Source organism: Thalassophryne amazonica, chromosome 12 (assembly GCF_902500255.1).
Source record: "Thalassophryne amazonica chromosome 12, fThaAma1.1, whole genome shotgun sequence".
Taxonomy (NCBI): domain Eukaryota; kingdom Metazoa; phylum Chordata; class Actinopteri; order Batrachoidiformes; family Batrachoididae; genus Thalassophryne; species Thalassophryne amazonica.
The window spans coordinates 35,321,210-35,393,298 of NC_047114.1; the positions used below are offsets into that span (position 1 = coordinate 35,321,210).

The window sequence follows — 72,089 nt, forward strand, 5'->3', positions numbered from 1 at the left end:
AAAAACTGCAAAAACATTCCTTGCAAAAAGACACATAGGGTCAATGTCAATGAGCAGATCTGATTTGATGCAGGTGTTAATTTGGGGGATGAAAATTTACAGGGTGATTCCATAATTTTTTCCTCAGAATTGAGTGATTCCATATTTTTTTCCTCTGCTTGGTCTAAAAAAAAGTAACTGTTACTGACTGCCACAATCTTTTTTTCTTGATTTCTTATAGTGTTTCTTAAAGCCAGAAAGTTGCCATTTGAAATGACTTTAGTTTTGTGTCATGTCTGTGATCTGCTTTTTTCTACAAAATTAAACAACTGAATGAACATCCTCTGAGGCCGGTGATTCCATACTTTTTGCCAGGGGTTGTATTTGGAGGAAAGCAGGCACCATCCCTACAGTGAACCATGGTGTTGGCAGCATCATGCTGTGGGGATGTTTTTCGTGGGCAGGAACCACCATTAAGGACCCTTGGGCAAGGCCCTTAATGCCAAGTTTCTGCAGTTCAGTGCCTTACATGGCAGCATGTTAACACTGGTGTGTGTTTGGTGTAGTTCAGTGCCTCAAAATACAAAAAAAAAAAAACAACAAAAAAACTACCTGTTATAATTTAAAGACACCACAATTAATAATGTATTTTAAAGCTGTCTGCCACATTTAATAAAAAGGCAATGTCCACAGAGCAGCAAAATGTTTATTAGAGGTTCACACGACATTCCAGTACTTAGATGTAAAGCACAAAGATACACAACGGAAATGAACGGAGCGTGGTGGTGAAATACTTGTGCATTACTTCTCAATAGAATTCCTGCTTCGTAAATAAAACAATAAAGACTACATCAACAGTCACAAATTCAAATGTTTTCAACTTTCAAAGTTCAAATTTATAGCACTTTGACCTATAAATAACAGGAGAGGAAATCCAGGATATTGTCTCAACACTGAAAATGACAAGTATCAGCATGTGACAAAGGTTCTTTCACAGTAACATGGTCAGGATTTTGTTCATTTCAAAGATAATTTGCACAAGAACAGAGAATGAAGTTCAGATGGTACAAATTAAGCACCAGTGTAGCAGTTTGCTTGCGATTCCCTTAACTGAGCTGGCCCCTAAACCAAACTACACCTGTAAATACAAAAACCAGTGTACTATAGATGTGACGTCTCTCATATTTCACAAACGTACATTCAATGTTAAGTTATTCTCTGACGGTAGCGTTATCTTTGAGGCTTTTGATAAAAGGGCCGTCACATTCACAATTTGGGCCACAAGTTTGGTCACGAGCTAATTCATGTCAAATGTTGCACATCACAGGGTCGGTAAAGAACATTTGTGTGATGTCATCATGACTAATATGTCAAGGGTGGTCTTGGCCAATTGTGAAATGTTGGGGGGTGTCATGTGTTACCCACTTGCTGTTGTTAAATTGTAATGATGTAGGTCAAGGCAGATTTCACCATGACAGGTAGTAACCTTCCGATAATACACTTCAAAGAAAAGAATAATCAAGAAATGCTGAGGATTTGTATAATGAGACCGTTTTGTGATGTTCACACTTCTGGAAGTAGCACCATATGTAAGAACGACCAAGATGCACTGGGATTTTTCACTTTTGGCAATTCTGTGCCCCTTGTGACACAAAATGTGAAAGCTTGACAGGTGTCATGTGACAGGAAAGAAAAAAAAAATGTTCCCATGTTGGCAGAATCAGTTCAGGTAACCTAAGTATGTTTTGTTCTCTTTGAAGTGTAATGCAAAGAATTAAAAATAAAATACGAGGACAAAACCATCTTTTTAAATCTTATTTTTTTTTTATTACATTTAATCCAAAATAATCAAAACTTAGCACATTTAAAATGATCCTCATTGATAAAACTAAACTGGATTAAAGAACAAGCTGTAAAAAAAAAAGTGTAAAATGTACTTGTGTAGAGAACATTTAATACAAACTCAACTGTAGCTAGGTAAAGCAACATAAAAAGGTGCATCAAATAGAATCCTAGGTATTAATATTACTGTAACATGCTTGTGATCACTAGAATAAAAACTACTGTTACACACTAACACCCAGAAAACAGGTAGAGTTGAATTTTGGTGATGGAATATGTTCTCACTATAATATGTGGAAATAAGTTAGTTGTTCAACTAAACTGACATTTATAATTAACCCAACATTACCTTATCAAACCTAATAACTGATGTCGCAGATCATAGCCCATACCGTACACAAGCATGGAAAATGTCTACCAGCTACACTCCTGACAGAACACGCTGCAGGTGTGGGTGAAACCTGACCTGTGGACACTTGATGGAAAGGTTTTGCCAACTGGTTCCAACATAATTGCGAGTTACGTACATGGCCCATTCCCCCCACATTCTTTATTTTAAATCATAGCAGCTCAGATTTGAAGCACAAACGGCGGACTATGTGTGGCTGCTTTTATGATCAAACTTCTCCCTTACAAGATAAATGAAGCCCAAGAATGCCCCCCCACCCCCCAACACACACAACACAAATGAAATTGTTCTTCACAAGTCCAAAAACACTGACACGTCCGCATTAATTTTCCAAATCAAACAGATAATTTTGTCCATAACACCCATTTTAAAGTCAAGAAAACGATATTTGTAGGTTTCTGACCAAATGCCTGATCCCACCAAGACAATGATCTAGAACAATCATGATGTGGGACAGTTCACCCAAAAGAACTCAGGTTTATAATGTAGTGGGCAGACACACAAGATATTTATTTTGTTTAGTCTTTCATGTCAACTGTGTGTATACACACATACATATATATATATAAAAACACTGCATCCAGAAAGTATTCACAGTGCTTCACTTTTTCCACATTTTATGTTACAGCCTTATCCCAAAATAGACAAAATTAAATTTTCCCTCTCAACATTGTACACACAACACGCCTTAATGACAACGTGAAAAAAGTTTGAGATTTTTGCAAATTTAAAAAATAAAGAAAGAAAGTACATGTACATACATATTAACAGCTTTTGCCATGAAGCTCACAATTGAGGTCAGGTGCATCCTGTTTCCACTGATCATCTTTGAGATGTTTCTACAGCTTAATTGGAGTACACATGAAATAAATTCAGTTGATTGGACAGGATTTGGTAAAGCACACACCTGTCTACATATAAGGTCCCACAGTTGACGGTGCATGTCAGAGCACAAACCAAGCATGAAGTCAAAGGAACTGACTGTAGACCTCCAAGACAGGATTGCCTCGAGGCACAAATTTGCCACTTTGAAGGTCCCAATGAGCACAGTGGCCTCCAACATCCATAAATGGAAGACGTTCAGATTTACCAGGACTCTTCCTAGAGCTGGCCGCCCACCTGAACAGACCGATCGGAGAAGAAGGGCATTAAGGGCAGAACACGATGGCCACTATGTCAGAGCGCCAGCATTCCTCTGTGGCGAGAGGAGAACCTTCCAGAAAGACAACCACCTCTGCAGCAATCCACCAATCAGGCCTGTATGGTGGAGTGGCCGGACAGAAGCCACTCCTTCATAAAAGGCACATGGCAGCCCACATGGAGTTTGCCAAAAGGCATCTGAAGGACTCTGAGATCATAAGAAACAAAACTTTCTGGTCTAATTAGACAAAGATTGAACTCTTTGGCGTGAATGCCAGGTGTCATGTCTGGACGAAACCAGGCACCATCCCTACAGTGAAGCATGGTGGTGGCTGCATCATGCTGTGGGGATGTTTTTCAGCAGCAGGAACTGGCAGACTAGTCAGGTTGAGGGAAAGATGAATGCAGCAATGTACAGAGACATCCTGGATGAAAACCTGATCCAGAGCGCTCTTGACCTCAGACTGGGGCAACGGTTCATCTTTCAGCAGGACAATGAACCTAAGAACACAGCCAAGATATCAAAGGAGTGGCTTCAGCACAACTCGTAATGTCCTTGAGTGGCCCAGCTAGAGCCCAGGGGCCTCATGTACAAAGGTTGCGTACACACACAACACTATTGTTCCTTTGGCAATATTTAGAGGTGAGGCTGGGAAACTGTTTATGTGAAAATAAGAAGTCATTAGAGTGATGTGCTCATCACTCTAATGACTTCATTTAATTGTCCCAAATGAAAACCAGCACAGGCACATTTGAGCATGTGCGCATTCAAATGTTTATTTATTTTTATCTTTATGGTTTTGTGTTTTGCTGGTGAAACAAGAGCTACAAAGCTTCCTGACAAGCTCCAGATTGTCTGTGTTTAGTATTTCTCAATATACGCATACGTAAATTGTGAATGTTACACACCATCAGCTGCGGTGCACTTCAGCATTCATTCATAATGTAGTTCATTTAAGTGATGTATTGTGTTCTGCCTTCATATAACCCCAGGGGACCGTGGCTACCCACTAAGAACGTGGCCGATGACCCATTAACGAACCCAAACACCAACCAAGAGAGGCAGTACAATGAACTCCATTCCTGCACTCAGTCGTGGAGAGCGCAATCAGGACATGGCCAGTCGGGCGGACGTCAGCATCCTGTGTGGAGATGCCAGGGCCAGTGGCCCAGCCAGAGCCCAGATGTAAATCTGATTGAACTCTTGATCTCTGGAGACATCTGAAAATTTCTCCACTGTGAGATCAACAAAGTATATCTCTCTCAAATGTCTGTGCACCGACGCTCCCCATGCAACCTGATAGATCTTGAGAGGTGCTGCAAAGAGGAACGGGCAAAACTGGCCAAAGATAGCCGCACCAAGCTTCTATCATGTTCAAGAAGACTTGAAGCTGCAATTGCTGACTAAGGTGCATCAACAAAGTATTGAGCAGAGTATGAATACTTATGTACATGTAATTTCTTAGTTTTTTTTTTAAATAAATTTGCAAAAGTCTAAAACTTCACATTGTCATTATGGGGTATTATTTGTAGAATTTTGAGGAAAAATATTAATTTCATCCCTTTTGGAATAAGGCTGCAACATAAAATGTGGAAAGTCAAGCATTGAGAAAACTCTTCAGATGCACTGTAAATAAAATAAGTTGCTGTGTTTGAAGTTTAAGCAGTAAGTATATAAATGCCCATCGGAATTTGAACCGACAGTATTGAGGAATGGAGATAATACATTTTAACCGTCACCTGGGATTAAATCAAAGTGTGAGCTTCATCAATTCAGCGTTGGAAATAAGTAAATCCCATGACTGTGTAGAGACTACTTTTCTTTTTAAGCATAAAAATTGTCCCTTTATTAGATCAATAGTAAGTATGACTGTTTGACATGACAACTTTATTTCTGTCTTCTAGAGACGTGCCTTGCTGCAAGACTTCTAGCAAATGAACTCAATGAAAGCACCTAAGTAACCTTTTGTCTAAATTTTTGTTCATTTACCACAATTATTGAAGTGATATTAAATATCACGTTTTCCTATCATGCAGGCCTACTGGTGCTAGTTGTACAAATGCAAACTATAAGGTAATTCCATAGTTTTTTTCCCCCTTGATACTGTTAAATGTCAAGGAGGAGAAAAACAAAAATCATCTTTTTAGTCGACTTACAGATGGCTCCATACCAACACAGATATGTCATATCTGTGATTTGTTTATTTGCTACTAAGCAACAAGGCTGAGTGAATAACCTATAGGTTGGGTGGGGCTGTCACAATTTTTGCCAGAGGGTGTATGGTGGATATCCAAAGTCAAACAAATACCCTTTAAGAAAATCAAAGCGACACCAACATCTGACTCTTACACTGCTCGACTACTAAATACTTACTGAAAATAGGGGACTCTGTAAGTGAACAGGTTAGTGCTTTGCCAAGAACCTCTGCAACATCAGACATCACACGATAAAGGGGCAGGTTGCACTAAAATATTTCACTGCATGACTGGAATCATTACACATAAAATCAGCCAGATGCATCCAGGTGACCTTTTCAGGATTTTTTCTTGAGAGAGTCAGAGAGAAAGAGAAAAAAATTTTTTTTAAAACATGCACAGCTACTGGCATCATGGACAAATCCATGGTTGTGTCAATATCTGTAACCATTTTCCAAATATGGCACATCAAAATGTGATGCATTGCCCCTGCAATTACTTCACAAATGCATTCAATTTCCATTAGTTCACTGCTAAATGTGGAATTTAGTGTGAAATATTTAATGTGAAAGTAGGGTAAAACCTTTGCCATAGAATCCAAAAATTGAGTGGAATTGAGTGTGACTACAACCACTGTACCTCTAATGCACACACACACGGTTGACTCATGACCCAAAGAACTAGATCGCAGGTATCAAAATGGGCTTCCTTAGGATGGTGGCTGGTGTCTCCCTTAGAGATAAGGTGAGAAGCTTGGTCATCCGTAGGGAGCTCAGAGTAGAGCCGGTGCTCCTGCGCGTTGAAAGGAGCCAGTCAGAGGTGGTCAATGTGGCCCGGGAAAGGGAAGTTTGGGGTCCCTTGCTATAACGGTTGACCCGGATCCCGGATAAGTAGTTGAAGATAAGTGATGAGTGAGTGACAATAAAAACAAAATCCATTTTTTCCAAGTCCGCTGCAGAGTGGTACCTTGTAACTCCGTGGCCATGCCATGCAATGACGCTGACATGTGCGCGACCCTTTACAAGTTCTCTGTCGCCTCTTTATGCTATTTGCCGCAGGAACAGCGGCTTTTTCTGGATTAATTTGTCCCTCAATGAGCTCCACTTCTTTATATAATCATCAACCTCCAAACCAACGGTATGGTATGTTCAATTTTCCTCTCTGAATTGCAGGTCATTTGAGTGCCTTTTTCTGACTCCTTGTTGTAAAGTTGGTCATATTTGCAGACTTTTCTGCCAAAAGTATTCGATCCACAATTGAAATGTAATTGGTGGGTGCACCGAAAAAACTGTTAAAATATGATAGGAGAGGAAGAAGTGAAAAAGTAAAAGTGACAAATCACGGTCCTTGTGGTCTCAGTCGTTTATCAGGTATGCATCATGCTCCCAGGAGGGCTTGCAGCCAGGCAGAGGGCATTGATCTAAAGTGGTTTGGTTCATCACATCCAGGGACACGTGTGAAAGTACCACCATATTATAGTGCAGGCAACAAACAGCATTTTGTAGATAATCATCGGCCTTGAATTACATCCTGCCTCATTTCGGTGGTTTCGCAAAACCATACAAAAGCATTGCGATTTTTGCTTTTGTCCGGTGAGTGCAAACATCCGGTGTATACGATGACCGTTTATACATACACACACACACATACATATGTGTGTCAACAGATGTGAAATCTGTTTTTTATGTTGTTCTGCTGCATTTGAAAAGTGCTTACAATAATGATCTAAAATTTGGGATTTGTGTATGAGGCCAGTACACACACACACACACACACACACACACACACACACACACACACACACACACACACACACACACACACACACACACACACACACACACACACACACACACACACACACACACTTATAACCCCCAAAACGTGAATCAGCTGCAAATTGTTAATTATCTGCAAACCATTAATTGCAAAACGTAAATACTGACAAAAAAAAGTCTCCCAAAACGTGAACAAGGGTCTCGCAAAATGGCGCCCGGTCCCAATGGGTGTGTCCCGCTTCGGGGACAGTGTCAGGTGAGGAGTTTGACTGGGACGGCCCACCTGTCAAACTCACAGAGGACAGAAACCTCCGCCTCCGGTAAACGGCTCAATAATCTTAAGAGAAACTTTGTAGAGAATTAAACACCAGTTTCTAACCTCAGGAAGGTAGACAACGAGCTACAACCTTATTTTTATCCATAAGAGCCGTCCTCTGAGCTGGAATAATAATATTGACCTGAATGAGCAGGCAGAGGAGAAATGGGGCCGGACGCATCACACCAGAAGCAGAGCTGCTGGGATCACCTCCCCACCTCACCAGCACCCCAACCCCCCCCCCCCCCTTTTTTTTTTTTGCGGTGACAGGGTCTGTGATCAAGACTTCCCGCAGTAATTGATCCGCAAACTGAAATCCATAAACTACTTAAACTGAATATATATATATATTCACGTTTTGGGAGATATTCTTTCAGTGTTCAAGTCTTGCAATTAACGGTTTGCGGATAATTCCCAATTTGCAGCCGATTCACGTTTTGGGGGTTACCCCCCCCCCACAAAACCCCTGACCGCTGGCTGCACACAACAATGTCGCCCAGCCTGCTGGACACTGTCAGTTAACTTGTGAGTGACAATAATAAAAGTTAAAATGTGAGAAACTTTTGGATTAATGCCATTTTATGTCACTCCTCACACCGGGTCATCCATCATTTGCATTCTTTGTCAACTGCAAAAGTGATCAGATCAAACCCTGGGCTAAGTTACGGATGATGTTCAGAACTCCAAGGTTGAAACCACAGATGTTCAGGAAACCTCCGTCTTCAGTGTCTGCAATGGTCTGTCCAGGGGAAGTCAGCCCCCATACCACCAACTTAGAACATACTCCAGATTTCTACATTGAACATAGACATACACAAACAGTCAATACAAAAAGAGCAATTACAAATATGATGACTTAATTATTTTGAGGTTTAAGGAACATGTCTCACAGAATTCATAACAACTCAGGTTTCGTCGTTTACAGGTTATGTGCTGATATACCGCTATTGATTTGTGCACTACCATGACTCATCTCTCAGCATAAACCAGTCAAAATAAACAGCTATGAAGACAGCCAAAGTCCTCGTTTTTCTGAATGTTTATGTCACCCTGAGCAAAGGTCCTACCGCCCGCTGTAGAAAGGAATGGAGACAAACTGCTGCCAATGTCAGAATGAAAATTCCAATTGTGATATTTCCAACATTTGAGATCACTTTATATACATTTGCAGAATCCAAGGAAAATTTGCAGGGGATCTGGGGGGTGTAGTCCCCCTGGAGCCAGGGTCTAGGGCTCGCAGGGACCCAGAAACCAAATTAATTGGGGAGGGAAAAGTGTTCATCATCTCTTCACTGTATGGAGCTCACAGAACAGAACAGAGCCTGCGACCTACAAGCGTGTAGGTTGCAGGCGGCAGGCCCACTGATCTGAATTAATGCAGAGCCATCACTTTCAAATGAATGGTCAGTCGTTTGATGGTCTGATTTTGAAACAATCATTTCACTGTCGGTTTGCCATTGTGCTGTTTTGTGTTTGCTCAGAGTGACATCACCTGCCAACAAATGCTGAGTTCAATATTTTCTGTAAATTCAATTAAATGAGAAGTTTAAGGAGCTGTGAAGTCCTTCAACAACCACCGACGGTAACCACATGGACAGTCTTACAATCACAAATACTTTGATGCTGATTTGTTGTATGGCATATCAAACAATATGAGACATGTCCTTTAAGTTAAAATTACCTGGTTTGCATGACAGTTCAAACTTTCTAATGCATTATCCACAAATATACAGAGGAGAGACAGTAGTTGGCTTGATGAAAATTCAAGGCTGTACAGAGAGCTGAGAAAATGAGCTGTGATGACCTTGAGCGTCGACAAAGCGGCATTTGTTCGAGAAATCTGTGATCAGATGACATTCCATCTGAGGATGAGTGACCCTCAACCCGCTTACCAAAGAATCAAAGCCCTTTAATCCTCCAAACCATGTTGGGCTGACAACTTTGAGCAGATAAATGGACTGCATTTATATAGCGCTTTACAATAATGCCTCACATTCACCCCAATGTCAGGGTGCTGCCATACAAGGCGCTCACTACACACCGGGAGCAATAGGGGATTAAAGGCCTTGCCCAAGGGCCCTTAGTGATTTTCCAGTCAGGCGGGAATTTGAACCCATGATCTTCTGGACTCAAGCCCAACACCTTAACCACTAAACCATCACCTCCCCCGCTATGGTGACTATGTGTGGCTATGGTGGACAGGCTCCCGCGATAAACGAGGGATCACTGTACTAAAAGTAGGCTTTACAGGTTTTCTTTGTCAACAACATTTTATCAAGTCTTAAAGTAAATAAATACGAAAATGGTCACTTGATCCTTAAACTCTGGACATAAACTCTACATGGTGGATCCTTGATCTCTGAACATAAATGGAAATAAAATCTGTAGTTTTTGTCAAAAGCATTTCCTTTCAGACATTACTGGCATGAATATCTTTCCATATATCTGAGCTGAGCTCTTGCAGCCGGCTGTGTTGCACGTCAGCATTAATGTAATTCATGAAGAGTGCAGGATGTCTCAATTGGGGGTGGGGTGTTTTAGTCAATTGTAGTTTATTGTCTGTATTACAACATTTGGAAAGAGGTGTCACTTTATTTAAAGCGCAGATTCACTTTGAAGTTATTATTTCCAACCGGACTCTAATGTGACTCGGCATAGAGCCGCGCAGCGCTTGGAGCTGTGCGAACAGAACGGGGGACAACTCTCATTTCTTGACGGCAACAAGACAAGAGTCCCAGTTAGTGACTTTAATCCACAGAAATGTGACACACGATCGACATATTTTAATAGGTTTGAGAGGGGTTAAGAAGCGGACTTGCCCCTTCTGAAGAGCGGCGAAGCAATGAACCAACGAAGCAGCGGTTCGAAGCACTGCTTCATTGGTTCAACCTTCAAAGTGGTCTCGTGCCGCAGAAGCAGTTGATTACAGAGCCGTTGCAGGGTCTGTAATCAACGTAGAGAAATGATCATTTTCCTGACAAACACCCTCAAAAACAACGGACCAATAAGGGAATCATTAAACAAAACGGCTATCGATGTCGGTGGAGCAGATCATTTCTTAATGATACCCGAAAAGAACCAGTTCTCGATACCCAACCCAAGGTATAACACTGCTCTCTGTGGTGGGGAAAGTGTTTGCAATGATTACTGTTTAGAGCAGGGGTGGGCAATCATGTGCCATAAAGGGCCGAGACACTGCAGGTTTTCCGTGCAACCAATCGCCTCAGCAGGTGATTTCATTAATGATCAGGTGTCTCAGCAGGTGATTTCATTGACAACCAGGTGTTTATTTTCAGAGCAGAAGCTCATCAGCAACCCACCTACTGAGGTGATTGGTTACACGGAAAACCTGCAGTGTCTCGGCCCTCAATGACCACCCCTGGTTTGGAGGATTCAGTTCCTACTTGCTACTCAGTCTGGCTTCACACATAAAAAGTCAACTATCAACTGCACTCAAGCCTAGCAATTACTCAACAGAATGCAACTGTGAATATCGGCAGTGCTTCGTTGGAGCTTATGTTGAATTTAGCAAAGCTATTGATTCAGTTGATCAAACGTCTCTTTGGAACATGCTAAGCATTCATGGGATCTCCAAAAAGTTGCTGACCATCATATCCAGCCAATACACAGATGCTGTGAGTGCTGTACTTAGGGAACAAAGTGAGAGTTTTTCCCCAGTGTAAACTGATGTTCATGGATGTGTTCTGGCACGTTCACTGTACAGTGGTTGCACAGACTGGGTGTTTGGTGGGATTGTAGAAACCATCAACTTGTGTGCTGTTGTTGGTGAGAAAAGATTTACTGACCTTGACTTCACAGACAATCCTGTGATTTTCATGGAATCAATGGATACTGTGATTGCAGTACTTGAGAAGCTGAGTGAGGTATATAATGACTACACACATACCTGTCTGTGCTTCCTTAGAGTCTCCACTGGTCTGACACTGAAAGTCCACACTGGGTTGTTAGTCAAAACGATGAACACATCAACAGCTTTCCCATTCGCTGTGGCCCATGTGATAGGAAGGGTACAGTCTGTGCTGTCACTTGGGATCTGGAACATATGGTGGATCAGTCACAAAAAATTGGAAGCCATGCTCAGCTGATCAAAAGGTTAAAAAAAATGTTAAGGCTCAAACATCTTTCACACAGGAGATGTAGCGATTGAACAAGGGCTTAACATCTTTGAACCAGAATGTTAGAATCTGGTCAAATATACCATTTGTATAGGGCCAATTGGTTCAAAATGCTGCAGCCAGACTTTTGACACAAATCAGAAGGTTTGACCACATAATACCCATTTTGTCATCCCTTCACTGGCTTACTGTCCCAGTGAGATCAGATTTTAAGGTTCTACTACTAGTTTATAAAACTGTTCACGGACTGGCACCTCCCTACTTAGCTGACCCAATTAAACCTTACGTACCGGCCCGGGCTTTACGTTCTCAGAGTGCAGGACTACTTTGTGTCCCTAGGGTGAATAAAAAGTCTGCGGTCATAGAGCTTTCTCTTATCATGCCCCTCTTTTGCGGAATGATCTCCCTGCGTAAATTAAACAGTCAGATTCTGTGGAGACTTTCAAGTCCAGACTTAAGACGCACTTATTTTCCCTTTCATATGGCCAGCATACTGGCATAGTATAGTTCTACGCTTTTTACTCTTTTAATTCATTAGGAAATGGAGTGTGCTGCGACCTCAACTTTATCTAAATTCTGGGTCTTTTAGTGAAGCTTAGGGCTAGTGGCCGGCGATCACCTTAATATTTCCTGTTTTTCTTGTTGTTTAATGTTGGCAAATTATACTGTATTTCTTGTCTTTCTGATGCCTGATTCTGTTTTTTCTATCTGTTTAAGGTGCAGCTCCACCCAGAGATGAGTGCTTTATTTGTGCTGAAGACCCTCCTGTCATGTGCACCAACAGCATTTCCTGTATATTCGTTTTGTGAATTGTTCTGTAATTTGTGTCTGTAGCATGGCCCAAGCAAGAGGGTTGCCCCTTTCAGTCTGGTCTGCTTGAGGTTTCTTCCTCAGAGGAAATTTTTCCTTACCACTGCTGCTCTGGGGGTTAGTAAGGATAGACCTTACTTGTTTGAAGTGTCTTGAGGCATTGGGCCCCAGGTCCAAAATCTGCATTTTAGAGCCAGACCAATAACAACACCAGATAGAGTTCATTATTTCAGGATTCTAAAATCCAATACACTATGTGTCCCTGGGAAGAACACAGGAGGGACCAAGGCAGCTGGTGAGCAATGATCCACAGGGGAGTGGGAGCCTTCAGAAAATGTAGAAAAAAAAAAAAACATAGAGAAGAAGGGGAAGGACAGAGGGGAAGAAGAAAAGGCAAGGAGGGAGGGCAGAAGCTTCCTGCAGCAAACATATGCAGTATTTGTTAGAAATGGTGTACAAGACTGGGCCTATTCAGTCATCTCCAGGTTCACTATCCCATCTGGGAATCGACCAAGAGATCATCTTCCTTGCCACTGATGGACTGCCATGATAACATAACATCAACAACGATTTCCCTTAACATTTTGTGTCGTTTTAACGAAGTCCTCACGAAGATAACATGACCCAATGCAGTGTGAAACTGAACTGACAGTAAAACAATATTTCATATTTCAAAAGGGTGGTGGAAGCTAATGGCCCCTCAGTGCCTGAAGTAATGGGTGATTTTCTCTACATGATGGGCCCTTCTGAGACATCAATGGGCAGATGCGAGGCAGAATAAAATAAATCTAGCATGTTGCTCATGGGGATCGATGGGCTCTGTATTGGATAGTTTTTATAAAATAGAGGCTCACTTTTTTCAAGGGTGGTAATAAATTAAGCAAAGTTTCTATTGAAGAATTGAAGGCTTTCATTTTCTGTTAATTACATAATTTTTAATGTCATTTTACTGTTGTAATGTATTTATAAATTTAAAGTTCTTATCATATACTATTATTATTATTATCATCACCATCAATATTATTTGAATTTTACCTCTATTTTGTCATTTGATTTTTAAATGGTCCACAATGGAAGTAAGTGTTTTCAATTTCTTGTGTCATCCATTTACAATTATATTATTCAACTTATTAAATGAACTCAAGCACGCGCGCGCTTTTAATATATAGATGATTTACCACCCCCTGCTGGAATGGTGTATGAGTCCAGAATGTAATGATCAAAATCCATTGTTCAGTGTTGTTAGCTAATATCTGTAGTTTCTTCAAAAATAGTAGTACTATCAACATTCCATTTTGACAGCATTTACCCTTGACCCAAAAAACATAAGCATACCAAATGGTAAATGCTAGGTCTCCCCAGTTTGTCCACTATCAAAGTTATATGCATTCCCGCACACAGAGGCCACTTGGCTATTATAATATAGATACACAAGTCAAAAATTGTGTATATTGAATGTTTTTTTAAATCTACTATTAAGAGCCTCAACTTGAACCAATTTGTTCAAGTTAAGCATGATGCAAATTTCTTATTTCATTATTTTATGTTGTATTGCATGTCATTTGATGTTATGTATTGGTCATAAGTGTTTAACTGGTTAAACACACATTAATACTTGAATGGAAAAGGGATTTGTTCCCCACTTGAAAACTTACATTTTGTAACTTTAATCTAAGACACATTGAGCATTCTCCTTATCTATTTCTCCCTCAATTGCAGTTATTATTGAAGTATGAATTTAACTAAATCACTAATGTTAGAAAACACTACTTTATATTATATATTATATATATATATATATATATATATATATATATATATATATATATAATATGAACCACGAATATCTGATTATGGTTTAATACACAAAACCACACAATCATGGGAAAGATTGTTGATAGTTATTCAGAAGACACCCACTGACACTTTCCATAAGGAGGGTAAGCCACAGAAGGTCATTGCTGAAAGAGTTCATGCTTCCACAACCCCAATTCCAATGAAGTTGGGACGCTGTGTAAAATGTAAATAAAAACAGAATACAATGACTTGCAAATCCTCTTCAACCTATATTCAATTGAATACACCACAAAGACAAGATATTTAATGTTCAAACTGATAAACTTTGTTGTTTTTGTGCAAAAATATTTGCTAATTTTGAAATGGATGCCTGCAACACATTTCAAAAATTTTGGGACGGGGCAACAAAAGACTGGGAAATTTGATGAATGCTCAAAGAACACCTAATTGGAAACAGGTGAGTGTCATGATTGGGTATAAAAGGAGCATCCCCAAAAGGCTCAGCCATTCACAAGCAAAGATGGGGTGAGGATCACCACTTTGTGTACAACTGCATGAAAAAAATAGTCCAACAGTTTAAGAACAATGTTTCTCAAAGTTGAATTGCAAGTAATTTAGGGATTCCATCATCTACAGTCCATAATATAATCAGAATATTCAGAGAATCTGGAGAACTTTCTACATGTAAGCGGCAAAGCCGAAAACCAACATTGGATGCCCGTGACCTTCGATCCCTCAGGCGGCACTGCATTAAAAACCAACATCATTGTTTAAAAGATCTTACTGCATGGGCTCAGGAACACTTCAGAAAACCATTGTCAGTTAACACAGTTCATAACTTAAACTACAAGTGCAAGTTAAAACTTTACCATGCAAAGCTAAAGCCATACATCAACAACATCCAGAAACGCCACCGCCTGCTCTGAGCCCGAGCTCATTTGAAATGGACAGATGCAAAGTGGAAAAGTGTGCTGTGGTCTGATGAGTCCACATTTCAAATTGTTTTTGGAATCATGGATGTCATGTCCTCTGGACAAAAGAGGAAAAAGACCATCCGGATTGTTACCAGCGCAAAGTTCAAAAACCAGCATCTGTGATGGTATGGGGGTGTGTTAGTGCCCATGGCATGGCCAACTTACACATCTGTGATGACACCATGCCAAGCCACATTCTGCACATGTTACAACAGCGTGGCTTCGTAGTAAAAGAGTGCCGGTACTAGACTGGCCTGCCTGCAGTTCAGACCTGTCACCCATTAAAAATGTGGGGCGCATTATTAAGCGCAAACACGACAACGGAGACCCCGGACTGTTGAACAACTGAAGTCGTACGTCAAGCAAGAATGGGAAAGAATTCCAGTTACAAAGCTTCAACAATTAGTGTTCTCAGTTCCCAAATGCTTATTGAGTGTTGTTAGAAGGAAAGGTGATGTAACACAGTGGTAAACATACCACTGTCCCAGCTTTTTTGAAACGTGTTGCAACTTCATTGGAATTCGGGTTGCATTTGCTGACAAGGTTTATGTTGATGCACAAGCTGATTGTCTGCATGTCACGCTGCACTGATGTTAATAATTCATGCAAAGGGAACCCCAACCAAGTACTAAGTGCATAAATGAAGGTTTCAAAAGTGTAATGCTTCTAATATGTTCCAAATTCTGTTTTTAATTAACCTTTTGAATTTTTTTCTCTCCTTTCTATTTTTTGAGCAGTAGCCTATAATTAGCAAATAAATAAAAAATAATAATTTAAGAAAAAAATGGTTGACCCAATTTAGTTTATTTGACAGGGGTGGTGGCCAAGTGGTTAGTGCGCTTTGTTTCAGAGCAGAAGGTTTGTGGTTCAAACCCAATCCCTGTCACATTGCTCCATGCAATGTGGAGTTGTGTCAGGAAGGGCATCCAGCATAAAACTTGTGCCAAATCAACATGCAACCAATGTTCCAAGGGAGATCTGCTGTGGCAACCCTGAGTGAAAACAAGGGAGCAGCCGAAAGGACTTACGTTTTACTCATTTTAGTTTATGTGTAATATGTAATTTTTTACTTCATGAAATAGACAAAATTTGTTTTCCTGCACAAGAGTCTTTCAAAATAACAGCACAGTTCAACATAAACTTCAATTTCACTACCAGAGCACACCAATGACTTCATCACAGGTAAGATGCAGAAGAGATGAGAAAAACATGGTGAAAACTCCTTTTCTGCTTTTTACAATGTGTTGGGGTCACAAAAATATAAAATTTTGGGTGGGTGTTTAATCAACTTTCTTCAAAAAAGGAGGCGGGGTAGATAAGGAATAACAATATGAAGATGCCTCGAAGCTTGTTTCAATCTTTTATGACAAGACTTTATCCTTTTATTAGTTCTTTTATGTTTCACATACTTTGTAAATTATTAGTGGCAATGTTTTGGAAAATGACTCACACACCACCTGGAGACAATCCAAATATATTTCCAAGTGCACCCACTTGTGGCAAAGTTCTCCAGGCTGCAAGGTCCCAAATAAATCATAAATGGCTTACAGTTTTTATGTATGAAGCAGTGATATGAGCCAATGAGACCTCATTATCAAGACAGATGCTGGGCAAGCAAAATCTGAGACAGGAGCCAGGTCTGACCCATGTTACCTGAAATTCATTGATACTTTCAGATTGGTTGCAGAGACAGGTCTGACTTGCATCATAGTGTGCCTGAAGAGATTTCTGCTGTCAATGTCTATGTCACAACTTATGGTTTTGGGATATACTTTTTAATTTCTTTTATTTACAGTAAGTGAATTTGTACTGCTAAGCATTTACTGTTTTTTTTTTTATTGTGTTGCCTGACTTGCCTTAACCAGTTCAAATGTTGCCTGGCCAAGAGTCATGTTGGAAGAAACAGCACAAGGAACTAAAGTTCCTTCGGAGTAGGCCAACACCTGGGTGTCTGCTTCTGTTCTTGCAAAGAGCTGAAACAAACAAACAAAAAAAAAAACAGCAGATGATATATGACAAACCTTTCCCATAATTTCATCTTTCAGCATCACACAATGTTGAAACATAGCCAAACTACAAATATTCCCAAAACATTTTAAAGACTAAACCATAAATCCAGTTGTTTCTGAATTACCTTTCAGATACAAATACAATTGATTAGAATAACCCTAAATGCCTCCAAGTGGATGTTTTCTAAGCATGAAAACAAAATTAGAGCCCCTAACCAAAGTTAAATTTGTACAACTAAGGCACTAAGGTACCCCTGAACAAGGTCCTCAATCCCCAAGAGTGTTTAACATGCGTGTGTGGGAATAAAGCCTAATTTTCACCAAACAGTCTGGATATAAATGGTTAAATCTGCTTGCATTTTGACCACCAGCAGTACCTTTTGCTTGACAGGCGAAGCATGTAGATGTCAACATGTATGTCATCGAGGCCGTATATGCTGTCACACAGCCTCGTCCCCTACACATGCAGTCCACAGTGTAATTTAACTTTTTTTTTTTTATTTAATGTAATTTTATTTTTGTCTTTGTGGATTCATGGCATTTATTTTCATTGCGTGCAGAATGCTGAAGAGTTGACTGATGCCTGTGGTAAACGCTGACGTGATTGAATGAGGCGCTGTGACTCAACTTTTAAAATAAATTAATTTTCTTGTTGTGGGACAAAGCACCAGCATCCTTTGGTTCAGGCTGAAAAACACAATGTAGCAGACAAACACATAGGGACTTCTTTAAAAACGCTGCATTTCTTCAGCCACAACAAGGAATTAAAGTATTTCCAGACGTCGTTTTCCAAAATAAGGACACTTTATGTGCATAGGTTTTCGTCAGGTTGTGAAGATGAATGACAGAAATGACATAACAGGTAAGATTAAGACTTTAGATTTACTCAGTGTGAGTACAGCACTGCATCCAGTGCTCCACACCGAAAGTCCGAAAACTTGGCGTAATCAATATGCAGCATTATGCAATTGTATGTTGGCCTGGTGTGAAAGGGGCTTTAGCTGCTGAGCCAATCAATGCATTATAGTGGGAAGGGTGCCGAAAACATGGTATGGGTCGGTTATTGTGGTACCTGTTCCTAAAGCTAGATGTGGAAATGTAGGTTAGGTTAGGAAAGAGCCCAGTAGAGCGTAGGCCACAAACAGACCAATTGCCCCCCACCCCACCAACTTTTGGTACCCTTGATAAAGGGTACCAGGTTTCTTAGCTTTAGTTTCCACACTGACATCGTGTCAGAGCACCTTCAGCCACAGACTGAGAGACCACTGGTGCACCACAAAAGGCCACAGGTCGTCTTTCCTGGAGTTGTGCTCAAACGTTTACATACCCTGGCGGAATTTTTGTTTTTTTGGCCATTTTTCAGAGAATATTAATAACACAAAATTTTTTTTCCCCACTCACGGTTAGTGGTTGGGTGAAGCCATTTATTGTCAAACAACCAGGTTTACTCTTTTTAAATCACAATGACAACACAAACTACCAAAATGACCCTGATCAAAAGTTTACATACCTTTGTTCTTAATAACATGTATTGCCCCCTTTAACATCAATGACAGCTTGGAGTCTTTTGTGGTAGTTTTGGACGAGGCTCTCTGATGGTAAAGCTGCCACTGAATATGTTTCAGACTTTATTTACATCAATTACAAAGAAATACAAACAATATGGCACTCTATGGTAAATCTGCATGGAGTAGGCAGTTCTCAAAAACTGAGTGACTATGCAAGAAGTAGAAGAGTGAGGAAAGCCACCAAGACACCCAGACAACCCAGGAGAAGTCATAAGCTTATGTGGCTGTGATTGGAGAAATTGTGCACAGTGTAAGCTTTGCATTTTGCATCACTACTCTTAGTTTCATAGTGGAGTAGAGCAGAGAAGGATTTTCTTTCACCAAAACAAATCAAATCCAGGCTTGCATCTCAGATGTACCTTCTGGCAATTTGTAGCTTAACTTTCAGATCTTCTTTTTAAGAAAATCCTCCTCTATGCCACTTCATCATAAAGATGGATAACTAGTGACAGGGTATGTAAACGTTTGAGCACAACTGTACCTGTAGCAATCAGTGTATAATTCCTCCCTCTTCTTCAGGATGAATACACAATCAAGTTATTCAGTTACTCAGCGTTATGTGCAATATTGTCAAACATCTTTTGTAACTGTCTTCCAGTCATTTTGCTTAAATTAGTTGTACTTATTGTAAACAAACAAAAAAACAAAACACCATGTTCACTGTTCATAGTCCAGTGCACTATGTAATTCCGTAGGATTTGCTTGCCAAAATTGTTTTTTTTTTTTTTGTTTCAATAGCTTCATTTAGGTGCCAATTGAAAAATGTCGGGGTCTGAATTTTCCCACCCCTGGAACCCACTCTGGGGAAGCTCCTTAAGGTTTATATAAAAAAAATACGATTTTCTGTGATATTTCTGAACTATAAGCAAATCTTGGTAATTAAAAGGTGTATATGAGATCTTCAAATGTCTTGTGAGATCAGACTACTAAGTAAAAGAAACAAAATTATTGCAAATTTAAATGATTTTGTTTTATTATGGGCATTTTTGGATGAAATATTGGAATAAATACAAAAAAAAAAAAAGAAGAAGAAGAAAAAAAAAAGGACAATTTCTTAGGACCAAAGATTACTTTTAAATCTGAAAGTGATGGAAGATAAAAATACTATACACAGATCAAAACAAATATATATCAAGAAAGCTAATATTTGTAGCAGAATGATCTTACATAACTCAAAGTCAAAGTCGGCTTTATTGTCAATTCTTCACAAGTACTAGACATACAAGGAATCAAAATTTTGTTTCTCGCCTTCCCTCGGAGATGACAGGACAAGACATTTTGACAATAAGGACAAGTATTTAGTATTTACAGTGTAGTGTCTGAGGTAATAGTAAAAGTGGAAAGTGCAGTAGTGCAAACCATTCAGTATTTGCAGCAGCAGCAGATTTTTGTTAAGACATTGTGCAAGTGGTGTGGTGGTGATAAAGTGAATCAGTGCAGGACATTGTCATGGGCAACAGATAATATATATATATATATATACACACACACACACACACACAGTAGTGTTCAGAATAACAGTAGTGCTATGTGACTAAAAAGATTAATCCAGGTTTTGAGTATATTTCTTATTGTTACATGGGAAACAAGGTACCAGTAGATTCAGCAGATTCTCACAAATCCAGCAAGACCAAGCATTCATGATATGAACACTCTTAAGGCTATGAAACTGGGCTATTAGTAAAAAAAAAAAAAAAAAAAAAAAAAAAAAATAGTAGAAAAGGGGGTGTTCACAATAATAGCATCTGCTGTTGATGCTACAAACTCAAAACTATTATGTTCAAACTGCTTTTTTAGCAATCCTGTGAATCACTAAACTAGTATTTAGTTGTATAACCACAATTTTTCATGATTTCTTCACATCTGCGAGGCATTAATTTTGTTGGTTTGGAACCAAGATTTTGCTCAGTTACTAGTGTGCTTGGGGGCATTGTCTTGTTGAAACACCCATTTCAAGGGCATGTCCTCTTCAGCATAAGGCAACATGACCTCTTCAAGTATTTTGACATATCCAAACTGACCCATGATACCTGGTATGCGATATATAGGCCCAACACCATAGTAGGAGAAACATGCCCATATCATGATGCTTGCACCACCATGCTTCACTGTCTTCACTGTGAACTGTGGCTTGAATTCAGAGTTTGGGGGTCGTCTCACAAACTGTCTGCGGCCCTTGGACCCAAAAAGAACAATTTTACTCTCATCAGTCCACAAAATATTCCTCCATTTCTCTTTAGGCCAGTTGATGTGTTCTTTGGCAAATTGTAACCTCTTCTGCACGTCTTTTATTTAACAGGGGGACTTTGCGGGGGATTCTTGCAAATAAATTAGCTTTACACAGGCATCTTCTAAATGTCACAGCACTTACAGGTAACTCCAGACTGTCTTTGATCATCCTGGAGCTGATCAATGGGTGAGCCTTTGCCATTCTGGTTATTCCTCTATCCATTTTGATGGTTTTCCGTTTTCTTCCATGCGTGTCTGGTTTTTTTGTCCATCTTAAAGCATTGGAGATCATTGTAGATGAACAAGTTTTCCCCTCTCCAATCAACTTTTCAATCAAACTACGCTGTTCTGAACAGTGTCTTGAACGTCCCATTTTCCTCAAGCTTTCAAAGAGAAAAGCATGTTCAACAGGTGCTGGCTTCATCCTTAAATAGGGGACACCTGATTCACACCTGTCTGTTCCACAAAATTGACAAACTCACTGACTGAATGCCACACTATTATTATTGTGAACACCCCCTTTTCTACTTTTTTTTTTTTACTAACAGCCCAATTTCATAGCCTTAAGAGTGTGCATATCATGAATGCTTGGTCTTGTTGGATTTGTGAGAATCTACTGTATATATTAGCTTCTTTAAAGCCTGGGTGGCGCTGGGGGGAGAGAGTTCAACAATCTCACAGCCTGGAGGATGAAGCTCTTTGTGAGTCTGGTGGTGCGGGACCGGAGGCTCCTGTACTTCTTCCCAGAGGGCAGAGTGCTAAACAGGCTGTGTGCGGGATGGCTTGCATTGCCCACAATTGTGGTTGCTTTGCGAGTGAGGTGGGTGGTGTATATGTTTGCATAGAGGGGAGTGAGGCACCAATGATTCTTCCAGCTGCATTCACTATGCGCTGCAGGGCTTTCCTGTTGTAGTCAGTGCAGCTTCTGCCCCACACAGTGATGCAGCTGGAGAGGATGCTCTCAATGGTGCCACGGTAGAAAGTGCTCATGATGGTTGGTGGAGCACTTGCCCGCTTGAGTTTGCGCAGTAAGTAGAGACGCCGCTGGGCCTTCTTTGCCAGTGATGCCGTGCTGGTGGTCGAGGACAGGTCCTCACTGATGTCACCCCCAGGAATTTGGTGCTGCTCACTCTCTCCACAGCAACACCCTCGATGGTCAAGGGCAGGTGTTGGGTGTGACCTTTCCGGAAGTAAACAACAATCTCCTTGGTCTTGCTGACATTCAGCAGGAGGTTGTTGTTTCTGCACCGTGTGGCCAGAAGGTTGACCTCTTCCCTATAGTGAGTTTCATCGCCCTTGGCGATGAGCCCCACCAGAGTTGTGTCATCCACAAACTTCACTATGTGGTTTGTGCAGTCATGTGTCAGTAATGTGAAGAGCAGTGGACTGAGCACACAGCCTTGGGGAGCCCCTGTGTTCAATACAATGCCGCTCGAGGTGTTGCCAACACGGACTGCTTGTGGCCTCTGCGTGAGGAATTCCAACAGCCAGTTGCAAAGGGAGGTGCTGAGCCCCAGTTTGAATATGAGCTTTGAGGTATTATGGTGTTGAACCCTGAAGTCTATGAACACCACAACACCATATATTTACGCTTCATATTCATATATTAAAGTTACAGATACAAAGATAATGCATACACAGGCATCTAAAACAAGATCTTAATCATCATCATCATCCTCCTGTTCATCATATGTGTCTACATTTTCACAGCACATTGTGAAGCATTTACATAGAGGGGTGCATGGAATATGGTTCCTCAGACAAATGCACCATCTTATTTCTTTGCATCCTCATTTGCAGCCACACTTGGTTAGTTCAATGACTGCTCGCGGTGCTGGGAGCTCAAGGCATTTCAGAGGCACATACATCCCATCTTGGATGTTCCATCCATTTCCTATCACAGAGAGGAGGGATGTATTGCTGTCAACATAGGATTTATCTGTCATGCAGACAAAGTTTACCCTTGCTATATGTGGAAGCAATGCAGCACGAGTAGGAGGCAACATTTCTCCTTCCAGATTCTAAACAGCCCCCATCTGAGTGCAGGTAAGGTGTAAGGGCCAGCGGAAGAATACACATGACCAACAAACCTCTCCAAAGGTCTGACCTGCTCGGGCAGCTCACCATCAATCAGGTTCACAGGAATAGGACCGTGACCCAGATCAGAGAAGCACTGGAGAGCAGGATTATTGTCCTCAAGTTTCATGTATGCATTCACCCAAGTTTTTTTTGTTAATCCTACAAATTTGCCCCCCCAGTCAGCACCAGAGAAGTTGTAGATACCAATAAGGCCCTGACTTTTCTCCTTTCCAATCATGCTTACTCTTTCAACTACATCAATTGTTCTGTGTCTTGATCCCTTCCCAGTCAGAAACCACAGACTTGTTTTTGATGAGTCCAGATGATGGGAGGTTAGGTCCATTAAAATTGTGAGGACATCTGTGTCTGGGGACCAAACACACACTTTTTTTGTGTGGATTTTTGAGAGGCTAAGACCTGGTGTGGCATGAGGGTGTCAGCCTCTTCGTGATTATGTGTCTCCTCCATGTTGATGGATTTAATTTTGTCGTCATACACAACAAAAAGCTTGAAACCTTGTGTACCTTCAAAATGTCGAAGTACTCGTATAGGTGTTCTGCCAATATTTGAGTCAACCTGTGCTTTGTTTCATTGGCAGAAAGTAGATCCTTGAGGGACATGGTCAACTTCTTCTCAGAATGTACTGCAAATACTGTGTGTGTTGTGGCTCTCTTCTGGCGTGTTTTATTCTCAAGAGATTGATCAAAGGAGCGATCAAACACCACATGACCATCATATCCATCCATCATTCTTTCTATTCTGACAAATTCTAACAAATGTTAGTTTTTTCATCATCTTATCTTGAAGCCTTACCTTATCTCATTGCATCTTAACAAATATTAGACACCTTAACTAGTTTCTTGACAGGAATTCCTCATGTTGGCCTGTGACAGGTGATGACTGCCCTTTACTTAAAAATATAAAAGACTTCAACACAGAAAAACAATTGTAACTGGCCTATTATATATTTATTGCAAGCTTAACAAAACACAAGTATCAATAATATATACATCCCTTCTATGTAAATCAGTATGCATTTTAACATTCTGTCTTTTATAATTGTAAACATAAATAAATATGAACCAAATTCACTATTACAGTAAATATCAACTTTGGGGGTCCTAGGGGCCAAAAATTTATACTGCATTATTTTTTTTTCACTTATACGAAGCATTATGATTTTTATCCAAGCACAAAAAAATTATTAATATATTAAGACTATAAAATAAGGAAATGCATTCCCAAGCCCATTATTTCAGTAAACATCAGCCTAGGGGGCCCCACTTGTGAGGGTTAAAGGGTCCAAAAGTTTAGACCCCATTGTTTTTCACTTGTTTACACCCTTGGGAACAATTAGAAAATTATTTAAGCCCAAATAATTTCTTGTTTGTTCAATTTAGCTGTAAAATAAGTATAAACATGCCCAATCTATTATTTTAGTACATATCGGCTTTATGGCCCTGCTTGGGGGGGGGGGGGGGGGGGGTCTAGTGCACTGGACTATTAGGTACTCTGGCAAAAAAAAAAATTTCTTTGGGATAAATAAAAGTTGATTTATCTTAATCTGGTCAGGTTCCAAAATAAAGGAACCCAAAAACCCCTGCCTCAGTCTACCCCATGCTGAAAATGTACAAAATGGGATGCCGCACCGTACCAACCTGCACCACTCTGTGGGAACGGGGCTTAAGTAGTGAGGAGTGAGATTTTTGCAAATTTATAAAAAACAAACAAACAAAGAAATCACATGTACATAAGTATTCAGTGTTTGCTATGAAGCTCATAATTGAGCTCAGGTGCATCCAGTTTCCACAGCTTACACCCCGTCACACCTTGACAATTTAGACAGAGTATGCCAAGTGTACTAAAAATGCTGGCATAAGATGGCGTAGGTCTATTAAGTTATGGGTAGGTTTTGTATGAATTAAGAGCACGTTGAATCACGCTGATATTGTTGTGTGGGCCGCTGAAGAGGAGGTACTGCTGGCCCACTACCACCAGAGGGCGCCCTGCTTGGAGTGCGGGCTCCAAGCACGAGAGGGCGCCAGACCCAGAGGAAGTGACAGCTGTCACTCATCACACCAGCTGTCACTCATCTACACCACCACTTAAGCCGGACTGCAACTCCACCTCCCCGCCGAGAAATCGACTACCGAGAGGTACGTTCTCTGCTACTGACACATTGTGTTATAATCCAGTTCTCATTTGCAGCCCTATTCTTGTGGACGGAGCCTTATCTGGGACTTCGGCGTTTGGCGTAACGACGACGACTGCGCCTTACTCTCTGGACAGATAAGTGGTTACACAAGAGTTGCACGAGTGTGTGATTCGGAGGTGGAGGTTCCCCCTCCTAACGGTGTACAGACCGAGGACCACTGAGTGTACAGACTTACACTCGTTCATCTTGTTTCTGCTTTTTGCCAGCAGTACCAGGGTCGACAGCCGAAGACAGAGGTCACCTGGGGATTCGGGACTTGGCGGCTCCGGTGTTCTTCAGGCCGTTGGTGGTGGAAGCCGTGTGGGACGCGGCCTCTCTCTCATCGGGGTCTCCTATCTTCGAGCCTGCCCACACGTCACCTGGTGTTAATTGACTTTGCAGATTTTGTGTGTTTAGTTGTGTATTGTCACAACATTAAATTGTTACCTCTTGGCTTACTCATTGTCCGTTCATTTGCGCCCCCTGTTGTGGGTCCGTGCTACGACACCTTCCCAACAGGATTTCTCGGCCATCGTCATGGATTCCGAGGGGCGTCAGCTCGAGCGTGAACGGCCAATGGAAGAGCCAGGAGCGCAGGCGTCAGCAGGAGGCGTGTTGAGTGAGCTGCAGCAGATCTTAACCGCCTTCACGGCTCGGTTGGATTTAGTGACCGAGCAGAATGTCCTCCTTAATCGGAGAGTGGAGGCTCTCGCCGCCAGGGTGGAAGCGCGCGATCAGGGCGCTGCTGCAGCTCCTCCTCTGGCTGATCCTGGGCCTGTATCAGACGTTCCACTGGTCGTTCAACGAACCCCCCCACCGTCCCCTGAAGCATACATAAGCCCTCCGGAACCGTACGGGGGCTGTGTGGAGACGTGCGCAGACTTCCTCATGCAGTGTTCGCTCGTCTTTTCACAGCGCCCTGTCATGTACGCATCAGATGCTAGCCGGGTAGCTTATGTTATTAATCTGCTTCGAGGAGAGGCACGCGCATGGGCTACGGCGCTTTGGGAGCAGAACTCACGGCTCCTAACGTCTTATACTGGGTTTGTACGGGAGTTCAAACAAGTGTTTGATCATCCCAACAGAGGCGAGACCGCTTTGAACGTGCTGCTGTCGATGAGACAGGGGCGCCGTAGCACAGCCGAGTATGCAGTCGACTTCCGCATCGCGGCAGCGAGGTCCGGCTGGAATAACGTTGCCCTCCGCGCCGCCTTTGTAAATGGACTGTCCCCGGTCCTCAAGGAGCACCTACTGCCTAAGGAGGAACCGCGGGATTTTGACGGGCTTGTCGATTTGGTTATACGCTTAGACAACCGTTTAAACGAGCATCGTCGGGAGCAGGCCGGGGGGCGTGACCGGGCACGAGCCGTCCCTCCCCCTTCCGGTTCCGACAAGGTGACGTCGTCCCCACGCTTCACTGCCAGGGAGCCCCGTGTGGCTACAGCTCCCCCTGCTGAGGAGGCTATGGACACGAGCAGGGCTAAAGTACAATCAAACGTAAGACAAAGGAGGCTGACTCGCGGGGAGTGTTTTGTCTGCGGCTCTTGTGAGCACATGCAGAAGGACTGCCCTGAACGGTCAAACTACAACGCCCGTCCTTAGAAACTGGGCTAAGGGTGGGCCATAACACACACGCAGAAAGACCCCGCAGATCGGCACGAATCCCAGTAACAATCCTTTGTGGGGATTTAACCCTTCACGCCCCAGCACTGGTAGACACGGGGTCAGAAGGGAATCTGCTGGACAGCAGATGGGCAAAGGAAGTAGGGCTCCCCCTGGTGGCTCTGCCAGCACCGTTGCAGGTGCGAGCACTAGATGGCACCCTGCTTCCATTAATCACACATCAGACACAACCAGTGACTTTGGTTGTGTCTGGGAATCACAGGGAGGAGATGGTGTTCCATGTAACACCATCTACCTCCCGAGTGATTCTGGGTTTTCCATGGATGGTGAAGCACAATCCCCGGATAGATTGGCCGTCCGGGGTTGTGACGCAGTGGAGCGAAACCTGCCACCGGAAGTGTTTAGGATCCTCGGTTCCCCCCGGCGCTACAGCTAATGAGGAGGTCAAAGTCCCCCCCAATCTATCGGCGGTGCCAGAGGAGTACCATGATCTTGCTGACGTTTTCAGCAAAGATCTGGCGCTCACTCTTCCTCCGCACCGACCGTATGATTGCGCCATCGATTTGGTCCCGGGCGCTGAGTACCCGTCCAGTAGGTTGTACAACCTCTCACGTCCGGAACGCGAATCAATGGAGACCTACATCCGGGACTCCTTAGCTGCCGGGCTGATCCGGAACTCCACCTCCCCGATGGGTGCTGGTTTCTTTTTTGTGGGTAAAAAAGACGGCGGACTCCGTCCATGCATTGATTACAGAGGGCTAAACGAGATCACGGTTCGCAACCGATACCCGTTACCTCTGTTGGATTCAGTGTTCACACCCCTGCATGGAGCCCAAATCTTTACGAAATTGGATCTTAGAAATGCGTACCACCTGGTTCGGATCTGGAAGGGAGACGAATGGAAGACGGCATTCAACACCCCGTTAGGTCATTTTGAGTACCTGGTCATGCCGTTCGGCCTCACTAATGCCCCCGCGACGTTCCAAGCTTTGGTAAATGACGTCTTGCGGGACTTCCTGCATCGGTTCGTCTTCGTATATCTGGACGATATACTCATCTTTTCCCCGGACCCTGAGACCCATGTCCAGCATGTACGTCAGGTCCTACAGCGGTTATTGGAGAACCGGCTGTTTGTGAAGGGCGAGAAGTGCGAGTTCCACCGTACTTCTTTCTCCTTCCTGGGGTTCATCATCTCCTCCAACTCCGTCGCCCCTGATCCGGCTAAGGTTGCGGCGGTGAGAGACTGGCCCCAAACAACAAGCCGCAGGAAACTACAGCAGTTCCTCGGCTTTGCAAATTTTTACAGGAGGTTCATTAAAGGTTACAGTCAGGTAGTTAGCCCCCTGACTGCCCTGACCTCCACCAAGGTCCCCTTCACCTGGTCGGATCGGTGTGAAGCCGCGTTCCAGGAGTTGAAACGCCGGTTCTCGACTGCACCAGTTCTGGTGCAGCCTGATCCTGATCGCCAGTACATAGTAGAAGTGGACGCCTCTGACTCAGGGATAGAAGCCGTGCTGTCCCAGAGCGTGGAGGCTGATAAAGTTCTCCATCCTTGTGCCTTTTATTCCCGCAGGTTGACCCCAGCTGAACGGAACTATGACGTCGGCAATCGGGAACTTCTTGCGGTGAAGGAGGCTCTTGAAGAGTGGAGACACCTGCTGGAGGGGGCATCGTTGCCCTTCACGGTTTTCACGGACCATCGGAACCTGGAGTACATCCGGACCGCCAAGCGGCTGAACCCCAGGCAAGCCCGCTGGTCTCTGTTCTTCGGGCGCTTTGACTTCCGGATCACGTATCGCCCCGGGACCAGGAACCAAAAATCAGATGCATTGTCCCGGGTGCATGAAGAAGAAGCCAAAGCGGGGCTGTCGAACCCCACCGAGACCATCATCCCCGAGTCCACTGTCGTGGCCACCCTTACCTGGGACGTGGAAAAGACCGTCCGGGAGGCCCTGACCAGGAGCCCGGACCCGGGGACTGGCCCCAAGAACAGACTGTACGTCCCACCAGAGGCTAGAGCTGCCGTATTGGACTTCTGTCACGGGTCCAAGCTCTCCTGTCATCCCGGAGTGCGTAGGACCGTGGCAGTGGTCCAGCAGCGCTTCTGGTGGGCGTCCCTGGAAACCGACGTCCGGGACTACATCCAGGCCTGTACCATCTGCGCCAGGGGCAAGGCAGACCATCGGAGGATGACGGGCCTCCTCCAACCCCTGCCAGTGCCTCATCGCCCCTGGTCTCACATCGGCCTGGATTTCATCACGGGCCTCCCGCCGTCCCAGGGCAACACCATCGTTCTCACGATAGTGGACCGGTTCTCCAAGGCGGCCCACTTCGTGGCCCTCCCGAAGCTCCCGACGGCCCAGGAGACGGCAGACCTCCTGTTCCATCACGTCATGCGGCTGCATGGGATACCATCGGACACTGTATCAGATCGTGGTCCCCAGTTCTCTTCTCAGGTGTGGAAGAGTTTCTGCAAGGAGCTGGGGGCCACCGTGAGTCTCTCGTCCGGGTACCACCCCCAGACCAACGGCCAGGCAGAGCGGGCCAACCAGGAGTTGGAGCAGGCCCTTCGGTGTGTCACCTCCGCATACCCGGCGGCCTGGAGTCACCATCTGGCCTGGATCGAGTATGCCCACAACAGCCAAGTTTCGTCTGCTACCGGCCTCTCCCCTTTTGAGGTGTGTATGGGGTACCAGCCCCCATTGTTCCCGCTGGTGGAGGGAGAGGTCGGTGTGCCCTCGGTCCAGGCCCACCTCAGGAGATGCCGCTGGGTGTGGCGGACCGCCCGCTCTGCCCTGTTAAAGGCCCGGACGAGGGCCAAATCCCATGCGGACTGCCGACGTTCCCCGGCCCCTACGTACCAGCCCGGGCAGGAGGTGTGGCTGTCAACTAAGGACATCCCCCTCTGTGTGGACTCACCCAAGTTAAAGGACAGATACATCGGACCATTCACTATCCTCAAGATCATCAACCCGGCCGCAGTGAAGCTCCGACACCCGGCTTCACTGCGGATCCACCCTGTCTTCCACGTGTCCCGTATCAAGCCACTCCACACCTCGCCCCTCTGTACACCTGGACCCACGCCGCCTCCTGCCCGGCTCATCGACGGGGAGCCCGCTTGGACGGTACGCAGGCTCCTGGACGTCCGTCGTAAGGGCCGGGGGTTCCAATATCTGGTAGACTGGGAGGGGTATGGACCTGAAGAACGCTCCTGGGTGAAGAGGAGCTTCATCCTGGACCCGGCCCTCCTGGCCGATTTTTACAAAAGACACCCGGACAAGCCAGGTCGGGCGCCAGGAGGCGCCCGTTGAGGGGGGGGTCCTGTTGTGTGGGCCGCTGAAGAGGAGGTACTGCTGGCACACTACCACCAGAGGGCGCCCTGCTTGGAGTGCGGGCTCCAAGCACGAGAGGGCGCCAGACCCAGAGGAAGTGACAGCTGTCACTCATCACACCAGCTGTCACTCATCTACACCACCACTTAAGCCGGACTGCAACAGGTACGTTCTCTGCTACTGACACATTGTGTTATAATCCAGTTCTCATTTGCAGCCCTATTCTTGTGGACGGAGCCTTATCTGGGACTTCGGCGTTTGGCGTAACGACGACGACTGCGCCTTACTCTCTGGACAGATAAGTGGTTACACAAGAGTTGCACGAGTGTGTGATTCGGAGGTGGAGGTTCCCCCTCCTAACGGTGTACAGACCGAGGACCACTGAGTGTACAGACTTACACTCATTCATCTTGTTTCTGCTTTTTGCCAGCAGTACCAGGGTCGACAGCCGAAGACAGAGGTCACCTGGGGATTCGGGACTTGGCGGCTCCGGTGTTCTTCAGGCCGTTGGTGGTGGAAGCCGTGTGGGACGCGGCCTCTCTCTCATCGGGGTCTCCTATCTTCGAGCCTGCCCACACGTCACCTGGTGTTAATTGACTTTGCAGATTTTGTGTGTTTAGTTGTGTATTGTCACAACATTAAATTGTTACCTTTTGGCTTACTCATTGTCCGTTCATTTGCGCCCCCTGTTGTGGGTCCGTGCTACGACACCTTCCCAACAGATATGTTGTAATACGGTGAATATGGTGAAAAGTTTTAGGCATGCACAACATTTTTGACGCATGGCAGTGTATGACTCACACGCCCCGCGTATGCGGACCATAGGTAAGTTGTAGGTAAGTTATGCGATTGTTGACACTTTTCTTGTAAGCTACTCATAAGTTGATATGACATAATACATCCATTGATGCTGTCCATTGATTGGCTGAACAACTGGAAACTGCAGTCATCATGCAAACAGTTCAGACTGTTTCAACTATTAAAACCATTCAGACATGGAGTAAATAAAGTCTTAATCTTACCTGTTCGTTTCAGTCGGATTCATCATCACAGCCTGACAAACACATATCCAGATAAAACATCATGACTTTGGAAAATGATATCTGAAAATACTTAAGTTCTTTGTCGTGGCTGAGGAAATGTAGCATTTTAAAAGAAGTCTCTCTGTGTTTTGTGTGTTTCTTTGTGCCACAACAAGATAACGAATATATTTTAAAAGTTGAAAGAATCACAGCACCTCATTCATTCTTGTCAGCGTTAACACAGACATCAGTCGACTCTTCACCATTGTGCAAGCAATGAAAATAAATTCCATGATCAACCAAGACAAAACTAAAAAAAACAAACAAACGAACAAAAAAACTTAAATGACTTTGTTTGGCCTCCATGTGGAGTGGAGAGGCCACGCGACAGCAAACGCATTCTCGATGACGTGTTACCCAATCCGCTTACCAAACAAAAGGGTCCTGCCAGCAGTGGAAATGCAAACCAAGCCAGACTTAACTGTTCTGACCTGTACCATAGAGTGCAGTAGTGAACCAAACCGCTCGGTGGAAACGGGGAGGTCAGCATACGCTGGCTAAATCATCAAGGTGTGACAGCTGCATTAATGTATTCAAAGTATCCAGTGTATTCGGTGCATTTTTCATACGCCGGCATACGCTGGCAAAATAGTCAAGGTGTGACAGGGCCATTAACAGAAGTCCACCTGGGGTAAATTCAGTTGATTGGACATGATTTGGAAAGACACACACCTGTCGACATATAAGGTCCCACAGTTGACAGTGGATGTCAGAACACAAACCAAGCATGAAGTCAAAGTAATTATCTGTAGACATCAGGCAGTGTTGTCTTGAGGCCCAAATCTGGGGAAGGGTACACAAACATTTCTGCTGCTTTGCAGGTCCCAATGAACATCCATAAATGGAGTAAGTTCAGATCCACCAGGACTCTTCCTAGAGCTGATCATGCGTTGACTGAGCAATCTGGGGAAAACACCCTTAGTCAGGGAGGTGACCAAGAACACAATGGCCACTCTGTCAGAGCTCCAGCATTCCTCTCTGGAGAGAGGAGAACCTTCCATAGGACAACCATCTCTGCAGCAATCCACCAAGCAGGCCTGTATTGTAGAGTGGCCAGACAGAAGCAACTCCTTAGTAAAAGGCACATGGCAGCCCACATTGAGTTTGCCACAGAGCACCTGGAGGACTCTCAGACCATGAGAAACAAAGTTCTCTGGTCTGATGAGACAAAAATTGAACTCTTTGGTGAGAATGCCAGACGTCATGTTTGGAGGAAACCAGGCACCATCCCTACAGTGAAACATGGTGGGAGCAGGCAGCATCATGCTGTGGGGATGTTTTTCTATGGCAGGAACTGGGAGACTAGTCAGGATTGAGGGAAAGATGAATGCAACCTGCTCCAGAGCGCTCTTGACCTCAAACTGGGGCGACGGTTCATCTTTCAGCAGGAAAATGACCCGAAGCACACAGCCAAGATATCAAAGAAGTGGCTTCAGGACAATTCTGTGAATGTCCTTGAGTGACCCAGCCAGAGCCCAGGTGCCTCATGTACAAAGGTTGTGTACACACAAAAATGAGGTGCACGTCCTTCTCCAGGCTAACATTCAGCTGTATCAAAAGTGAAATGATAGTGGAATTGTGAGGTGCCCCACGCCAAGTTCAAGGCTGGTGTACGCACATTTGTACAGCTAATCAGAATCTGACTGAATATCTCTGGAGAGATCTGAAAATGTCTGTGGCTTCAGGACAATTCTGTGAATGTCCTTGAGTGACCCAGCCAGAGCCCAGGGGCCTCATGTACAAAGGTTGGGAACACACAAAAATGAGGCGCACATCCTTCTCCAGGCTAACATTCAGCTGTATCAAAAGTGAAATGACAGTGGAAATGTGCGGTGCCCCACGCCAAGTTCAATGCTGATGTACGCACATTTGTACAGCTAATCAGAATCTGACTGAATATCTCTGGAGAGATTTAGATTCAATTTATTATTATTATAATATGATATAATATATATGGGTAAAATTAGTTTACAGTGAGTGAGTCATCTCGTTTGGTAAACACACAGCAAAACACAGAACAAGACAAAGCGACAACAGTGCTAAAAAGCTAAATGAACCACAAGGATGGCCCCAAAATAGAATAAAAGCAAGATGAGTTAAAACATACCATACCGAGCCAAAAGGATAAAAAAATGAAATAAATAAATAAAAATAAAAATGTGCTGGTGTTGCAAAGAGGAATGGGCAAAACTACCTAAAGACAGGTGCATCAAGCTTGTGACATTATATTCAAGAAGACTTGAGGCTCTAACTGCTGCCAAAGATGCATCAAAGTATTGAGCAAGGGGTGTGAATAATTGTACTCTATATACAACCCCTGGCAAAAATTATGGAATCACCGGCCTCGCAGGATGTTCATTCAGTTGTTTAATTTTGTAGAAAAAAAGCAGATCACAGACATGACACAAAACTAAAGTCATTTCAAATGGCAACTTTCTGGCTTTAAGAAACACTATAAGAAATCAGGAAAAAAAAAAATTGTGGCAGTCAGTAACGGTTACTTTTTTAGACCAAGCAGAGGGAAAAAATATGGAATCACTCAATTCTGAGGAAAAAATGATGGATTCACCCTGTAAATTTTCATCCCCAAAACTAACACCTGCATCAAATCAGATCTGCTCGTTAGTCTACAAAGGAGTGATCACATCTTGGAGAGCTGTTGCACCAAGTGGACTGACATGAATCATGGCTCCAACACGAGAGATGTCAATTGAAACAAAGGAGAGGATGATCAAACTCTTAAAAGAGGGTAAATCATCACGCAATGTTGCAAAAGATGTTGGTTGTTCACAGTCAGCTGTGTCTAAACTCTGGACCAAATACAAATAACATGGGAAGGTTGTTAAAGGCAAACATACTGGTAGACGAAGGAAGACATCAAAGCGTCAAGACAGAAAACTTAAAGCAATATGTCTCAAAAATTGAAAATGCACAACAAAACAAATGAGGAACGAATGGGGGGAAACTGAAGTCAACGTCTGTGACCGAACTGTAAGAAACCGCCTAAAGGAAATGGGATTTGCATACAGAAAAGCTAAACGAAAGCCATCATTAACACCTAAACAGAAAAAAACAAGGTTACAATGGGCTAAGGAAAAGCAATCGTGGACTGTGGATGACTGGATGAAAGTCATATTCAGTGATGAATCTCGAATCTGCATTGGACAAGGTGATGATGCTGGAACTTTTGATTGGTGCCGTTCCAATGAGATTTATAAAGATGACTGCCTGAAGAGAACATGTAAATTTCCACAGTCATTGATGATATGGGGCTGCATGTCAGGTAAAGGTACTGGAGAGATGGCTGTCATTACATCATCAATAAATGCACAAGTTTACGTTGATATTTTGGACACTTTTCTTATCCCATCAATTGAAAGGATGTTTGAGGATGATGAAATCATTTTTCAAGATGATAATGGATCTTGCCATAGAGCAAAAACTGTGAAAACATTCCTTGCAAAAAGACACATAGGGTCAATGTCATGGCCTGCAAATAGTCCGGATCTTAATCCAATTGAAAATCTTTGGTGGAAGTTGAAGAAAATGGTCCATGACAAGGCTCCAACCTGCAAAGCTGATCTGGCAACAGCAATCAGAGAAAGTTGGAGCCAGATTGATGAAGAGTACTGTTTGTCACTCATTAAGTCCATGCCTCAGAGACTGCAAGCTGTTATAAAAGCCAGAGGTGGTGCAACAAAATACTAGTGATGTGTTGGAGTGTTCTTTTGTTTTTCATGATTCCATAATTTTTTCCTCAGAATTGAGTGATTCCATATGTTTTTCCCTCTGCTTGGTCTAAAAAAGTAACCGTTACTGACTGCCACAATTTTTTTTCCTGATTTCTTATAGTGTTTCTTAAAGCCAGAAAGTTGCCATTTGAAATGACTTTAGTTTTGTGTCATGTCTGTGATCTGCTTTTTTCTACAAAATTAAACAACTGAATGAACATCCTCCAAGGCCGGTGATTCCATAATTTTTGCCAGGGGTTGTAGGATGGTTGGTGCCCAGGCTTATCAAAGGATTATGTCATGTGAAGCGGCTAGGAGTCTCCCTGGATGGCACGCCAATCTGAAAAAGGTTACTCCCTCAACAAAGGCCCGGACCCATTTACAGGTGGATGGATTGAGACAATGCAGATTATGTGTCCATGGACAGAGATAGGTAGCGTGAGTGGAATTGAAACCCAAGTGTACATATTGACAGGCCAGCTCCTTATCCACTGAGCTGCCTGTGTGAGAGAGAATGGGTGAATATGAAGCACCAGCAAAAAGTTTTTTAGCATCTGCATCAGATTGAACAGCGCGACAGTAATGCAGTCCATTTACCATTTAAGGAGTTGGGAGGATTAAGCTGGAGATACAACTATGTGGACTACCAAATGCACAGACTCGAAGTTGTGGAAAACAGAAGAATGATTCTCAGCAAAGCTTTGAGTTTTTGCTCTGATGCAAAGTCTGAGGTAAAAATGCCCCAAGAGCAGACAAAAGCCATTCACACACTCACAGAGCACAATGATACGAATGTGCATTACTGCAGGTCTGTACAGAAATGCATCCTGTCTCACTAGTGTAAGATAGTGAACTGAGGTAGGGTTGCTTGACTATGACAATGCTCAAACTTCTGTGCTGACTTGTGTCATATTTCATCATGCTTATTGTATACCATTGCACACAGGCAGATACACTACACATTTGCACTTGATGACAGACAAAATAATAGTGTGTTTAAAAAAGTGAGTAAGCTCAAAATCCTTATCTCTGTTATAATAGTCAAATGGCCTCTGTGTGTGAGGGTATGGTGTTCGTTGATCACGGAGAAACTGGAGAGAACTGACATTTGCCGTTTGGTATGCTTATGTATTTTGGGTCAAGGATAAAAGCTGCAAAAATGGAAAGCTGAATAGACTAATATTTTTGGAGAAATTAGCAATATTAGCTAACAACAGTGAACAATGGACTTTGTGCTGCAATGCACCATGGATTTGGAGTTTAAAATGTTATTAATGTGGTTCATATTAGTTTTTAACAGTGTTGTTGGTGTGATTGATTTAGTGTTTTTGTAGCTCAAATGGTTTAGTCAGTTTGGATTAGATTAGACAGAATTTGATTAATCCCTTGGGAAGACTCCATCAGGGAAATTGAGGTTCTAGCAGCACTGGACAGTAGCACACAGTAACAACACAGAGTGTCAAACGTAGAAGTAACAAACAAATCACAAAAAGAAAATACGAATATAAATACCAGAACTACTGGCTTACTGGCTACAACTGCTCCTCTCCTCCCCATCCTGTCTGCCTGTTGCTCCTCCTCCCCCAACTGAGGAGTTGTACAGTCTGATGGCCTGAAGGAGAAACGAGTTTTTCAGCAATGTTTTTTTAAAAACGCACTAAGATACATGTTAGAAATTTTAGCTCTCCGCACTTATAGTAGGGCATTACGGTCATCTGGTCCACTGTATTTAGATGTTCTGAGGTCAAAATATAAACTATGGGGTGATCGTGCTTTTGTGACTGTGGAACATGTTACCTCCTGATTTACGTACCATTTTTGACCAAGCATTTTTTAAAAATCAAAGCTCAACACTTATTTATTAAAACTGGGTTTTAATATCTAGTGGCGTTGTGACATGCTTTGTTTTGTTTATATGTGACTCTTTAATTCTGATGTATTTTTGCTTTTATTCTCATGAATTCTTGTTCCTTGATTTTACTGTAAAGTACTTTGGACACCGTCTGGCTACTGTAAAGGGCTGCATAAATAAATGTTGACTGATTGAAAAGAGGCCTTCCAGAAATGCTTCCAACAATGGCAGAACTGCCTGGAGAAGAGTGTGCAGTCCCAAGGAGATGACATCAAATGGGATTAGGCTTTCAGACCCCCAGGTGAGCAATTGCATTTTTTTTGCAGCCAAAGGTTGGATAAGTTTTGAATGCACCTCATATGTACAGTGGGGCCAAAAAGTATTTAGTCAGCCCCTGACTGTGCAAGTTCTCTTACTTAGAAAGAAGAGAGAAGTCTGTAATTTTCAACAGAGGTACACTTCAACTGCGAGACAAAATGAGAAAAAAAAAAATCCAGGAAATCACATTGTACGATTTTTAAAGAATTTATTTGTAAATTATGGTGGAAAATAAGTATTTGGTCACCCACAAACAAGCAAGATTTCTGGCTCTCACAGACATGTAACTTCTTTAAGAAGCTCTTCTGTCCTCCACCTGTTACCTGTATTAATGGCATCTGTTGGAACTCATCTGTATAAAAGACACCTGTCCACAGCCTCAAACAGTCAGACTCCAAACTCAATCATGGCCAAGACCAAAGAGTTGTTGAAGGACACCAGGAAGAAAATTGTAGACCTGCTCCAGGCTGGGAAGAGTGAATCTACAATAATCAAGCAGGTTGGTGTGAATAAATCAACTGTGGGAGCAATTGTAAGAAAATGGAAGACATACAAGACCATTGATAATCTCCCTCGATCTGGGGCTCCACGCAAGATCTCATCCCGTGGGGTCAAAATGATAATGAAAACAGTGAGCAAAAATCCCAGAACTACACAGAGGGACCTGATGAATAACCTGCAGAGAGCTGGGACCAAAGTAACAAAGAGTGAATCTACAATAATCAAGCAGGTTGGTGTGAATAAATCAACTGTGGGAACAATTGTAAGAAAATGGAAGACATACAAGATCAATGATAATCTCCCTCGATCTGGGGCTCCACGCAAGATCTCATCCCGTGGGGTCAAAATGATAATGAAAACAGTGAGCAAAAATCCCAGAACTACACAGAGGGACCTGATGAATAACCTGCAGAGAGCTGGGACCAAAGTAACAAAGGCTACACACTATGTAGAGAGGGACTCAAATCCTGCAGTGCCAGGCGTGTCCCCCTGTTTAAACCAGTACATGTCCAGGCCCGTCTGAAGTTTGCCAGAGAGCATATGGATGATCCAGAAGAGGACTGGGAGAATATCATGGGGTCAGATGAAACCAAAATAGAACTTTTTAGTAAAAACTCAACTCGTCATGTTTGGAGGAAGAAGAATGCTGAGTTGTATCCCAAGAACACCATATCTACTGTGAAGCATGGGGATGGAAACATCAAGCTTTGGGGCTGTTTTTCTGCAAAGGGGACAGGACGACTGATCTGTGTTAAGGGAAGAATGAACGTGGCCATGTACTGTGAGATTTTAAGCCAAAACCTTCTTCCTTCAGTGACAGCATTGAAGATGCAACGTGGCTGGGTCTTCCAGCATGACAGTGATCCCAAACACACCGCTCGGGCAATGAAGGAGTGGTTCCGTAAAAAGCATTTCAAGGTCCTGGAGTGGCCAAGCCAGTCTCCAGACCTCAACCCCATAGAAAATTTGTTGAGGGAGTTGAAAGTCCGTGTTGCCCAGCGACAGCCCCAAAACATCACTGCTCTAGAGGAGATCTGCATGGAGGAATGGGCCAAAATACCAGCTACAGTGTGTGCAAACCTGGTGAAGACTTACAGGAAATGTTTGACCTCTGTCATTGCCAACAAAGATTATGTTACAAAGTATTGAGCTGAACTTTTGTCACTGACCAAATACTTATTTTCCACCATAATTTACAAATGAATTCTTTAAAAATCCTACAATGTGATTTCCTGGATTTTTTTCCTCATTCTGTCTCTCATAATTGAAGTGTACCTATGATGAAAATTACAGACCTCTCTCATCTTTCTAAGTAGGAGAAATTGCACAATCAGGGGCTGACTAAATACTTTTTGGCCGCACTGTACAGCTTATGTGAAAAACAGCCTCTCATCGTTGGCAGCGCCTCTGTAATGAAATGCATTTCTTTACACTGAACATCAGATGCCACTTTGCCTATATTACAGTCACAGTGCACATGCTATGTGTAAGCAAAGTATGAGGCTGGGTGTCCTAGACCATCCACCTTTGCTGGAAGGAGTAGACTGGAATGTGTACATGGTTCTTCTGTGATATGCTGCTGCATTATCTTCATAGATTATGGCAATCATATTGGAATGTATCATTGTGCCCTGTGTTGCCGGCTTTAGTCACATTGTTGAAGAAAGGTCTCGGAAATTAAATTCACAGTATACAACAAGAACTGAAGTTTTCTCAACCCTCCGTGGAAACACCACTTTTCAGATAATCAGGTATCCCTACAGTACTATGTGGACAAGGATTAGTGTTGTTACTACCATCACAGTGGCTGCTGCAGCAACAGCAGTGCTGACTGATGTTCCTGGGACAAGGCTGGTCAGTGATGTGCTGATGTCCACCGCCACAACAAAGCGTTTACCCACAGGCTCCACATTCTGAAAACAAACATAAAAATGCAAGATGCCATCTGTTTTAGCTGCTGCCTTCCATGATAATCTGTCAGTAGCTGCGACAAGATAAGCCTACCGTAAAACACTTGTAAAAAGCAGAGTCCAATGCTTTGAGAATGCTGCTGTCTGGGATCCACTCCAGTCGACCTCGATGGTTTTGACCTCGACTGTATTTTTTAGTTGCCACAAGTACATTGAAGGGGTGGATCTTTGCCTGATGATTGTAAGACAAACACCCAATTTAACCAAGTTATAATTTGGGGGGGGGGGGGGGGAGCAACAGCACATAAAGGAAGAATAAGCAAGAGGAATGAAATCCAACCTTCTTTAGCGCTGTCTCACTCTGGATTCTGGCACATGCATCTGCCACTTCTGAACTTCCTGGTTCTAGAATTTTGTCTCCTGTCATCTTACCTAAAATCTTCAACAATGACTGGAGAGGCATTTCCTTCAACAAAGCTCTCCACACCTACAAAGAACAACAACAAAAAAGCAATTTCAATTTACCAATTACATTTAAAGACTGCTACCAATGATGTGCTTGTCGTGGGTTTTCAAACACCTGTACTCATTCTACCAGTTATGAGCAGCAACCCACACTGCCTGACCCCCCAAAGATGTGATTTTTGACCAAAACCAGAAATGTTGGAAATGCCCCCCCCATCCCAAAACACACACCTGTAAATGTATACACAGACTCATCACTCATCTTCAACCGCTTATCTGGGATCGAGTCACGGGGCAACAGCTCCAGCAGGGGACCCCAGACTTCCCTTTCCCAGGCTACATTGACTACCTCCAACAGGGGGATCCCAAGGTGTTGCCAGGCCATCGTGGAGATATAATCTCTCCACCTAGTCCTGGGTCTTCCCTGGGGTCTCCTCCCAGATGGACATGCATGGAACACCTCCCAAGGGAGGTGCCCAAGGGGCATCCTTACCAGATGCCCAAACCACCTCAGCTGGTTCCTTTCAACGCGATGGAGCAGCGGCTCTACTCCAAGCTCCCCACGGATGACCGAGCTTCTCACCTTATCTCTAAGGGCACCAGTCACTATCCCATTTTGGGTGCTTGTACCCGCGATCTTGTTCTTTTGGTCATGACCCAACCCTCATTACCACAGGTGAGAGTAGGAACAAATACTGACCAGTAGATCGAGAGTGTCACCTTTTGGCTCAGCTCCCTTTTCGTCACAACAATACAGTAGAGCAAATGCAATACCGCCCCTGCTACACTGATTCTCCGGCCATTCTCACACTCCATTGTTCCCTCACTCGTGAGCAAAACCCCGAAGTACTTAAACTCCTTTCTTTGGGGGAAGACCACATTCCCTATCTGGAACAATCAATCCATCAATTTCTTGCTGAGAACCATGGTCTCAGATTTAGAGGCGCTGATCCTCATCCCAGCCACTTCACACTCAGATGCTAACCGATCCAGTGAGTTTTGGAGGTCACTGGCCAACAGGACCACATCATCTGCAAATAACAGCAATGAGACCCTGAGCCCACTAAACTGAAAACCACCGCCCCCCGAATATCACAAACAAGGTTGGTAACAAAGCACAGTCCTGGCAGAGGCCTACCCCCAGACTTGCTGCCCAATAACCAAACACAGCTCTCACTTTGTGAGTACAGAGACTGGATGGCCCTGATAAGGGAGCCCCTGACCCCATACTCCCACAGCACCTCCCACAGTATCCCCGGGGTACCCGATCATACGCCTTCTCCAAGTCCACAAAACATATATACAACTCCAATTCCAATGAAGTTGGGACATTGTGTGAAATGTAAATAAAAACAGAATACAATGATTTGCAAATCCTCTTCAACCTATATTCAACTGAATACACCACAAAGACAAGATATTTAATGTCCAAAAGCCAGCATCTGTGATGGCATGGGGGTGTGTTAGTGCCCATGGCATGGCCAACTTACACATCTGTGATGGCACCATCAATGCTGAAAGGTACATCCAGGTTTTGGAGGAACACATGCTGCCATCCAAGCAACGTCTTTTTCAGGGATGTCCCTGCTCATTTCAGCAAGACAATGCCAAGCCACATTCTGCACTTGTTACAACAGCGTGGCTTCGTAGTACGAGGAGTGCGGGTACTAGACTGGCCTGCAGTCCAGACCTGTCGCCCATTGAAAATGTGTGGCACATTATGAAGCGCAAAATATGACAACAGAGACCCCGGATTGTTGAACAACTGAAGTCATACATAAAGCAAGAATGGGAAAGAATTCCACCTACAAAGCTTCAACAATTAGTGTCCTCAGTTCCCAAACACTTATTAAGTGTTGTTAGAAGGAAAGGTGATGTAACACAGTGGTAAACATACCACTGTCCCAGCTTTTTTGAAACATGTTGCAGGCATCCATTTCAAAATGAGTAAATATTTCCACAAAAACAATAAAGTTTATCAGTTTGAACATTAAATATCTATATAAATATTTACATTTTACACAACGTCCCAACTTCATTGGAACTGGGGTGGCAGACTAGATGGGCATACTCCCAGGGACCCTCCAGGATCCTTGTGAGAGTGAAGAGCTGATCAGTTGTTCTACGACCAGGATGGAACCCGCATTGTTCCTCTTCAATCAGAGGTTCGAATATTGGCTGAACCCTCCTTTCCAGCACCCTGGAGTAGACTTTACCAAGAAGGCTAAGTAGTGTGATGCCCCTGTAAATGGCACACAGTCTCTGGCCCCCTTTTTTCAATATGGGGACCACCATCCCAGTTTGCCACTCCTTAGGCACTGTCCCAGACCTCAACACAATGTTGAAGAGACGTCTCATCCAAGACAGGCCCTCCACACCCTGAGCCTTCAACATTTCTGGATGGATCCCGGGCAACTCCAGAGTAGAATAAGGTCCAACTCCTATCAAGGAGAGTGGTTCCAGAGCCGAGGCGGTGTGTGGAGGCGAGGTCCACCGGGTCTGACTGGTATTGCTCCATCTCCCGCACAAGCTCTCGCTCCTTACCCCACAGCGAGATGACGTTCAACACCCCCAGAGCTAGCCCCTCCGCCCAGGTCTGGTCCGCTGAGGCCCCCGACTTTCACTGTCACCCGTGGGACAGCACACCCACACCAGTGGTTCCCCGTGCAGGTGGTGAGCACACAGGGTGGGAATGGAAGGCCCGTGTTGCCTTTTTGGGCTGTGTCCGTGGCATGCCCAGCAACCAGGCGCTCGCTGACGGGCCCTCCATCCAGGCCTGGCTCCAGACTGGGGCCCCAGGCTTCCTCTGGGCCTGGTCACATTTCCTCCACCTCGTTTTTTCATGGTGTCTTGTGAACCATTCTTAGTCTGGCCCCTTGCCTGAAACCAATTTGCCACAGGAGACCCTAACAGGAGCACAAAGGCTCCAGACAACACAGCTCTCAGGTTCATAGCAGCACACAAACCTCTCCACTATGATAAGGTGATAGTTCCTGGAGAGTGAATGTAAATGTATAGTTTTTCACAATGGGTGAAGTGTAGTTTATGGTACTTAACAGAACTTAAGAAGATAAAGCATTGGTCAGCCAAAAAAAAAAAAAAAAAAAAAAAAAAGAAGCAGCCATTTGACCACCAGTTTGAGCCTGCACTGTGCACCAGTATTTTATTTTTTTAATTTTTTAAAAATTTACAATAGTGAAGTGCTGTTAATATTCATGACAACATGGCATAATGTAATCAATGATGATCTGATTGGCCATTCAGTTGCATTTCAGCTCCTCCAAAAACAAACCTCTTGCCTATTTGCTGCATAGTGGTTCGTTCTGCTGCAACTGAAATGTGCTTGTGAGAAATAAAGCATTTATTTTTTTTCTGTGTTCTGCAAGAAAACTGAAAGCAGAAGGTGAGCAGCAGTACCTCCCTGCTGGGGACTCGGCTGGAGCTCAATCAGACTCACTGCCTCATTCTCACTCAGTCACTGCCTCGTTTCAGCCCGTGCTTGACTCATGATACCCCATCACAAACCTGACAAATATGCATTCAACTCTAGGGAGGAAAATTCTTGATATACAAGAATAAATTCTTTGCAAGGTAAAAGAATTGGCCAGAGTTGTGTACTGTCACAGAGCTGGCTGGTCTGAGCCGAGAAGCACAGTACACACTCACCACCCTGACAAGCTACTAGCATGCCATTAGACTGTACACCCCAGATTGCCATGCTTGACTTGTGAATGCCTGGCACAGCTAGGCAGTGTCTCCGTTGTTGCACATAAGTGTTTCCCCACAGTATTATAGGTGGAAATTCATTAATTTTCTATAGCTGCTTACTCCAATCAAGGATCATGGTGGGGGGCTGTCGCCTATCCCGGCAGTCAAAGGGCATGAGGCAGGGCACACCTTCGGTCAATTTAGAATCACCAATTCATCTGGGAACCCACTCAAACACTGGGAAAACATGCAAACTCCACACAGAAAGGACCAGGTGGGAAGCAATCTCACAATCTTCTTGTTGTGAGGAAACTGTGTTAACCACTAAGCCACCCAGCTGCTCCCTGGTGGAAATATAAAAAAAATATTTTGTTGAATAATACCAACAAAAAATAATGCTAATGGAAAACAAAAAGGCCACCAAATATTAATTAACTTGAATGTCAAATATTTAAGCACATCCACAGCACAATGATTCTGGGTTACTCTCAAACACAATCTTGTGTGTCTTCACAGTTTTTTGGAAGCGATGCGACAGTGCGCTAATCAGTTTACTAATATTTTGTTATAATCTAGCAGAAGTCAACTGAGAGCAGTGCAAAGTTAAATTCTCAGAAAGAAAAGCTTATATTAACATCTACTCATATTCATGTTTTGATCTCAATCCCAAATATCCTCAGAGTGAAGCAATAAATAAATGAATCCAACACCAGATATACATCAATGCTGAATGATATGAGAAAATAACTCACTTGTTTGAACTGCAGGTGATCTGTTAGCAGCTGTTCCCTTTCCAGCTTGTGTTCCTCTACTAAACTGACGACCTCGATTCCATCACAACTTTGGTTGACCTTATGCACCACTTCAAGATACGAAAGAACTCTGGCAACCTCTTCTGAATTCTCTTTGCTGCCATAAGCAGCCTGGACTTCTTGCCATCCTTTAGTGACATACTTGATGACCAAAGCAATTGCTGAAAGCAGAAAGGAATTAACATGTCTTTCACATGACCCCCTTCCCCAAAAAGAAATAAAACAACCAAGTCAGCAAGACAAATAGGGCAGTGCAGTTTCGTTTGAACCCTGCGCTGATATTGCGGGATTTGAGCACTTATGGGGACAGCTGCTTCCATTGCGCAATATGAGGTCTATTAGAAAAGAAACCGACCTTTTTATTTTTTTAAAAAACTATATGGATTTGAATCACGTGCGATTACGTCAGACAAGCTTGAACCCTCGTGCGCATGCGTGAGTTTTTTCACGCCTGTCGGTTGCGTCATTCGCCTGTGGGCAGGCTTTGAGTGAGCAGTGGTCCACCCCCCTCGTCGGAATTCCTTTGTCTGACTTCTTCCTGAGAGACTGGCACTTTGCTTGATCAAATTTTTTTCTGAGACTGTAAGGCACATCCAAGTGGACACCATTCGAGAAATTCAGACAGTTTTCGGTGAAAATTTTAAGGGCTAATGAGAGATTATGGAGTGTTACTGTCGCTTTAAGGACTGCCCACGGAGCCGGATGTCGCGCCGCGCCCCGAGCCGCCGTCGTCAGCCTCTTTCGAGCTGAAAACTTCCAAATTTAAGCCTCTGTTGACCCAGGATGTCGTGAGAGAACAGAGAACTTTCAGAAGAGGTCGGGATCAGCAGATTATCCGGACATTCCACTGTTAAAGGAGATTTTGTAATGAAAGACGTGCGGACGGATTGGCGCGTCGGCAGGCAGCCGGCGCGGTGCGCCACCACAGGAGAAACACCTCCATGTTGATAACCATTTGTAAAAACCAGGCGGCTTTTGATGGCTTTCAGTTGAGTGAGTATCTGAGAAATTGTTTAACAGCTGGACATGTTCCAACTTGTCCTTAAGGCTTCCAACGGAGGTGTTTTTCCTGTGGAGATGCGCCAATCCATCCGCACGTCTTTCATTACAAAATCTCCTTTAACAGTGGAATGTCTGGATAATCTGCTGATCCCGACCTCTTCTGAAAGTTCTCTGTTCTCTCACGACGTCCTGGGTCAACAGAGGCTTAAATTTGGATGTTTTCAGCTCGAAACAGGCTGACGATGGCGCCTCGGAGCGCGGCGCGACGTCCCGCTCTGTGGGCAGTCCTTAAAGCGACAGTAACACTCCATAATCTCTCATCAGCTGTTAAAATTTTCACCGAAAACCGTCTGAATTTCTCGAATGGTGTCCACTTGGATGTGCCTTATAGTTTCAGAAAAAATTTTGATCAAGCAAAGCGCCAGTCTCTCAGGAAGAAGTCAGACAAAGGAATTCCGACGAGGGGGTGGACCAGTGCTCACTCAAAGCCTGGCCACAGGCGAATGACGCAACCGACAGGCGTGAAAAAACTCACGCATGTGCACGAGGGTTCAAGCTTGTCTGACACAATCACACGTGATTCAAATCCATATAGTTTTTGAAAAAATAAAAAGGTCGGTTTCTTTTCTAATAGACCTCTTATATACACAGCACAACTTCACACCAAAAAATGGTGTACCATTTTGTTTTCAGCTTCAATCACCAAAGCAGTCACGAAAAGTGCAGTTTTTCAGTTCCCAGTGGAGAAGGGAAGACGAGGCGAATGGGAGAGGTCGTGTCAGTAAGTGATAGCCTACACAGCTAACCAGAGCAGCTGTGTTCTCTCGCCTGCACAACCGCCTCGACATGTTTTAGCTCTGGGTCATAAACAAACCGCAACACGTCCACTTTCATTGCATCGCCACTTTTTCTTTGCATTTTCACTCTGTTTGCCCCAGAACTCCAAAAGGGCTGTCCCCGATGTAGGATTATTATGTCATATTGTAACACTTTAGCGCCTGCTCTCAAACGAGACTGTGCTGCCCAATTAAATGTCTCACAGCTTGTTAGAAAGAACATATGTATGCAAAACCTATGTTTAATAACACATGCAAATTCAACATGTTCCTCATTTGAAGCTTGTAGATTTTATGAGGACAGACGTTGAGAGGCAAGCCGAGATTTGATGTTTGGTGAAAGAATTAAATACTTTAATTTCAAATCAAGTGCATCCTGTCACAGGGGGACCCTCGCCCCCACAGACAGCCAGCCAGCAGTACTTGTGGAGACGTTTCAGCAGAAAACATACACAAACAGACCTTGCTCCTGGTTCGGAAAACTCTGTAGGTTGTAGCGGAAATTTCCGATCCGTGAATTACGTTTGTATCTGAACTCGATACTGGATCAGCCTCATCCCTGCTCGCAATCACATTTTGTTTTGTTTTGCCCCGTCCTGATCAGTTATTCAGTATTGAGTATTTGCTGACAAGTCATGATCAGATGATTGTTTTCCTCAATATCACACTTGCACAGAGCAGAATGCAAGAACATTAACATCAGTCCATTGCATCGCTAACAGCTCTGCAATGCATTAAGAAGAAGGAAAAAACAACCTTCAAGCCAAGATACTTAACTTTTATATTTATACTCAGTTCCACTCAGACTTCACCTGAGAGCCGTGGCCAAGACAGCAGCATTAAAAAAATAAATAATATGCATTTTTACATGAACTCACCATCATGAGCCGGTATTGTGTGAGACAGCCTGAGCAGATCCTGGTGTGTCCAACCCTCTCTTTGTTTACATTTGGTCACAGATACAGCCAGGCTCATAGCATCTTGATCATTGTACCAGTTAGCTACTGCTTTCCTCAGGGCACGACCCCAAATCCCACATTTCATGTCTTCTTTCAGTTCCTTCTTGTACTGGATGAAAGCAAAAAGATGAGCAGGGTCCCGGCAAACCTCCTTTAACGCCTTAAATGCTGCCTGCCGAGTTTTCAGCTCTGAATGTTGGGAACACACAGCCAAAGCAAAAATAGAGGGATTTATTCTGACAGCTCGCCCATCCTGAGAGAACCTTTTTATCTCCTCCACCACCTCACAGCCCCGGCCCTCCTGAAGCAGGGACAGCAGGGCTCCGGTGCCATCCAGGCTGATGTGATCACGCTCTCCGCTGATATATACGTGTTCCTCTGAGCCGTAGCACAGGAAACGACACAGCTTGGTCTTGTCATTTACCTCCAATGAACAACCACCACCTGCCGAGTTCATGGTGCGATACAGTGTTTTCCAATGGCTTCAGTGCACCACAAGACCTGAAACAGGTACGTGACAAAAAAAAATAAAAAATAAATTAATATATATATATATATATATAAAATAAAGTTAAAGAAATTGTAACAGAAATGGTGGTTGCAAAAGAGCTTATAGAGACCTTCAAAATGGTGTTTAAATATTTGTTCTATGTCAAATATGAAGAAAGTTATGAGCATTAAAAAGTGGGAAGATCTTGGTAATTTACATCTGTATGTTTTACGGGACAAACACCAGAAAGCAGTGACTGGTGCCTCAATGTTTACCTTTCAAAATCTGTCAAACCTAATTAATCTCTCAATTAAATGTGTGATTTGCAACGATCCGCCGTTTCCAAGGTAAACATTAATTTCGCCATGTCCGCCATCTTGCCGACTCGACATTGGTTTTGTGGATCATAAACATATGCATGCGAAGGCTTCAATCCCCACCAAACTTCACAGAAAGGTATGTAATTATATGAATTAAATGTTCCATATGATTTGAAAACCAAACTTATTCCCTGAATTTCTTCGACTTTTTCGGCAATTTTTCAACCATGGAATTTTCTTAACTTCTACTCATCACGGGAATGCCGTAGGAGAATGAGGTTCCCGATTGCCAAAAAATAAACACATTCCATGAAATGCTAACTCAGCACTACTGCCTGAAAAGTCTCTCAGGTCATACTGTACAGCTGATACATCCACAGCGGCGGATGCCATATTTAGGTCATACGCGCATACCTACCTGAAACAGACAAAAGTTGACGTGAACCTTTGATAAAGCTAAGAAACAAAAACAAAAGACCATAATTGTTGACTATACCAACAAGGCAATACATTAATGGCCACTGACCTGTTTGACAGAAGGATACCTCAAAAACTCATAAAACCATTAAAATTACAATTGGTGGATTAGGTCAGGTCCATAAGTATGTGGACAGTGACTAAACATTTGTTTCTGTACACCACAATGGAGTTTAAATAAAACAACCAAGATGTGCCTACACTTCGAGAGGTTCAGCAAAAATATTACATTAACAAACCACATGGCTATACACTTAGCCTCAGTGTCTACTTGCCATGCCGGACAAGTTGGGGTTAAATCTGCTTGCCACATGGCAAGTAAATTTTACATACATACATCTGACAGTTTCTTTTTCCCAGATATTGCACTTGCACAGAACACAATGCGAGCACATAAAAAAAAAAAATCAATCCACTACACATGCTTGACAAGTTAACACCTCTGCCATACAGTAACACCCCGATGACATAGGGGCGGAGTCCACTCCGCATCCCTTGTGCGAGCAGAAAATTGTCGACAATGCGACAGCATGCTGAAGAAATGCACAGCACATGCCAGGACCTTACAAGGCATGCTCGGTAGTTGCGGACTGGACACCATGAGCTCCATTGTCACCGTGAAGTATGGAGCTGCACCTGACAAATGCAAAAGTCTCCAAGGCTGGCAGACGCTCAAGTACTGCACAAGCCAAGCATTAACACTACGCACACCACGCCATGACCGCCCAATGTTTGCTGAATGATCAGGGCCATGAATGCACCACGGAAGCCAGAAAACACATTTCAGCCACAACAAACATGATGACATCAATAGCTTTTTTGCTTAATGATTCTCTTATCGGTCCTTCAGTTTGGGACACTGAGTGGCCTTTGTTTTTGAGGTTGTTTATCAGGAAAATGATCATTTCTCTGCGTTGATTGCAGACTGCAGCAGGTCTGCTTGAAGCAACGAAGCAGCGGTTCGACCCGCTGTTTGCTGCTTCTCTGGTTTTCAGAAGTGGCAAAAAAGCAATTTCCTCATTAACCCCTCTAAAAACCATTTAAAGATGTCAATCGCAAGTCAGCTTTGTGTTGCTCAAAGTCACAAACTGGAACTCTTGTCTTGTTATGGGGAAGAAACGAGAATTCCAAACCAGAGTTTTATGCGATGGTTCTCTGGTGTGAGCACCAGCCAGCGTGTAAACTGAAGTTATCCATCATGTAATAGAAATAATAATAATAATATCCTCTGTTTTGTGGGACTAAGTCCACAGCGCCAAAGAACTGTGCAGATTTCGGTCAGAATTAATAACTTCAGAGTGAATTGCCGTTTTAAATCAAATGACACCTCTTTCCAAACATTCTAATACAAACAATAAATTAAAACCGACCAAACCCGTTTTGTTCCCCCAAAAATGAGACGTCCTTCATTTTTTATGAGTTACATCCTGACGTACAGTGCAGCTAGATGCAAGAGCTCAGCTCAAAGGCTATGAAGTTACAGTTGTGTCATTAATATCTGAAAAGAAATTCTTTTGACAAAAACTACAGATTTTGTTTATTTTTATGTCTAGACCTCTAGGATCCATCATGTACATCAAGGATCCAGTGGCCATGTACAGATTTTATTGCTTTTTATTTATGTCCAGAGATCAAGGATCCAGTGACCAATTTCATATTTATTTATCAAAACTCAATAAAATGTTGTTGACATAGAAAACCTGTAAAACCTACTTTTAGTACACAGAAAACTCACAATAGGTATTGAAAAAGGAATCGACAAAGAATTGGATCGATAAGCGGAACCGGCAATGGCATCAATATCAATAAAATCTTATCAATACCAATCCCTAATCGTATAGTAACAAATTGCATCGTTTGGCATTGTATCACCATCAAATCGGGAACAGGGGTGAATCGTATTAACATCGTATGTATCGCCATGTATCACTGTATGTATCGGATCGCTGGTATCGTATCGAATCGTTGTCAGTGATGATTCACAGGCCTAGAAAGCACGTGTGAATGGCGCAGTTGTTGCTATGACAATCACGCAACAATGCATCACACCGTCTTCCTCCACAGTATATAGATGTTCCCCGGGGTGGCGGCCTGGACAACGCTGCCTGCCACAGGAACCATCACGTTCAGTTTGTCTCAGTGGACTGACGTCAAACCCTGACAAAGCCGATTACAGGCCGCAATATCACAGATGCAGCAGTTAAGTCACAATGACCTATTTGAAAATGCTGTACCAAAATTTCGTCTCAATCATGTCAAAGTATTACAATGTCAACGTAAACGACGAAGGAACCGCAAACGAGCATGTGCTAATGTTAAAAAGCTAACACTTCCAGTTCAAGTTGGCGAATTCACTCAAGCCAGCACAGAATGCGTTTGAGCGCATATTTCTACGGACTAGACATTGGTAAAGTTCGCTAGCGTTATTTAATTACACACTGTGTCTTCTATGTTTTATTGATAATTACCGGCGGCTCAGAGTTTCGCAGTTAAACACTGGTGTTAGCCGCCCGTTGTTTACTCCGCACAGTCTCACATCAGAGCCAAACAGCTGCTGACAGAGCGACGCCAGTTAACTGAACTGCACCGAATTTACTACAAACAGACGAAAGTCTGACACACATTAATCTAAACACCTCGGCAAACATTATTCATAAATATCTACACAAACTTACTGCAGCAAACCCAAACAACTCTCAAATGTAGATTAGCTGAATGTAAAGGACTCTTCTTCTTCTTCCGTGTAATTTCAGGGTGACTGGCAACCGAATGGCGCATTACTGCCACAAGTGGTGAAGGAGCGTATATTGGAGGATTTTCTTAAATTAAGCCACAATTTGCCAGAAGGTGCATCTGAGATGCAAGCCAAGATTTAATGTTGTGGTTAAAGAAAATCCTCCTCTATGCCACTTCATCCTGAAGCTGTATAACTGGGGATACAAAATGCAAAACAACCACAGAAGCCTATAACTTGTTCTAGGTTGTCTGGGTGTCTTGGTGGCTTTTCTCACTCTTCTCCGACTTGCACAGCCACTCAGTATTTGAGAACGGTCTACTCCACACAGATTTACCATAGAGTGCCATACTGTTTGTATTTCTTAATAATTGATGTAAATAAAGTCCAAGACATATTCAGTGACTTGGAAATGTTCATGTATCTATCCCCTGACTTGTCTGAAAAAAAAAAAAAACCTGACAATAAAACATTATTTCCATGTATTATACAAAAGCATACCATTACTTATGCAACCCAGCATCTTGGCTTTATATTTTTAATTTATTTATATCATATTAAACAACTGCAAATTACTAAGAAGACAATGCTTGTATGGCAGAAGGAATCTTAGCATTGTGTTATATTTCATTTATTTATATAAAGTTCTAGAGATTTGCTTTGAGTTTGAGTTTAAGGAAGATAATTTCAGAAATTTTTATATTGAGAAGCCTGATTTACTTTTAGTATTTGAAATGGTATAAATAAATTTAAATGTGTGAAATACCAAGGGGCCGAATACTTTTGCAAAGCACTTTATATATTCTTTACACTGGGATATCAATTAAACAACTGCAAATTACAAAGAAGACAATGCTCATACAGCAGAGGGTATTTTAGCATTGTGTTGCATTTAATTTATTTATATCAAGTTGTAGAGATTTGCTTTGAGTTTGAGTTTAAGGAAGAACATTTTACAAAAAAAAGTTATTTGTATTTTTTTAAACTTGAAATGGACAAACAAATTAAAATGTGTGGTATTGGCGCACTTGGTGTGTGTGTGTGTATATATATATATATATATATATATATATATATATATATATATATATATATATATATATATATATATATATATATATATATATACGAGGTCTGTCCAAAAAGTATCAGACCTTTTTATTTTTTTCAAAAACCATATGGATTTGAATCATGTGTGCTTGCATGAGCCAACCTTGAACCTTCATGCGCATGCGTGATTTTTTTTTCACGCCCGTCGGTTGCATCATTCGCCTGTGAGCAGGCTTTGTGTGAGCACTGGTCCTCCCCTCTCGTTGGATTTTCATTGCGAGGTGGAACGATTTGGAGCTTTGCTGCATCAAATTTTTCCAGAAACTGTGAGAGACAGCCAGGTGGAAACCATTCGGAAGATTCAGACGGCTTTCGGTGACAATCCTATGGGCATCACACAGATTAAGGAGTGTTACAACTGGTTTAAAGACAGCGCACAATGGGGGAGGGTGTGCCGCGCTCCGAGCGGCCATCGACAGGCTAAAATGACCAGATCCGGGACGTCGTCTGACTACCAGAGAAATTGCAGAAGAGGTGGACATCAGCACTTTTTCGGCACATTCCACTGTTACAGGAGATTTTGTAATGAAAGACGTGCGGAAGTTGGAAGTCTCACAGGACATGTTGTGACATGTCCAGCTCTTACACAATTCCTCGGATACTCACTCGACTGAAAAGCCACCGAAAGCCGTTTGAATCTTCCGAATGGTTTCCACCTGGCTGTCTCTCACAGTTTCTGGAAAAATTTGATTCAGCGCTGCTCCAATCGTTCAGACATTTTGCTCGCAATGAAAATCCAACAAGGGGGGAGGACCAGTGCTCACTCAAAGTCTACTCACAGGTGAATGACGCAACCGACAGGCGTGAAAAAACTCACGCATGCACACGAAGGTTCAAGGTTGGCTCATGCAAGCACACGTGATTCAAATCCATAAGGTTTTTGAAAAAAATAAAAAGGTCTGATACTTTTTGGACAGACCTCGTATATATATATATATATATATATATATATATATATATATATATATATATATATATATATATATATATATATATATATATACTCAGTTACCCGCTATACGCACAGGTAGTAAAGCCATGTCATTGTACATTTCATGTCACTTTAGTTAAGAAGAAGGAGAAGAAGAAGAAGAAAAAACTTTATTAATCCCGAAGGAAGTTATTTAAGGTGTAGTTGCATTGTGTGTATGTTATTATCATTAATTTTCATAGATCAATTTGTGACATTCATGAAACGCTCAATAATACAATGCTAAAATACCCTCGGCCATATGAGCATTGCATTCTTTATAATTTGCAGTTGTTTAATTATTAATTATTAGATTCTATTGTCTTATGTACAATTTGTACATGTTAAATAAAGCCCCTCTATCAATCAGTCAAAAACAGTACTTATGTTTTAAGAGCGGAAGTTGTGCAAATCAAAGAATATTTGTAGATCACCCTCTGTGCATTTACAGGTATTAATGAGACAAATTTTAGCTCTTTGGGAAGTTAGCTTTGAGTAAGCGGAAGTTTGCAAAATGTCTTGTAAATGACTCCAGAGGTGTTATCAGGTTACATAAATGCTCCCTGTGGAGACCCTGGCAGTAATAGGACTGGACTTATGCTGTCGGCCGTATGAGCATAAAAATAGGAAATAGAATGTGACAGTTTGACCTCTTAAAATAGGTCAAGGTTAGCCATCTTTGAACTTGTCCAAGGTCTGTCTCCCTGTGCATTTGAAGACGTTGGACTGGACTTATGCTGAGCACAGACAGACAGATGGACGGATGGATGGATGCAAAGTCTTCACAATACCTGATGGCCATAGTTAGGCATCAGGTAATAAAGAGAAACAAAGAAAAGCATCATCACAGAACAATATCATTTTCATTTATTTATTTAACTTTTCTTTGATAGACTGACTAAAAGACTCATCATAGCTCTGGAAATTCACCACACTTCAAAATGTCACTTTACAAAACACACCAGCAGGTGGCAGCAGAACACCGGTGATGCAATGTGACACCTTCAGCTTCTTTTTCCATTCTTGTGTAAAATAGTTACTGCCAAAATATAAATCGAACTTTCAACAGTAACAATAATTTATTTTCACAATATTGCATACTGTCACATGCACATACGCACACACACACACACACACACACACACACACACACACACACACACACACACACACACACACACACACACACACACACACACGCACGCCCATCGGTTGATAACCCCCACGCAGGTCAGTGCGCCCATCTGTCTCCCACAGAGTGCAAACAGCGAAAACTATACCCAGAATGCTCACTTCAATCCAAAGGATGGTCTCGCAATTAACAGTGTGGACACTGGTGAGCGAGTCAATACTAGAGTCGATGCCATTTCATAGATGAGACTGATTCCTGAAGCTGGTGTTTGCACCAAGTCACTAGAGCTGATGGTCAATGCTTAAATGGGAGGGGCCTTGCACAGGTCACTGTTCCCCTGCAGCTGTTTATCTCTGGTAATCACAGTGAACACATTCACTTTAACCCTCTGGGATCCATGGGCTTGTAGGTGAGTCCAAATGAAAGAGTTTTTATTGGAGCTCAACTGATGTATTGGTGGGCGATATATTCTGCTAATATGAGCCTTTCACCAACATATTGGTACTGGGGCTATTGTGGCAGCTATGTCATGACCTGGCAGAGCATTCACCAAGGACACGATGTTGCTCCTCCCTCCACACTGATCCTATGTTTGTGCCATCGGAGCTCCTTGTCCATGAAATAACTCCCCAACTTGTCATGCTCAGGCAGTGAGCCCACAGAAAACATCAGACTCTTCGTTCACGAGGCCAAGCTAGTTGGAACATTTTTTCAAGCATGCATGTGTGGAGTAACCATAGTGTGTCTAGGACTGAAGATCAAGCCCATATGTCAGTGTCAATTATATGATTTCATTTATTTCAATTTATTTAGTTTATATAGCACCAAATTATAACAAAGTTGCCTCAAGGTGCATCACACAAGTAAGGTCTAACAGGTCTTATCAACCTCTAGAGCAAGCACACAGGCAACATTGGTAAGGAGAAACTCCCTCTGATGACTGAGGAAGAAACCTCAAGTTGACCAGACTCAATGGGGTGACCCTCTGCTTGGGCCATGCTACCAAAAAGGTTTACAATACAAGCCACTCGTTGGATCTGTTCCTGCAGCAGAGTCCATTCCGCATCCATAACAGAAATCATGTAATCCACCAAGTGGATCCAGCCACATCTTGGACAGAGAGAAAAAGAAAACAGAATCAGTCAACCAGAAAAACTACACTTAAGGTATAATTCATCAGCATTAAGCAACAAGAAAGCAGAAGAAATACTAAGGTGATCACCAGCCACTAGCCCTAAGCGACACTAACAGACCCACACTTTAGATAAAGTTGAGGTTGCAGCTCTCTGCTTACTGCTTGCTGAATATAAAAGGGTAGGAAGCATAGAACCATACTATGCCAGTATGCTAGCCATACGAAAGGAAGAATAAATGCATCTTTTATCTGGACTTGAAAGTCTCTACAGAATCTGCCGGTTTTATTGACACAGGGAGATCATTCTCGTATAAAACGGGCATGATAAGAGAAAGCTCTGTGGCCCACAGACTTTTTATTCACCCTAGGGACGCAAAGTAGTCATGCACCCTGAGAATGCAGAGCCCGAGCCGTATGTAGGGTTTAAGTAGGTCAACTAAGTAGGGAGGTCCTAATCCATGAATAATTTTCTAGGTTAATAGTAGAACCTTAAAATCTGATCTCACAGGGACAGGATGCCAGTGAAGAGATGCCAAAATTGGTCTATCTATATATATATATATATATATATATATATATATATATATATATATAGATAGATAGATAGATAGATAGATAGATAGATAGATAGATAGATAGATAGATAGATAGATAGATAGATAGATAGATAGATAGATGATTTTGGGGCAAAAGAAGGTCATGATGAGCAGCCTAAATGACAGAATATCAAGGACAAGGTAAAAGGTCACTGCGCTAGGTGATAAAAACATATTTCTTCACCTATTTTATTAATCAATGGACACCCTATCTTTCAAGGCATTTTGGTTTTTCATGGTTGGTCTGACCTTAGTTAAGGTCAGAAATGATCAAGCAATTGTAAGGTCAAAGGTATAGGTTCCTGCTTTAGTAATCCTTGCCTTCAACGGTAGGTTTGCTTTCTTGTATATTTTAGGCCACTCTGTGTAAGAATATGAGTGCAATATTATTACCTGTTTCTTTTCATTAAAAACAAATACTCAGACTTCTCTCCTACCAGTTCTTGTCATGCAATTGCAAAGCCATAAAAATACATATAAGAACAGATTCAGTTATAAGGAAAAGAAAAACCTCAGTCAGCAGTGTGCGGAACAGTAACTGCACTGTGCAAAGATGTTGCATTGGCTTGGGCGTCATTCAGAATCAGACGTGGTGATGAACTCAAAACCAAAATGAGACTAAGCTTATACTTGCAAGTGAAACAAGGACATTAGTTATATCAATAAGCATATGGTTTGTGTGAGAAGACACCGCACTGCGTTTAATAGGAAGTCACTGTGAAAACCAAAAGATACACATCTAAACGTGCTGTAACATTCTCCTAACCCAGCCATTTAGTGGAAACAAGTGCAGTGAGGCAGTCCAGGTGTCAGCAGCCAACTCTTTTTCAGTGTGCTTTGAGAAAGAGGTATTTACAAATTATGGCAACTAAGTCAGCGGCCTCCAATGAACTCAAGCCTCAGCTTAGCACCAGTCACCGCAAGGCTCTGTAACAACTGTTATATCGACTTATGGGGGATATGCTCTACACCTAACCTTCACAAGCCATGCTGTGCTCTTCCACCTCTGCGCTACGCATGCTTTTCTAAGCTCCTCATAGTGGATCATCTACTGTACTCCATTTTCCCATGGCACAGTTAACTCAGTGATATAAACAGGCTTGCCTACTGGGAACAACACTACTAGATACAGTCACTTACTGCAAGCTACAACCTGTTATGAAATGTTTGTGTTGTAACCTGTGAGGTTGGCATGCACATGTCATTCTTGGAATCCATCCAGTGCACTCGGACATCTTTGTGTTGTAGGTTTGACAGATGCCTTTAGTGTGATTAAATTTTACAGCTTGTGTTCCTGTTGTTGGGGCTGCTGCTTTAATGGCTTTGACAATCTTTACTAATACTACTGGTACTACCAGTACTTTATGTCGCTGATATCTGCCTTGTCCTTGTACACTGGTGGAAGATGACAGAATATGTTGCAAGAATGCTGTACCACCACAGAAAGAACATGTAGGGTCTTCCATATGACCAGACTGGTAGGAGATATAGGAGAACATCATAGACTGGCCCAATAAGAAAACTAAATACTGCTTGGTTGATTTTTCGTACGTCTGATCAAGTCAAATTGACCAGGACATCCTCCCAGCTAGTCCACATGCCCCATTGGCTTTGTTGTAAAGAGAATATTACCTTATTCTCTTCTTAACCAGGCCTGATGTCTGCTACTGTCAGTTGATTGTTGCGGTTGGTGTCACACTTTGACTAGAATTCCCTTTTGCTACATCCAAGTCCTCTCCGTGCATGGCGCACTGCTCCCATCACTTCTTTATGCTGTACTCTTCTCTCTACTTCACTTCCAGGTTGCGGGACATTTCATTTCTTCCCATCTTTGAGAAAAGAGAAGTTGTCTCTAACCACTAGGTCCTTATGTCTAACCTTTTCAACTTTCTATTCCTACAATAGAGATAGAAAAGGTAATTGAAATTTGCTGCTGGGAAAATTTCATTGTACAGTGCATTACTGTAGTAGCAAGGTATCTCTCAACCATCTCAGCCACAAAGGGATTTTCATCTCCATTCTTTCCACTTGGGACAAGACAACCTCATAGATAGTTGAGATAGTTGAGAACCATAGGAGCCTAGGTAATAAACAGTGCTGGTATCACTAGACTTGGAATTTTCATAGCAAATGACTGCCATTGCTTATTACCATTCTTCCCTCAACCCTTCTTTGAGATTCAATGCTCTAAGACCTATCTGTTAGACTATACTCTGCTGCTTCACAGTAGGGATCTTGACCACTTTAACACCAACAACGTATGGGTAAGTTTGCCCTTCTTGATGATGAGGACTCTAGTTTTTGTAGATTTGAACCTCATCTGTTCCCATATAATCACATCTTCCAGGCTCATCATAATGTGCATTGCAGTTTACTGTGATTTTTCAGTGATGGTGACGTCATCCATGAAAGCTCAAAGATGAGATAGTCCTCACCTGGATCTTCATCTGTATCTCTGAGCACTTCCATTACCATTACAAATAAAATGGGGAGATGGTGCATCCCATGGCTATTTCTTCTTCCAGGGACTACCAGCTAGTTGTGACATCAGGACAGATAAATGTAATCTTCAGCTTGCTGAAATAGTCTGTCAGGAAATTGCTCACTTTTGTTGGGACCCAGAAGTTAAATTCAAGTTTAATTAGGTAATGGGGAACAGAGCCGTAAGCACTGGCAAGATCTAATCATACCAGTGAAAAGTTAGATCATGAAAACATGCCCCACACAACCAGGGAATCTAGGGATGCCTGCCATCTGGATACTGGTGTCTTTGAGCTCATTGTCAATCAGTTACTTTGACAGCCGGATGGCAATGAGGACTTTTCCCTCAAATTTTAGGAGCAATAATACACAAAATTCACTAATCCTCCTGGCATTCAGCTCTTTGGGAATGTATATGCAAGCAATCTCTGAACATACTACTATATCCTAAGTGCTATGATCTTCTACAGGATGTGTGTAAGCTTGGGACCTCGCTTGTAGACCTTGTGTGGAATGCCATTAGGCCTTGGAACTGAGCTGGAAAGTGCTTTCTTAATGATGCCTTTTACTTCTTTCAAGGATATTTTAACTCATTGTGAAATTTACACCTGGTTGGTTGGGTGTACCAGCTATGTTTCATGCCTGGCCCTGATCTGGTCTTTAATCCTTATTTTGTCTCTTTCTTTAGTTCATCTCCATATGCCCCAGCTTTGCTTTACTATTTGTTATTTTCATGATGTGGTTATTCTCTGTTCTATTTTGCTTTGCCATTTTATTTCTTTGTTACTTTTATTCTTTGGCTATATGTTCAATTCTGTTCTAGTTTTCTCCAGCTGGTTTGTGTTCACATTATGGATCATTTAGTTATCATCTGTTTATTTTTGCTTTTTTCATTTCTGTCATTTTCTGCTGTAGTTTAATATTGGGTTTCGCTTTCTGTTTATTATCTAGTCTTTGCTTCGTTATCGTTATTGTATTCTTATGTCATTAGTCAGTTCCAGTTTAGTTTTGTCTTTGTGTTTACGTTCCTATTATTTCTCTGATCAGTTCTTATGTAGTTTTGTCTGTTGTACTTATTATCTCTTGGTTCTCTTTTAGTTCTCATGACTGATGACTCACTCTTATGGCTCTGTTCAAGTTCCGGTTCATAGTTGTATTCTATTCTATCCTCGGTTTCTGTTGTAGCTTGGTTTCAGTTTTTCCACATTTCCATTTGTCTGTTTCCACGCCTCACCCATGCACCTGCCATCATGTCCTCATCCCTCACGTCCATTTGATTATGTTCTCACATCACTGCACCTGCCTCATGTCTTTCTCTCTTTCATCAGTCCTCCCTTAACTATCTTGCACAGTACACTATCTTGGTCCACTACTCACGCCCCCTTTCTAGAATCTTCCCATCACGTGTGCACCTTGTTACCTAATCAGTCTGCACATGCACCTTGTTTACACCACCTGTTATTTAAGCCCTCACAGTCTCACAGCTCACTGCCAGATTATTGTCTTTGTACACTTTCCTGCCTTTGATCACAGTCCTGAGTTTGCCAAGCCATGTTCTCCTCGACTATGCCTCTTGCCTCTCCCTGGATGTCCGTGTTTGCTTTTGCCACAAAACCCTGTTTGTGTATGACTGCGTATCTGCCTGACCCTGCTTGTACCTCTGCCAGGCTGACTGATCACATGTGTACTGTACCAGAGCCTGGAATGAAGACCATGATTTCATTCACACCTAAGTCTGTCCTAGTAAAGTCCTAGTCTGGGAGTCCACCCAATCCTGCTTGCCGGGCAGCCATCCGCCCTGACACTATGTCTTCATGGTCTTCCTTTCTTTGAGTTCTGTCACACTTAGAAAGAATCAAGCGGTCTCAGGCAGAATGTCAAAAAAGCCATAATTCATGCCACATCTGGCATGTGCATTAAGCCCCCGAAAACGGTACAAATGTTGATGAAACACATTAAGATTACCTAAACAGCTGTCAGAATGCAGTGAGAATATGATGAATGCACTTGGCGGAGGTCTAATTGTGGGTGGAGAACATATAATCCAGCAGTACCCAAGGTGCACTTGTGGTGCATTCAGGTACAGTTGAGACATTCGGTAGGATCTGAAACGGTGGAACCACCCCTCAAACGCGATCAGAATGCTTCAAATGCCGTTTTCATGCCTAACAAATATTTACATTGCAGCCTGATTGCAGTCAGACTGCACTCCGGCTGCTGTTCGATATTTTTCCACCTCAACCGCACCTTGACTGTTTTGCACATGTGCCAAACATTCAGGGCGGCCACAGGAATCTACCCGACTGCTCTCAGAATGCTGTCTGATGTCCATCCACGAATCTCCCTCTACACTTCTGGAATGTGGGCCAAACTTTCATTTGGATGGCATTTGGCCTCTAGTGTGGCAGGGTATTACTGTGTCAGAGTGTGTTGGTTTTGAGCTGATATTCTCTTGCCTGTCTTGTGCAAGAGAGTGTACCTGATTTCCTTGTCAAGTAACTGCTTGGCACACTTGTAGGAGTTATGCAAGAGTGTTCTCCTCACCTGTTCTTTCTTTCGTCTTGGCAGTGCTTTCTGCTCTTTTCAGTGTAGAGTGTCTCCTCTTGGCTTCTTCCCAAAGTTCTTTGAGAGCATTTTTCTCTTCAGGTAGTACTGTCAGTCAAAGCTTTCTTAACCTTCTCTTCTTTGACCTCTTCTATATGGCAAACTCTCCTTAAATTTGGAATTGTCAGTTATTTCACTACTTCACGTCTCCTGCTAGGACTCTTGTCAATCGTGACACTTTCTATTAAGGAAAGCAGAAGGTAGCATTCAAGAAAGAAGTCACTGTGAAAACCAATGGATGGGACTAGTATGTTGAAGTGTAAACATGGAGGTACCCAAAAAGGTTTGGTATGTCAAGGTCAGATGATGATCAAGATGTACATAAATAATTAAATGAACAAATTTAGCAACAAATTCAACAGTACTTTCCATTCAATATACAGTTTATTCAAATTACACAAAGTATTAAATGAATAAGAAATATTAAGAAATAAAAAGGGAGGGATTATATTTCCCAGATGGCTTTGGAAAACCTCGGGATCCCCCAGGAAGAGTTTGAGGACTTGGGTAAGGATGGGGAAGCAGTAGCGTTTTTTTGGCACGGGCGAACTAGGCAACCGCCCGGAGTGAAATTTTTCCATGACACATGGGGGGCGGCACAAGCACTTAAAAAAAGTCATCTGAGAGCAAAGGGGTTTTCTATTATGTATCATATCACTGTGTGGGGATTTGGCAAATTGGCACCCCCTGCAACCTCTGAGTTTCCCAAATGGAAAGGACAAGGAGTGGGACAGGGGATGGATTTTGTGGGCTAAAGTCAGTTACACCTCGGCTTTCTTCCAAACAATGCACTTCTCATGCAAATACAGGCTTATAATTCCTGCACGTTTTTCGGAATTGTGTGAAATGGCTCATAAATATAGGTGATACAAAACAGTTATGTGGTCACCCAGGTGAACTGGTTTAGTCTTGACTTGTGGTCGTGAGTGACAGTGTTGGGGGATGGCAAATCTGTTGATTGTCACGTGCCAAATAAACATAGAGATGGACTGAAAAAGGTTAAAGCCATCAGGTGTCCAAATTAGGAAAAAAGAAAGATTAAGAGGAGAAACAAACAAAGGATAAAGTTATTTAACTATGTTCTCTCTGTGGATTACTGTATCCATGTGATGAATGAAGGGTTAATGTTAACTGGTGGTATAACGTTTACGTTTCTTAGCCTTCTTGCTATGATGTTTGATAAACCTCCCTCAATATAATTTTTATTGAAAATACATCTCTTTTTTCCATCTAAATGATGTGTCAATGACCTCAGAATGTACTCTTCAACCTGTCTTAGAAAACACACGGTGCTTTGCTTGAGGGCACTACGGCAGACATAAAACCTTTGATAAATATCCTGTTTGCCCCCCCCCCCCATTTTAAACATCATTTTTGATTTGTGAACTCATAGAGACTAATGCTAAACAGTTTTCCTCTTGTTTTACTATTTCACCCCCCCCTCCCTCTTCCTCTCTTTCTGTCTCTCTCTGTTTGTGTCAAACCTGCCTCAATATAATTGTTTTTTGAAAACACATATCTTTTTACCCATCTGAATGATGAGTCAGATTGTATATATTTGCTACTTTCATGTATATAGTCTATATTTATTTATGTTCTGATAACTTACACTGTTTTGTGCAGAATTGCCTCATTGTCTTTCGGTAATGTTGGAGGTGGAGATTGTGCACCTTATTGTTATAATCAAAAAATGGCTGTTTGTGCAAAAAATTTTTGGGATGGGGGGTGCTCGCAGGGGGTCTCGCACAGGGAGTAAAACCGCCACTATGGGGAAGTGTGGGATGGTCTACTGCCAATGTGACCCAGACCCAGCTAAGTGGCAGAAAATGAACGAGTGACTAAAGATACACGTGGAACATTATTTTAATAGTCTAATGAATGCATTTGCTCTGGGTTGATGTCCTACTCCTCCATGTCCTAGAGGTGATGTTTGTTGCCATTTTTTTTCAAAGGTTGTTATGGCCACCATCTTGGATTTCCAAAAATTGAAACCTTTGAAAACTAACATTTCACTTTCTTTCAATTTCTTTCACTTTCAATGGTTTACATTTTTGGAAACCTTAGTGCACCATTCTTGGTTTATTACAAATTCTAAGAAGGAATGAATATGTGTTTTTATTAAATAACAGACAAATATCTTAGTAATGAAAGCACACACACACACACACACACACACACACACACACACACACACACACACACACACACACACACACACACACACACACACACACACACACACACACACACACACACACGTATCAGCTTTCTGTGTCCCATAAGGTGCTGATGACAGTAAAGCGCAATATAAAAATGCAAAATGGTAGCGGACTCTATTACTATTCATTAGCTACAGTGATTTGTAATCAGTATGTCTGGATTCTCGCCCTCCAAAATTCTTATTTTTATTATTATTATTATTATTTTTTGGGGATCCCCATTTTATAAGCTTTTTTTATAGTTTACGAAATCCCCCCCTCCCCCCCCAAAAAAGAGAAAATCGTCAAAGAAATTACATAAGGAACTTGACTATTTCCAAAGGTCGTCAATTTTGGAAAGCCAAGATGGCAGCCATAACAATCTTTGAAAAAAAAGAGAAAAAATCTTTGGTTTTTAGATTGCTTATTCCATAAGCTTTCTTACAGTGTGCAGTTTTCCAAATCTCCAAAGAAATATGAATAAACCTGTGAATTATATAAGGAACATAAGAAAGCTATTCGTCCAAATCTGACATTTAAAAAAAACAAGCTGTGCCTTTGTCGTGGTGATCAAATGTAAACTTTGGACTTTCCTTTGTAAAGGATGAAAATACAGGAAATTAAAATAACAATAAATGTTATATGGTTGTGAACAGAGGTGTAAAACTCCAGCTTCAGAAAGTAAAAACCCTCCCATGTGTTACTTCTACCTATGCACCTAAAACACGTGATCTCAATAATGAGCTCATCCACCTGCCTGAAGAGCCGAACTAATTACAATCAGCTGGTTTATTAGGACGATGGAACAAATATGTGGCTGGACTTTTACTTTCTGAAACTGGAGTTTTACATCTCTGGTTGTGAAGTTCTTTTTCAAAAATTACACATACTAGTTTGTATGGCTTATACGCCATTGAGGACAATTTGAAAGTTTAGGTTTGAATGAAATAAATGTTTATCTGGTGGAAAGTTTCACAGTCCGGGACAGTTTGCTCTACCTCTGAAATAGAAATGACAACAAAGTTTCTTTTGTGCAACTGCTCGAGTATCATCACATGGTGCTCATGTGGCTTTCTAGGTACAGTCCACGTGCTTTCAAACACATGACTGTCTCATGACATTTCCATCCACGTTACTGTAAACATCTCACGTACGCACTTTTATGGCGTCAACACGACTTGCAGTGTCATTAAAATTTGGTATCAGTGATTTACAGATGTAGGTGACAACTCAGAGCTGTGTGAAAAAGGAAGCAGGAACTACAGCAAAGCTATAGTTCATCCACATCAGTTTATCACGTCTCCAGTGTCTCAGTGGAACAACACAATTAAAACAAACAACCCTATATAGGACACAACCCTCTATCTATCTATCTATCTATCTATCTATCTATCTATCTATCTATCTATCTATCTATCTATCTATCTATCTATCTATCTATCTATCTATCTATCTATCTATCTATCTATCTATCTATCTATCTATCTATCTATCTATCTATCTATCTATCTATCTATCTGTCTGTCTGTCTGTCTGTCTGTCTGTCTGTCTGTCTGTCTGTCTGTCTGTCTGTCTGTCTGTCTGTCTGTCTGTCTATCTATCTATCTATCTATCTATCTATCTATCTATCTATCTATCTATCTATCTATCTATATGTGTGTGTGTGTGTGTTTGGAACCTCTTGATGTCAAAAGACTAGTGATGCACAACAAAATGTAAGTCCCCTTTCTCTTGTTTGTACTTTAATAAAATATCAATTTTTTATGCGTTATATAAAACAGTTAATGAATGTTTTTCATTTGTTCAATGGTACAAATATTTCATTTTTATATGTCATATTCACATTTATAATATTTATATTTCATATGTATGTATGTATGTATGTGTGTGTGTGGGGGGGGGAGTCTTATGCATTGGAACAATAAATGGACTGCATTTATTTTTACTGCATTAACGCTTTTCCTTCTGCATCAGACACTCAAAGCACTTTACAATAATAATGTCTCACATTCACCCCGATGTCATCTCCTTTTCAATCCCAATCATGTTTATATATATGCATATGTATATGTGTATGTGTATAGGTATGTGTGTGCATATGGGTATGCGACTATGCGTGTATGTGTGTATATGTGTGTGTATGTATACGTATATATATATATATATATATATATATATATATATATATATATATATATATATATATATATATATACATACATATAGTTCTACCTCATTTGTTATGTCTCGTACTGTTACAAGTATTATTATTATTATTGCTTATCCTTGCACACGCTGTTTGATGAACATTTTCCTCTACTTGCACCCACCTTGTGTGTGTGGTTTTTTTTTTAAGAGCTGACGTAATATGTGAATTTCTCCTCTGTGAGATCAGTACAGTTTATCCTTATCCTTATGTCAGGCTGCTGCCATACAAGGGGCTCACTACACACCGGGAGCAACTAGGGGATTAAGGACCTTGCCCAAGGGCCCTTAGTGAGTTTGCGGTCAGGCTGGGATTTGAACTGAGGATCCTCGTCTCAAACCCAACGCTTAACCACTAGGCCATCACCTCTCCTACATTCTCAGTGTTCTGTTGAAAACTTCAGCATGTCACGATTTATGCAGCCAATTAAATATGAAAATTACAATCTATGCATGAAACAACTCTACAGCTTAAAATATGCGACGTGCTGCACACAGTTTAGTAATAATGCAGAGATGAGCAGAGGAAATGCTTCTGGTACAACGACATTTGTAGAGTCATAAATGCCACAGTGGTTCATTCATACTCTCACTATGACTAAATGTATGAATGAACAAAGTTGTTTCCTGTATTTTCAGGTCATATGTCTGAGTTATGCATGTGTTTTTCAGAACTCATCATCATCATGTCACTTTAAGTCCTGCAAACTCAGCATTTTATTAAATAAACACAAATGTGTCACATTTATATATTGCATGTACATTTACAAGGCTTTCACACACTGGTATACATTTTTGTTCCATTTAGCTTATTCGAGATACACTTTGTCGTTTTTCATTGTACCCGACATGCACGACCCTGAACACACAGTGTCACCTGTTGTTTCAACGAGACATCATTGAATGTGTCTGCACGCACACATGCAGACACCATCTCACTTGCACTTGCATCCTCAGGCGGGGTGTTTTTTGCGCCACAGACGCTTCCTGTTCTCTTTGACAGGAACTTCCCAGCCTTTTATACCATCTTACCGAGACATATTTGGAAAGTCCTTTACTTCACAGTTGTTACAACATCTGATGTTGATTAAAACACAACTGTAGCCAAATGACACACCTAACATCCTCCATGTACTTCTGACTAAAGATATCTGTGCTCAGCTCAAGCTAACACTGTATTTAGCTTATTGTTTGCTGTAATATGTGGCAACTGGATGCTTCAAAATGTTTTCCAGCACAGTTAGCCCATGTCTGTTAGAAAGAACAAGCTTTGGAGTCACATTAAAGGATCACTTTCAGTGAAGTTAGGATAAGTAAATACATGCTAGTTCTTGGATGCTAGCACATGGTAGTCCAGTCCAGCCTCTACAAACATAAAGTTCTCGCTGCCTGTATTTGTTATGGCCGCTTTCACACCGACGTGGAGTCCAGCAGAGTACTATAGATTTCAGATTTGAGGAAACGGGGATAAGAGTCTCTCTCCATTAGGCTGTAGACAATCCTCTGGGCCTCATTGAAGCACACAGCGCTGGGAGCCTTAATGTTCCTCCAGATCTGCTCTCTGGTCCTGTGATCAATGTTAATCTGGAGGCAGAGGCAGACATATATGGTTCACATGAGATGGTGAAACATACCCTATACAGATGAGCATCAAATTAAAGGAAAAACCTGAATGAATGAGTGAAGAATCACGGGAACATCCCACTAGTTCTAGGGTCCATGAGTCCTAGTAATAAGGAGAACATGTTGAAGTTGTTTTTTCTTTTATGGTAGGCTATATGTGCACTAAAGTAGATTAAGTAATGTTACAAAAGTGTGACAATTAAAAAAAGGTGAATTACCATTATTTGGTGATTTTCAATTCAACAGATTTACAGACAATAGTACAATTGAACAAAACTGGATCTGGTTTGTTAGGTATTTGAAAGTATTATATTTATTTGTGAACTTTAAAATCCATTTGGGGTTGTAATATACACCATCAAATAATAGAAGAAGTTAGGACCAGTGGACGCTAAGACTAGTAGACCCTCCCCAAGAATCACAGTGTCTAACCTCCATCTATAGGGCACGAGGTGTAAATTAATAGTTTACTGATTATAAAAATGATGTGAATCATATGCTATGGTTTTGCAGCCAAAAGATTTCATCCCAGTCAAAATGGTCTACAGTAGAGGGCTGCATTGGGATTGGGTCCCGCGGGACCTAATGCAAATGTGGCAGGAGTGGGCGGTCAGAACTTCACTGAGGGCCGCAGCACACGGTTTAAAAAAATACTGCGGAAATGGAAGTGACAGAATGACTCGGTCAACAAAGGAGAATAGTGTAAAGTATGCAGTGTCCACACGCTACTTTCAACTTAAATAATTTAACAGGAGCAAGGACATTAACAGGAGCGAACAGAGAGACACAGCACAGCGACTCTGTGTCTCTCTGTGTCACAGAGCAGCAGTTCAGTTACTGCATGCCTATAAATGGGCATGCAGTAAGTGAACTGTCACATGAAACTGTCATTAAACTAAATGAAAACAACCAAATGTAGCACTGTTCCACTAGTCAAAAGACATACAGGCCAGGGAAGCAAAATAAAAAATAAAAAAACAACCACATGAATCTCCTTATTAATAAGCCTAAATGATGTGTTTTCTCCCGTGAGACGGGAGTAGACACAAGATGAATGCATCTCTGTTATTGTACGTGCATAAATTCTCAGCATTTCGTGGATGCAGGCGGGACTGGACAGGCACATTGCGGGAACGGGCGGGAGTGCAATACACACATTACAGGTGCGGGCAGTAACAGTACGAAATTCAGTGGGAGCGGGACAGAGAAATTAGTCCCGCACAGGGCTCTATTCTACAGCAGTGTCCATCAAACTCATCATGAGGGATCATGTTTTGGAAAAATGGTGTTTCCTCACTGCAGAAGACATTCATAGTCTCAAAATGTTGTGGTGGCAACAACTTATTGATATCTGTATGTTTGTACATTGACATTAACAGTATATTTATTTTAACACTCTTTCACAGCCTGTTTGAGTTGTGAGAGACTTCGGTCCACATGTTGTTTTTGTTCCACTTGGGGTTTTATAGGTGCAGACCAAATTTGAACTCAATCAGATAAGATTTAGATGTTTCCCAGAGTGACACATTTTCCTCTCCCTCCGCTGGCAAGGCAATGTCACCCTAACGGGAGAAGACTCTGATGCCATTATTTTCTTTTACAGGTACATGTGATGGCTTCTAATTGCAAAAAGTGGTGGTTGATTGGTCACCCAGAGGAGAACATTACTCAAATAACTGGATTACTACATTGTTGTTTGGGGAAAACTGTTGCTTTGTGGGGACCCCTAAACAACGTCTGATTACAATAAAATTTGGCACAGATCTTTTATTTTATTAGTGAAGCAAAAACAACACGTGGCCCAAAAGATTTTGTAACATTTGACATTTTGAACAAGTCTAATATATGTATTCAACAGCTTGACTGTACTATAGGATCCTGTCCGAAATGCATACCTCTCTTGGAGCTTCAGCTTGAATGTAGCGCTTGAAGATCTTTTTGGCCCTGGAGGACATCCTGAAGGAGGATTTGATCTTTTTGTAGTCCTCACACACCAACCAAAACTCAATGTTTTCATCACTGAACTCTGCCTTCAAAAAGGCCTGAAAGATCTTCAAGCCATCTAAAGAGGGGAACACAATCCGTGTTGAGGAATTCTACCATCAGTCACCGTGTCTGTTAGGCGAAGCAAATGTCGGACTGAACGTTGACGATCATGAACTTACTTTTCGATGACAGAAGCTGTTCTAGAGAATGGGACCACTGGGACATTTCCTCAAAGCACAGCCTGAAAAATAGCACACGGTCACATGTCATTGAACAAATATGATAATAATTTGGCATTAGTGCAAACCATTTTCATTGAGGTTTCATCACTCACCCATTGTTGTTAGAAGATTGAGACAACCTACACTGCAGTCGAGACTTCAGCTTTCCTCCCCTGTAAATCAGGCAATGCTTTTGATTCTTAAACACTGGTCCCAGATTCCAAAAACATGTCAGTCCATCAAGAATACATATTTACCTGACTTTTCCAGTTTCCTTGCTGTCAGTGGTAATATTGGTGTCCTCCAGTTCACTCTGGGGTGATGTCAGAAGAGTAGGCATTGTAACGATCTACTATCGTGGGTTTGTATGTTAGACTTTGAGTTGGACTGATCTTTTTGGGCTGTCACTGTGTTTCTTTTATATGCGCTTGAGTGCAGAGTCACAGTGATGTGCTGAACCAACCACCGAAAAAGAGGAAGTATGTGGTGACGCAGACTGGTTGTGACTGTTATCTGTATTGTTCTACAATTTGCATTACTCGTTTGGTTTGATGCTCCATCGATGCAAAAGGGCAGTGGAAGATTCAGTAGCAGACAAAAAACTGAAGCTTTACTGAACTTTGTACCCCAGTTTAACTTAAAGCCATAACGCCATTGCAACAGTTTTTGCAAAGATTTTATGAACTACATTGAAATCCGTAAGTAGTTGTACATAGTGACACAATTTTTATACTTTCTCCTCTGTACACCACCACAATGGGATTTCAAGGAAGCAAACAAGATGTGCTTGTAGTGTAGCCTTTCAGATTTAATTCAAGATAGACAACAAAAATATCACATTAACCATTTCCAAATTACAGTCACACTCAAAACATGGCTCACTGGATGAACTCAATTCAATTATGTGCAGGATTTCCATCTAATAAATACGAGGTCTATTAGATAATAAACCGACCCTTTTATTTTTTTTTTAACTATATGGATTTGAATGACGTGCGATTACACCAATCATGCTTGAATCCTCGTGCGCATGCGTGAGTTTTTTCACTCGTGTCGGTGACGTCATTTCCCTGTGGGCAGGCCTTGAGTGAGATGTGGTCCCGCCCTCTCGGCTGAATTCCTTTGTTTCACAAGCTGCTCGAGACGGCGCGCGTTGCTTTATCAAAATTTTTTCTGGACCTGTGAGGAATATCCGAGTGGACACTATTCGAGAAATTAAGATGGTTTTCGGTGAAAAGTTTAACGGCTGATGAGAGATTATGGGGTGTTTCTGTCGCTGTAAGGACTTCCCACAGAGCGGGACGTCCTGCAGCGCTTCCAGGCGCCATCGTCAGCCTGTTTCGACCTGAAAACATCCTAATTTAAGGCTTAATTCACCCAGGACGTTGTGAGAGAACAGAGAAGATTCAGAAGAGGCCGGCATGAGGACTTTATGCGGACATTCCACTGTTTAAGGACATTTTTTAATGAAAGACGTGCGCGCAAATTCGCCGAGTCGTTTCCGTGACGACTCGGCGAATCTGTGTGCGCCGCGACAGGAAAAACACCTCTGTGTTGAAAACCATTTGTAAAATTCAGGCGGCTTTTGATGGCTTTCAACAAGTGAGTAACTGAGAAATTGTTTAACAGCTTGGGCATGTTCCAACTTGTCCGTTAAGGTTTCCAATGGAGGTGTTTTTCCTGTCGCGACCCCCCGCGGTCGGGTGCAGCCCACCATGCGACTCTGCCCGCACGTTCTTTCATTACAAAATGTCCGTTAACAATGGAATGTCCGAATAAACTCCTCATGCCGACTTCTTCTGAAAGTTCTCTGTTCTCTGACGACTTACTGGGCCAACAGAGCCTGAAATGTGGAAGTTTTCAACTTGAAACTGTGAGACGCTGCCGCCTCGAAGCGCAGATCGCCGTCAGGCGCCGTGGGCCGTCCTTAAAGCGACACTACCAGACCAAAATCTCTCATCAGCCGTTAAAATTTTTACCGAAAACCAGCTGAATTTATCGAATGGTGTCCACTCAGTTGTGCCTTACAGTTTTGAAAAAATTTTGATCAAACAAAGCAGCAGTCTCTGAGCCATTCCTAAACAATGAAAAAATCGACGAGAGGGTGGACGACTCCTCACTCAAAGACTGCCCATAGGCGAATGACGTAGCTGACAGGCGTGAAAAAACTCTCGCATGCCCACGAGGGTTCAAGCATGTCTGATGTAATCACACGTGATT

At 42.4% G+C, this 72,089-nt stretch overlaps 2 protein-coding genes and 1 long non-coding RNA gene across 3 annotated transcripts; all 3 read right to left on the bottom strand.

The window, feature by feature from the left end:
• Positions 1-1,790: 1,790 nt before the first annotated feature.
• On the bottom strand, positions 1,791-3,043 carry LOC117522352. The gene is made up of 2 exons (XR_004564203.1): positions 2,139-3,043; positions 1,791-2,105 (listed from the first exon to the last, which is right to left on the bottom strand). It is a non-coding gene; the product is annotated as an uncharacterized LOC117522352 (long non-coding RNA).
• Positions 3,044-7,926: 4,883 nt separating this feature from the next.
• ro60 (Ro60, Y RNA binding protein) lies at positions 7,927-51,625 on the bottom strand. The gene is made up of 9 exons (XM_034182968.1): positions 51,550-51,625; positions 47,507-48,088; positions 44,731-44,951; positions 40,146-40,292; positions 39,900-40,037; positions 39,692-39,808; positions 17,234-17,350; positions 11,568-11,714; positions 7,927-8,453 (listed from the first exon to the last, which is right to left on the bottom strand). Exons 2-9 carry the CDS (start codon positions 48,042-48,044, stop codon positions 8,301-8,303), a joined length of 1,578 nt encoding a protein of 525 aa, XP_034038859.1. The 5' UTR covers positions 48,045-48,088; positions 51,550-51,625; the 3' UTR covers positions 7,927-8,300.
• Positions 51,626-66,445: 14,820 nt separating this feature from the next.
• LOC117521648 (regulator of G-protein signaling 13-like) lies at positions 66,446-70,287 on the bottom strand. Its single transcript, XM_034182969.1, has 5 exons — positions 70,127-70,287; positions 69,983-70,042; positions 69,828-69,889; positions 69,558-69,724; positions 66,446-67,623 (listed from the first exon to the last, which is right to left on the bottom strand). Exons 1-5 carry the CDS (start codon positions 70,207-70,209, stop codon positions 67,450-67,452), a joined length of 546 nt encoding a protein of 181 aa, XP_034038860.1. The 5' UTR covers positions 70,210-70,287; the 3' UTR covers positions 66,446-67,449.
• Between the last annotated feature and the right edge of the window lie 1,802 nt (positions 70,288-72,089).

Excerpts from the sequence above, each read along its gene's own strand:
- ro60 (XM_034182968.1), bottom strand. The coding sequence starts at position 48,044 with ATGAACTCGGCAGGTGGTGGTTGTTCATTGGAGGTAAATGACAAGACC. Across the intron at positions 11,715-17,233 it reads CAACATTTGAACTGGTTAAG|ATCCCAAGTGACAGCACAGA; the intron begins GCAAGTCAGGCA and ends CATATGTTCCAG. Across the intron at positions 8,454-11,567 it reads CTCTAAGGAAGCACAGACAG|AAATCTGGAGTATGTTCTAA; the intron begins GTATGTGTGTAG and ends TGTTCAATGTAG.
- LOC117521648 (XM_034182969.1), bottom strand. The coding sequence starts at position 70,209 with ATGCCTACTCTTCTGACATCACCCCAGAGTGAACTGGAGGACACCAAT. Across the intron at positions 70,043-70,126 it reads AAGGAAACTGGAAAAGTCAG|GGGAGGAAAGCTGAAGTCTC; the intron begins GTAAATATGTAT and ends CCTGATTTACAG. Across the intron at positions 69,890-69,982 it reads CAATCTTCTAACAACAATGG|GCTGTGCTTTGAGGAAATGT; the intron begins GTGAGTGATGAA and ends GCTATTTTTCAG.